Raw genomic sequence first — 72,089 nt, 5'->3', positions numbered from 1 at the left:
GACCACTAAAGAAGAACAGAGGATGGAAACTATTTACTTCATTCTTTCACCCAGAAACAGCCTTACTACTGAATACACAGGCCTACGTTCTGAAGCTACAGTACTGTCTGGGCAGGGGAAATTCTCCTTACTGACAACATTAGGCTTATCAGGAAAGCTTTTCTGTGTGTCAGATCTCAGCTCCTCCTCCCCCACCACACACACACCTCCTTAAGCTGGAGAAGTTAATGAAGTTCACTCAACTCATAGGACTCTGGGAAAGCAACTGAGTGCATTGTGAAGTATTAGTCCAGCCAAGAGAGCTACCAATCCACATTTAGTGTCCCATATCATTTTCCAGTGAAGTTTCAGCTGTGTATATATTAAACCATTTTAGTCACACAGCTAATCAACTAGTTATATTTACGCTATTCATCCTACACCCAAAAGGAATTTAAATTAGCCATAACGTAAGAGGCCTAAATTCTATTTAATCAAGGATAAAAGCACACAAGACACATGAGAGAAAGACCCAGGCTAAGAAGACCTTTAATAATTGAACCAAAGACTTATGCTGTGAGTTTCCTGGTAGCCAAGGCAAAAAAGAGAAATAATGGATTAGATGACCTTCATTATCAAATTTTGAAATGCTTAATCTAGAATGAAAAACAGTTTTGTGTTCTGAACCATACAATAAGATTGTGTCTTCACATATTTATATTTCCTATGAAGGTATCCTTCATGTAGCCTTTTTATATCAACCCTCAAAAAGCCTTGGAGCATAAGTTTAATTATTGTTCCAAAGAGACATTCCAAAGTGATATGACAATTTAAAGAAAAATTATACTATTTGTTTTTTAAATGAAAATAGGTATAATCCCATGTTAATAAAATGTACAGATTATCCTTTTTTCAGAATAGAACCTAATCAGAATATGTAATGCTTACACTACACTTTAAAAAAAACTTCCAAGCATAAATTCCCTTTGTGAATGACTCCTCCCCACACAATGAGAAATTGATGAAATTATCAATAATTATACTATAAACTCCTTGACAACAGAGGTGGGTATCTAAACCAAATTAGACTAACAAGTCTTAAACTCCCACAATTTGAATTTTAAGCAGAAACACACAGAGCTGAAGGAAATCGTGGCTGAATCCTTTGGAAAATCGTACTAGACCCACAGAGACAGCTCCCATGCTCCTGCTGCGATCATTCTAGAAGCTTCCCTGTGTCGACACATCCCAGTGCCTAAGTGTTCACCCTTTCCAGCTCCATGAGTCACCTATATAAGATCCAGTTTTTAAATTCTCCCTTTTATTGGCTTCAGTTACTGAGTCAGTTTTCCTTTTTTATAAATAAAAATTGTTAACTGATAAAATTCTATTACTAGAAATCATGTTCCCATTCCAGTAAAAGTGTGGGAAACTCCCCTAGAGTAATACCCCTGGTATTTCTCCACTCTCACTCAATCCTCCTGATGGAGTAAACAATCGGCCTGATGATTCTGGGAGAAGGAACTGACATGCCCAATTCAGAGCTTCTGGGTTCCTCTCTCCTTCAGAGTCAATCTGCAGTAAGTATTGCTGAAGAGAGACCTAGGTTTGTCTTGGCTCTACCGTTGTTTTTAATCCCTTCAATTTGGTGTTACCAAGCACATGTGGCTTCCATGTGAGTTTAGTGTTCCTCTCCACTTTGTATCTACACAATAAATCTGGAGTCTTCTCTCTTCACATGTCTCCTGTGACCTGCTGTCTCTTTCTCCTACTCTCCCCTCCTCTCTATGTGTACGTGTGTGGGGTGCATGGGGCATGTGGCACATCTCATATGGTGTGTTGCGTGTGTGTTCTGACTTAGATGGGAGGGAATAGTGTTATTAGACACATCAAATTCCAAATAGAAAGCAGTGGCCATTTTTAATACGTGGAAAACTTGGGGAAATGAACTGAAAACTTCATAAATGAATAATGATGGACTGGGAGATACACATAATATGTTCACATACTGATTCTAAATTCAGTGTTTAGGGATCTAGGCAGAAAAAATATGACAAGTGGGAGATAAGCTTCAACTGCAGGTTAATTATACTTGTTTTGTGACTGTGAGCATGTCATGGTCACAATACCTCTCATTTTTTCTTCTGTTCTTGCTTATCAAAAGGAAGAGTGGTTATAAGAACTCAGACTTGATAGATGGTGTTCTCAGAATTGTAACTACGACTGGTAAAAGAACAAACACTGAGTTATGTTGGTTGTTGTAAGATCTGTGAATGGATTTTGATAAATTCTAGATGGCGTATCTTCTGTATAAGTGTCCCAGAAGGGTTTCTATTCTAAAAGTTAAGACTCTTAAGTGAGTAACTATATTTACATAGTGATCAAAAGAAGTAGTGATCAATAAAAGTTGCAATGACTGATGTTTGGTATAAAAAAAGGCAAATTTTACTCTAGTCTTGGTATTTAGATCTTCCACTTTTACAGACAGTACTAATTGATTAATATTATTGACTAAATGAATAAAATAAGAAACGATGTAACAAGTGCTATAGTCTAGTCTGTGCTGTCATTCTTTTGCCTTTGCAAAGATTAGTTCTTTGATTTAGAAAGTTAAATGTAGTTCCCAGGGTAGTCACATACGTACAAGTCTTATAAATTTGACTCTGCAAAGTTAGTATAGATACTGCAGTTTCTCCAGATTATATTTTAGTGATTAATCATGTAGCAATTTCACCAAAAGATATGAGATATCTTAGGGTTTTGGGTACAATGTGCAACAAATGAAAGATTTGGGGACAGAGTGACCTCAAGTCAAATCACGTAAGTGCCTTGAGACCTTGGTTTAATGAATTCTAAAATGTGTATCTTCTGTGCAAGATGCAAGATCTACCTTATTCCTGATGCGCATTACTGTCCCTTTAAAAAATGCCAACATAAAATCTGAAAAAAATAAATGGCCTTTTAGAAAACCTTAAAAAACTACAATCTTACTGTCTCTTCAACATAGAGTTAGAGAACCCTCGGCTTATCCAAGCATCCAGACTTAAAGTGAGCAAACATCACAGATCCTGCAAACATATTGTAGTCTTAGGAAAAAAAAAATCACAGCACGTGTGTAACTCCAATATCACATTTGCAATTCTCAACTACTTTTTTCAAACACCTTGTTTCTGTGAAAAGAAAAATCATTCCAAGTCAAGGAATTAGTGGTGAGTGAAACTGGCAACATTTGAATTCTTTACATGTCTATTCTTCACACTATATTTTAAACAAATTCTACTTAAAACAGGAACTAAATATATCTTAGACAGAATTTCTCTACAGTGGTGGCAAAAACAAATTGCAGCCCCACTACTGGCTCATCAATGTACTCAAAGTCCCCAGTAAGCATACCAGTTAAGTAATAACATTGGGCTTGCTATGTAAATGCAGCTTTAATACAAGTGCCATATTTTCATCAGCATCAAAGTCATCCCTAATAAGCATGCAAACTGCATAAAAACAGTGGGTCTGCCATGCAAACATTAACAGTGAAACCAACTCTAGCTCTTTCAATCAGATTGTTCTTCTAAGCCTGGATCCACTACCATTTATCATTTAATTCTCTAAATTTTCTAAGTAACCATATGTAAGTAAATATAAATAAATCTTGTCACCATAATCATAATGTAACAATAACTATATGTAAATATAAGAATCATAAAAATAACCATACTTGGCCAATGATATATTTTGTGGTATTATTTTTAGTGCTTTATTTTCTATTTGAACCTTTCAGAAAAGTCACTTTAATTTAAAAATTTTTTTTTGGCATGTGAGACAGGGTCTCAGTCTATCGCCCAGGCTGAAGCACAGTGCCATGCATGATCACGGCTCATGGCAGCTTTGCCTTCCAGGACTCAAGTGATTCTCCTACCTCAGCCTCCTGAGTAGCTGGCACTACAGGTGTGTGCCACCACATCCAGCTAATTTTTGTATATTTAGCAGAGATGGGATTTCTGCCCTGTTGCCCAGGCTAGTCTTGAACTCCAGGGCTTACTTAAGTGATCCACCTGCCTCAGCTTCCCAAAGTACTGGGATTACAGGCAATTAAAATAGTTCAAAAATTATATTGTCAAAATAACAATTTAATAGCAACAGATTTGATGTAGGATTCAAACCAATTTTGTCAAGTGGACTTTCCAGTCAGTTAAATATACATTCTGATCTATTCCAAGATGCATATTTTTGCAACTTCAGCATTGGTTTTTCTACTTCAGCAAAGACATAAAAAATATACTGAAGATTTTCATCTATGTTGGATGCTTTGCCAATCTCCAACATCCAGTGAGAATTAAACTTTGCTTCTCTATTCCAATTTACTAATGAGGAGTCCGAAGTTCAGAGTTGTTTAATAGCTTGTTTGAGATCAAAGTGACAAAGGCAGAACACAGAGAAACTTGAAAATCATGTAGCAGTTGCTGCTGCAGACACAGCAAGTGTCAAGGAATGATTCTGTTAAATCTCTCTCTCTCTCTCTCTCACACACACACACACACACACACACCCCTCATTGGAATGGGTGAATCATAAGATGTTGTGATAAGCAGGTAGTATGCCTTATTAGAAAGTGCTCTAGTAGTGGACTAGAAAAGTTCCTTTGAAACCAGAGGTTATTAAAACTAACAAGAAATAGGATCATTGTCCAAATGGAGAGAAGCAGCGGGGTAGACAAGAGATGGATAACTTTAACAACTATAACTTTCGGTAGAAAGTGGTAGTGCCTTTGGCTAAATAGAAGTCATTGTGTAGACAACAGAAATGGGAGTTAAGGAGCCATGTCTTGCCAGATGGTTGTTTAGTCCCTGCCTGCCCACAAGTTTAACATAGTCATTAGGGAAGGAAAGAAGTGAAAATAATCTTTCTCTATATTCTTAGTAATGTACATTTAGCACAACTCTTAATACAGAGGCTAAAGTGATAAATGAGTTTGACAAACAAAAATAAGCTTAGTTACCTATATAATTGTCTCAAAGAATACCTTCTCCAAGAGTCAAACTTCATTCATAATCAAGGACAACAGCTGTGCTCCGTGGTCACCTCTCTTCAAGACCAAAGAATGCGAAGGGTGCTGTGAGCAGTATTTGTGAACAAGAGTCAGGAACTCCTTCCAGGTCACATACTTTCTTGGCCAAAGCCAATGCCAACAGAGAGCGAAAGAACTGCCACAGGAAAGTGACGCTTATGTCCTGTTTCTGCCTGCTTTGTCAGTCTCCCCACTTGAGAGAAATTAATTACACTATCTAGAAAAATGAAAGTACATAAGTGAGAGCCCCGAGGACAAGATTAAATGAAGCAAAGGCTTCTTAGGGACCTTGGAGGTGATGAAGGGTGGATAAACTGCAAAATTCTCATTCCTCAAGGCTGAAACATTAAAAGGAACACACACACATACACAGACACACGCGCGTGCGCGCGCGCGCGCACACACACACACACACACCCATTGATACTAAGAGCACTGCAATCCTACAGCTGCTGCAACCAGGCTGCATCTTAGAGGTTAATATTCCTCAGCCTCTTCAGCCTGCCCATCTCTTTTCACCCAGGAGTTTAATTTTAGCTCCATATTAATTATACATTACAATTACACATAGATATGGGCATACACACACATACTGTAATGATGTCATCGCTATGGTGGACGCACTGCGGAACTTATTCAGGTCACCTCGGACCCTGTGGGATACAATGTTGTTTACTGTCTCAGACTCAATTTACACTAGAGATGGCTGCCCAGAGTCAAGCTCCCTTCAAAGTAGAAACTCCAAGGCCTTCCACAGGGAATAGATTAGAGATTTGTGTCAGATGCCATGTGTTGACAAAAAAAAGAAAAAAAATGTATATATCGTGACAAATATTAAAATTTTCCCACACTACATTGTAGGCAAGAGTGGCTTGACATGCTTGGAGAATCATGTATGTAGCAATGTCTTACGAAGGCAATCTGTTTCAGAAACATGGTTTTTAGGCTACACAGGAAATGGATGTTGAAGGCTTTTCCTGTCGTCGCTGCAGTTTTGATGATTGCAAGATGGGCTGGGGAACAAAGGCTCAGCAGAAATATCTCTGCACTTCCCTCAAGCCCAGCTGCTTGCCCTTGACATCTTGAAACTGGCACTTCAATGAGCTCTCAGCCTCTGAAAGCAATGCATGCAATGTAAGACCAGAAGCATCTATTTATTAAGCTTGGTCACTAAATTAATCTCTCCCTCTGGCCAGCTATGAAGTAGAGTTAATGAGGATGAAGCAGAGGCTGAGCTGGGACATATTTAGCCACAGGCTGCACCTCAAGGCCTCATTCCCTGGCCAAAAAAAAAGAAAAAAATCAGGACAGCTCCCTCCTGCCATCAAAAGGGCATGAAGCAGACCTACGGGCAGAGAATTCAGGCAGCTCTTACTCACTCCACCCCCACCCTCTTTATCTATTACTGAAAGCCTGGCAGCGAGATTGCTCCAACACAAAGCTTGCCTCCCAGGACTGCAGCCTTTTCACAGCAGTTGCACTTCTTCATTTGTAAGTCGATCGCATATTTATTGAGCCCTTCCCAGTGTCTGAGCACTGTGCCATGCACTGAAAATATAGCAGTAAACAAAGCAAAGTTCCTTTTCTCAGAGACTTTACAGTGAATTGGGGTTAAACAGGCAAGGACCCAAGCAAATACACAGTTTCAGGCCATGATAAATGCCACGATAGCAGCTGTGGCATGGTTTAATAACAACCCCAAAGGGGTGGTCAGGGAAAGCTTCTCTGAGGAAGTGTCACTTCAGCTGAGCCCTGCCAAGCCTCAGCACCAGAAACACCGCCTCCCAAAGAACATGAAAGAAGAAATGTCCAGAGAGTTCGATAAATCCCTGCTTTGATAAATGCTCTTGTGTCTTATCTCCCCAATATCTTAAGGTGAGGTATTTATTATTGAGGACACAGCTGTGGAATGGATTCAACTTGTTTGGGCACCAAAACCCCAGAGAGGTCACATGATATAATGCAAAGAGAGAGATCCAAATTCCCAGCACCCCAGTGGCTAGGTCATGTTGAGTATATTATTTAACTTCTGTAAGCCTCAGTTTTCTCACTGGGAAAAAGTAGGTTGATGTAGGTATGAAGTTGCAGAGCATATGAAAATTACCTGGCATGATTCTGGGCTCACAGTAGATACTCAATGAGTGTTAATCAAAGCCATAACAACTGTGTGTGTGCATCAGGTATGAAATTATTTGCAAACCTCTAAAAATTTACCTAAAATTTAACTCTGCCAATGAAATAGATGCTATTGTTATCATCATCTTAAAGATGAGCAAACAGAAGCTGAGAGGCCCTAAGTAAATTGCTCCATAAAGTTGGTAAGAGAGCTGGTACTCAATCCAGATTTGGCTCCAAAGCCAAGCAATTAACTCACTCCACTAGCACAACATGCGTATGCGGGGAGTTCCTGAATCCAAACCAATTTCCACCACCTCAGGAGAAATCAGAAGCCATGTACCTTAATATAACATTGCCATCTTACATTCCTTACAGAGGATCACAAAGGAAAAGGAGTGCCATTCCATTTTAACCTTTTCTTTCTGTTTGATTTTCTCTCAACTAAAATGGCACAATCTGAAAGATCTTTTGCTTAACTCTATTTATTAAGAAAAAATAGACTGGAGTGAGCATAGCTTGGCTGGGATTCCTATTACTCTGTGCAGTACGTGGGTTATCACACACAAACACACTGTGACAGATTAGTTCCGGTGATAGAAATGGCCCGTGAGCAGCATACCACTTTGTCACTTATCACCAAAGAAAAGCTGTCTCCATAAAGATGATGTCTCCAAAGTGATGATGCACTTTGTCTCACAAATCAGCAAAGTGCAAAATAGCATAAGCTCAAAAAGACTGTCCATTAAAAAAAAAATCCTTCCATTATATATTCTATTTATAGGGAATTAGAATGTATAAGGAATATTACATATGTTTATATGTAAATTATAGATAAGCAAAAGGGAAGATAAATCAATAATTATTTTAATAATAGCTGTGACATCTATATTCTAGGAGAGTTGCAGGAATAGAAAAAAAAAAGTACATGAAGAAGCATTTTGAGAATTATGGCTGGGTACAGTGGCTCATGCCTGTAATCCCGGAACTTTGGGAGGCCAGGGAGGGCAGATTATTTGAGTTCAAGGCCAGCCTAGGCAACATACAGAGACCCAATCTCTACAAACATTTTTGAAAATTAGCCGGGTGCCATGGGGTATGCCTGTGATCTCAGTTACTCAGGAGGCCGAAATGGGAGGATTGCTTCAGCCCAGGAGGTCAAAGATGCAGTGAGCCATGATCACACACTGCACTCCAGCTTGGGTGACAGAGGGAGACCCTGTGTCAATAAATAAGAAAATTATTTTTCATTCATTTATACCACAAAAATTTATTAAGTGCATATTACATGCCTGGCACTATTCTAGGCACTGGGGATGCAGCAATAAACAAACAAAAAATACGTAACATCAAAACAGTAAATACCTTACCATCATGAAACCGGACACCCTTTTAATGCAAATATTGAATATGAAACAAATATTTGTCATTTTTGTTTTCTTAGTTTTGGGATTTCACTCCTATTTAAATGACCCTACGCTCGTTTAATTAGTTACTTGGCCTTACCCATTCACCAATTTCCTGAGTTGATTTTTATAAGAGAAGGGGGACATAAAAAGGAATATGTAAGGTGAAGGCACTAGGAGTCTGTGCCAGGTGAGGTTGTGGAATAGGAAGAGGAAGGAAGAGAATGGTGTCTCTCACAATTTTGTCTACCAAAACAGTGGCATCACAAAAGAAATTTCACTATTAATACAGTCTAAGTAAACCACCTGCTACTGCTTTCAAAAAAAAAATCACTTAACACATTTCAAAGTCAGATAGAAACAATGTGTCTGGTCTGAATTACTATTCCTTCCATTAGCATGGATAATCAAGAGTTTACTGTGTGTGTTCAATCAAAGCTAGCCTCAAGCGAGTCCTAAAATATAGCAATTACATGGTTTTCTCCCACCCCTGCCTTGCACAATGGATCCTGAAGGAGAAGAAAGCTTCAAACAGGCTGAAGCATAATTCTTAGTGCGTGGGTAAATCTGAAAAAGTACAGCATTTTAAAACAGGAGAAAGGAGCAGGGGTGTGTCCTACCCTAAAACATCAAGAATAATCCCTTTTTAGAGGAAAGAAGATGAGGCCAGAGTGACAAAATGAGATCTAATTGGTTACTCTTTACTTCTAAAAGAAGATCCCAGGGGATTGAGACCATAGGCCAATCCAAAACAGTACTTAGCCAAAGCAGGCTACTGAAAGCTACTTACTAATAAAAAGAGAAATGAGAGAGAGAAAAAAAGAGAGAGAGAGAGAGAAAGACAGACAGAAAGAGAGGGGGCGATTGTCAGATCTCTGTGAGAAGGAATGGCACCATTATGCTTGCATTTTCAGAAGTGGCTCTCCTCTTATCCTAGTTTCAAAAGAAGCCCCCTCTATTCACCTTCTCATTAAAAACAGCCTCTCTAGAAAAAAATGCTGAGACCACACAAAGCAGGACATTCATCACTAGGGCAACCCGTGTACTCAATGAAAGCTGGAGAGCACAAAGGGCTCGCTTAAGGCTTTGCAGGGAAGCTGGTTCTCTCTGCCTCTCAAACCATATTTCAGATTTAATGGTAGACTCAGGTGTGAGACAAGTTCTATTTTTTGTTTGTTTCTCCTAGGGGTACTTATGAATAATGAAATCATCCTTTTAACTTTACTTTTTAAAGCAAGTAACTTCTTGGGTGGCATTAAGCACCATTTTTTTATTTACTAAGACATCACCAGCTACATCCCATCCCATTTGTAACATCTAAATTCAATGTGTATAATTGTCTCCCAGGATGGCCTAGATATTAAATCTGCAAGGACAAGTCACATATACCTCTTCCCAGCTTTGCCCCTACCTACCTCTTCCTCCCACTGCCTTTCACCCATCCTCCCTGTTAAAGACTTCCCCAAACCCAGCCCCCTACCCCCCCACACACACAAACACACACACATTGCCTTAGGGCCAGCAGCAGCCTACCTAGCAATAGTACAAATATAATGTGTGAAATGACACCAGAATCTGACTATAGCACTATTCACACATATAATGAAATTTGCTGCAAGTCATTATCTTGTATAGTCTTTTCAAGGGCTTTGAGAGATTAAAATTCTCAAATACAAATCTCCATTCAGAAGAGGCAAGGGGCAGACAGTCTTGCAGCAAAGCCATCACACACTCACTTGCAGTTTGTGTGCATCCCTGATCAGCCCTGCTTTCCTCCTGGGCATACTTACAGATCTTTCTTTTCCTAGAGATGGAATAAAATCACTACATTTGGCCAGAATAATAATTTTGTACCTCAGCTTTATTTTAATTTGCTGTTGACAAAGCTTCTTTCTCAGTCACTTTTCAGAGAAATAACATCTCCTGAGAAATCATCTTTAGCATATTAGAATCTCAAGCAGAAGTTCCATTGTGGACACCTGGGGCAATTTTCTCAGATATAGGACAGACTTCAGCTGGAGTGTGAAATTGGATCTTTTTTTTTCTTTTTTGAGTATTCCGAAGAATGGAGTCAATTGGTTTTGTACTTTTGTTTCATAAACTATTCTTTCATTTTGTTTTAAATATACTCAAAGCACCTAAAGGAGAATCTTAGAATTAATAATACTTTTTTTTTTTTTTTTTTTTTTTTTTTGTTATCAAGTTCTGAGTCAGGTACCAGGGAGTTCAAGGTTAGTAACACATAAATTCTGCTCCTGTGATGTTTTCTCTTCAGTGAAAATAAATAGGACAGAGTATCATTTTGAAAATGTTCAGCATTTCAGAATAGGTAATGCCTTGTGGGTATCCACCTAAAAAGGGGTTCTTTGAGGTCATCAATTTTCATGAGTCTAAAGGGGTCCTGCGATCAAAATGTTTGAAAACCACTGTTTTAGCAGATTGAGAAGAAAGCAAACAAAGAGGTAAGGTAAGGTGCTGAAGATGAGGAGATGCTGGAAGCAGGGGAAGAGTAGGAGATTGGAGAAATGTGGGGAATATTTGAGTTAGTTCCTAAGGGGAATGTGAGGGATATGACAACTGAGAACAGGCAGAACTGCGAGGTAGCATCAAGAGCCCTGCTAACTCAAGCTGAAGACCGTCAGTTTACAATGAACAAAATCACTGGATTAAGCATTTTATTGACTTTATTATGAAATATAATATACATATTAAAATGTATATACTTACATATTTATGATTAATAGGCATAAAACAACCCCATTCAAAAGGAGGCAAAGGACATAAACACTTTTCAAAAGAAGACATATATGCAGCCAATGGGAAAAAATTCTCAACATCACTAATGAGAGAAATGCAAATCAAAACCACAATGAGATACTATCTCACACCAGTGAAAACAACTATTACTAAAAAGTCAAAAAATAACAGATGCTGGTGAGGCTACAGAGAAAAGGGAATGCTTATACACTGCTGTTTGGAGTGTAAATTAGTTCAGCCACTGTGGAAAGTGGTTTGGAGATTTCTCAAAGAACTTAGAACTACCATTTGACTCAGAAATCCTATTACTGAGTATATACACAAAGTAATATAGATCATTCTACCATAAAAACACATACAGGCTTATGTTCATCACAGCATTATTCACAATAGCAAAGACATGGAATCAACTAAATGTCCATTAACAGTAGACTGAATAAAGAAAAATGTGGTACATATATACCATAGAATACTACGCAACCATAAAAAAGAATGAGATCATGTTCTTTGCAGCAACATGGATGGAGGTGGGGGCCTTTATCCTAAGCAAACTAACAAAGATACAGAAAACCAAACAACACATGTTCTTACTTGTAAGTGGGAGCTAAACATTGAGTACACATAAACACAAAGAAGGGAAAAACAGACACCGGGGCCTACTTGAGGATGGAGGCTGGGAGGTGGGTGAGGATCAAAAAACTACCTATTGGGTACTATGCTTATTACCAGTGTGACAAAATAATATGTACACCAAACACCCACAACAAGCAATTTATAAAGCAAACCTGGCATGTACCCCCTGAAACCAAAACAAAAGTTATAACAACTATAAATATGTATATTTTAAAGTTTATCAATACATTTACACTCATGCCAGATAATAAAGGACCATAGAATGCTTTCACTGAGTTTTCTCATTTAACATATTATTATCATGTATTTTTATGCTATGCTTTAACTCTACATTACTACCCACAGTAAGTGTTCATTTATATTTACCCTGTATTTATTACTTTCTTTATTCTGTTTTCATTTTACGTTTTTCATTTGGGCTCACCCTTTCCTAGTGTGAATTTCTTTTAGTGATTGTATGCTAGGGGTAAATGTGCCCTATTTTTATTTGTCTAAAAATGATCTTATTTCATCTTTATTTTTTTACAGATTTTTCTTTGGGTATAGAGCTTTAACTTGGCAGGGTTTCTTTCCCCCTCAAATATTTGGTAATATCATTGTAATGACTTCTGGTTTTCATGGCTGATGATAGAAGTCAGCAATCAGGCTAACTATTGCTCCTTTGAAAGTACTGACATGAATCTCTAGCCACCTTGAAATGATTCTCTTTGGTGTTCTGAGGTTTTGTTGTAAAATATCCAGGTATGACATTCATATTTAATCTACTTGGGTTTTGCATCTGATTGATTTTTGAATAATTGGGTTAGTATATTTCAGTTGTGTAAAATTCTCAATCATTTCTTCAAAAATTGCCTTTGTCCTCATTTTCCCTCTCCTTATACCTTCTTCCATGAATTTTAACCTCTCCTTTTGTACCTTTCTCCTTTTTGTCTCCCCATTATTTATTCTATGTATTTTCTTTCCTTTTCATCTATATTTCCATTCATTTTCCCTCTACTTATAGATCCAGACATTGGGTTCAATTTGGGCTACCTTTTTTTCATATCTAGAAATATTACTGGGCTCTTTTTTATGTCTAGTAGGTCAAGTTTTAGAGTTGTTGTGTTTGCTACTTATTTCTTCAAATAGAGTAAGCATAGATGTTTACAAATTTATGCCCAATTATTTCAATATGTTAAGTCTTTGTAGACCAATTTTTTCTGTTAGTCCTAATGTTTTCTACTTATAATTTTCTATTGCCTTATGTACTTGCTTTTATTTTTGACAATATAATTTTCACTTGTCCAGAAAAATATTTGTGGGGATTCCCTGAGGTCTAGGTCTAGACTACAGTTACCTTCCTCCAAAGAGAATGTGAATTTTCTTCTGTCTGGAAACGAAGGGCAATGCCAGGTTAGAACCACCCTAAAACAAATTCATGGCTTGAGGTTTCCCTGGACCACCCAAAATATATGAACTCAGTCTGAAAATCTGCACAAAATTTAGCCTGTGTCCAAAACTTTCAAAGAGTTAATTTTTCCCTTCCTTTATTTCTTCTTCTCCACTGTATAGTTCCAAAGCAACCTTTCCAGCAGTTTCGGATTCCCCTTTTCCTTGAAAGCCTAGTCCTTTGAGGTTATGGCTTAATATGGGGTCAGTCTTGAACGCAGCAAAGCAGCTGTAGCCAGACTGCCTCTCTCTAGATTACTCCTCTCTGGACAGGGCATCTCTGAAAAGAAAGGCAGCAGCCCCAGTCCGGGGATTATAGATAAAACTCCCATCTCTCTGGGACAGAGCACCTGGGGGAAGCGGCGGCTGTGGGTACAGCTTCAGCAGACTTAAATGTTCCTGACTGCCCGCTCTGAAGAGAGCAGATCTCCCAGAACAGTGCTCAAGCTCTGCTAAGGGACAGACTGCTTCCTCAAGTGGGTCCCTGACTGCCATGCCTCCTGACTGGGAGACATCTCCCAGCAGGGGTTGACAGACACCTCATACAGGCAGGTGCCTCCCTGAGATGAAGCTTCCAGAGGAAGGAGCAGGCAGCAATCTTTGCTGTTCTGCAGCCTCTACTAGTGATACCCAGAGAAACAGGGTCTGGAGTGGACCTCCAGCAAACTCCAGCAGACCTGCAGAAGAGGGCCCTGACTGTTAGAAGGAAAACTAACAAACAGAAAGCAATAACATCAACATCAACATGAAAGGATGCCCACACAAAAACCCCAATCAAAGGTCATCAGCATCAAAGAACAAAGGTAGATAAATCCATGAAGATGAGGAAAAACCAGCACAAAAATGCTGAAAATTCCAAAAACCAGAATGTCTCTTCTCCTTCAAAGGATCACAATTCCTCACCAGCAAGGGAACAAATCTGGTTGGAGAATGAGTTTGATAGAAGTAGGCTTTAGAAGGTGGGTAATAACAAACTCCTCTGAGCTAAAGGAGCATGTTCTAACCCAATGCAAGGAAGCTAAGGACCTTGATAAAAGGTTTTAGGAACTGCTAACTAGCATAACCAGTTTAGAGAAGAATATAAATGACCTGATAGATCTGAAAAACACAGCACAAGAACTTTGTGAAGCATACACAAGAATCAATAGCTGAATCTATCAAGCAGAAGAAAGGATATCAGAGATTGAAGATCAACTTAATGAAATAAAACATGAAGACAAGATTAGAGAAAAAAGAATGAAAAGGAACCAACAAAGCCTCCAAGAAATATGGGACTACGTGAAAAGACCAAACCTACTATTGATTGGTGTACTTGAAAGTGACAGGGAGGATGGAACCAAGTTGGAAAACACACTTAAGGATATTATCCAGGAGAACTTCCCCAATCTAGCAAGACAGGCCAACATTAAAATTCAGGAAATACAGAGAACACTACTCAGATACTCCTTGAGAACAGCAACCCCAAGAAACATAATTGTCAGATTCACAAAGGTTGAAATAAAGGAAAACCTGTTAAGGGCAGCCAGAAAGGTCAGGTTACCCACAAAGGGAAGCCCATCAAACTAACAGCAGATCTTGCTGCAGAATCTTTATAAGCCAGAAAAAAGAGTGGGGACCAATATTCAACATTCTTAAAGAATTTTCAACCCAGAATTTCATATCCAGCCAAACTAAACTTCATAAGCAAAGGAGAAATAAAATACTTTACAGACAAGCAAATGCTGAGAGATTCTGTCAACACTAGGCCTGCCTTGCAAGAGCTCCTAAAGGAAGCACTAAATATGGAAAGGAAAAACTGATACCAGCCACTGAAAAATACATGCCAAAATATAAAGACCAACAGCACTATGAGGAAACTTTATCAACTAATGTGCAAGATAACCAGCTAGCATCATGATGACAGGATCAAACGTACACATAACAATATTAACCTTAAATGTAAATGGGCTAAATGCCCCAATTAAAAGACACAGACTGGCACATTAGATAAAGAGTCAGGACCCATCAGTGTGCTGTATTCAGGAGACCCATCTCATGTGCAAACACACATAGGCTCAAAATAAAAGGAACGGAGGAATACTTATCAAGCAAATGGGAAGCAAAAAAAAAAAAAAAAAAAAAAAGCAGGGGTTGCAATCCTAGTCTCTGATAATACACACTTTAAACCAACAAAGATCAAAAAATACCAAGAAGGGCATTACATAATGGTAAAGGAATCAATGTAACAAGAAGAGCTATCTTAAATATATATGTACCCAATACAGGAGCACCCAGATTCATAAAGCAAGTTCTTAGAGACCTACAAAGAGACTTAGACTCCCACAAAATGATAGTGGGAGACTTTAACACCACACTGTCAATATTAATCAAATCAAGGAGACAAAATATTAACAAGGATATTCAAGACTTGAACTCAGCTCTGGACCAAGCAGACCTAATAAACATCTACAGAACTCTCCACCTCAGAAATCAACAGAACATACATTCTCAGCACCACATAGCACTTACTCTAAAACTGACAATATAATTGAAAGTGGAACACTCCTCAGCAAATGCAAAAGAATGGAAATAATAACAGTCTCTCGCACCACAGTGCAATCATTTAGAACTCAGAATTAAGAAACTGGCTGAAAACTGCACAACTACACGGAAACTGAATAACCTACTTCTGAATGACTACTGGGTAAATAACAAAATTAGGGCAGAAATAAAGTTCTTTGAAACCAATGAGAACAAAGACACAACGTACCAGAATCTCTGGGACACAGCTAAAGCAATGTTTAGAGGGAAATTTATAGCACTAAATGCCCACATCAGAAATTGGGAAAGATCTAAAATTGACACCCTAACATCACAATTAAAAGAACTAGAGAAGTGAGAGCAAGCAAATTCAAAAGTTAGCAGAAGACAAGAAATAACTAAGGTCAGAGCAGAACTGAAAGAGACAGACAATGAAACCCTTCAAAACACAAACAAAAAAATCCATGAATCCAAGATCTGGTTTTTTGAAAAAGTAAACAAAATAGACCACTAACCAGATTAATGAAGAAAAGAGAGAAGAATCAAATAGACACATTAAAATATGGTAAAGGTGGCTCGGTCCTGTAATCCCAGCACTTTGGGAGGCCTAGGCGGGCGGATCACAAGGTCAGGAGTTCAAGACCAGCCTGACCAACATGGTGAAACTCCATCTCTATTAAAAATACAAAAATTAGCCAGGTATGGTAATGCATGCCTATAATCCCAGCTACTCAGGAGGCTGAGGCAGGAGAATTGCTTGAAACTGGGAGGCAGAGGTTGTATTGAGCTGAGATTACACTCCAGCCTGGGCAACAGAGCAATACTCCATCTCAAAAAAATTAAAAAATTTAAAAAATAAATAAATAAAACAAAGGGGATATCACCACAGATCCCACAGAAATACAAACTACCATCAGAGAATACTATTAACACCTCTATGCAAATAAACTAGAAAATCTAGAAGAAATGGATAAATTCCTGGATACATACAACCTCTCAAGACCAAACCAGGAAGAAGTCGAATCCATGAATAGACCAACATCAACTTCTGAAATTGAGGCAGTAATTAATAGCTAGCCTACCAACCCAAAAAGCCCAGGACCAGACTGATTCACAGCCAATTTCTACCAGAGGTACAAAGAGGAGCTGGTACCCTTCCTTCTGAAACTATTTCAAACTATAGAAAAAGAGGGAATCCTCCCTAACTCATTTTATGAGGCCAGCATCATCCCGATACCAAAACCTGGCAGAGACAACAACAACAAAAAAAAAAAAAAAAAAGAAAAAGAAAAAGGAAAATTTCAGGCCAATTGATGAATATCAATCTAAAAATTCTCAATAAAATACTGGCAAACCAAATCCAGCAGCACATCAAAAACTTATCCACCATGATCAAATTTGCTTCATCCTTGCCATGCAAGGCTGGTTCAACATACACAAATCAATAAACATAATCCATCCCATAAACAGAACCAAAGACAAAAACCACATAATTATCTCAATAGATGCAGAAAAGGTCTTTGATAAAATTCAACACCCCTTCATGCTAAAAACACTCAATAAACTCGGTATTGATGGAACATCTCTCAAAATAATGAGAGCTACTTATGACAAACCCACAGCCAATATCATACTGAATGGGAAAAAGCTGGAATCATTCCCTTTGAAAACTGGAACAAGACAAGGATGTCCTCTTTCACCACTCCTATTCAACGTAGTATTAGAAGTTCTTGCCAGGGCAATCAGGCAAAAGAAAGAAATAAAGGGTATTCAAATTGGAAAAGAGGAAGTCAAATTGTCTGTTTGTAGATGACATAATTGTATATTTAGAAAACCCCATAATCTCAGCCCAAAATATCCTTAAGCTGATAAGTAACTTCAGCAAAGTCTCAGGATACAAAAGTCAATGTGCAAAAATCACAAGCATTCCTATATACCAAAAACAGACAAACAGAGCCAAATCATGAGTGAACTCCCATTCACAATTGCTACAAAGAGAATAAAATAACAATACAACTTACAAGGGGTGTGAAATACCTCTTCAAGGAGAACTACACACCACTGCTCAAGGAAATAAGAGAGGACACAGACAAATGGAAAAACCTTCCACGTTCATGGATAGGAAGAATCAATATCATGAAAATGGCCATACTGCCAAAAGTGATTTATAGATCCAATGCTATTCCCATCAAGTTACCATTGCCTTTCTTCACAGAATTGGAAAAAAACTACTTTAAATTTCAGATGGAACAAAAAAAGAGCCTGTATAGCCAAGACAATCCTAAGCAAAAAGAACAAAGCCGGAGACATCAAGCTACCTGACTTCAGACTATATACTACAAGGCTACTGTAACCAAAACAGCGTGGTACTGGTACTGGTACCAAAACAGAGATATATACAGAGGCCTTAGAAATACCACCACACACCTACAACCATCTGATCTTTGACAAACTTGACAAAAACAAGCAATGGGGAAAGGATTCCCTATTTAATAAATGATGCTGGGAAAACTGGCTAGCCACATGCAGAAAACCGACACTGGAACCCTTCCTTACACCTTATACAAAAGTTAACTCAAGATAGATTAACTAAATGTAAGACCTAAAACCATAAAAATCCTAGAAGAAAACCTAGGCAGTGCCATTCAGGACGTAAGTATGGGCAAATACTTCATGACTAAAACACAAAAAGCAATTGCAACAAAAGCCAAAATTGAAAATGGGATCTAATCAAAGTAAAAAAAAAAAAAAAAAAAAAAAAAAAACTTTTGCACAGCAAAAGAAACTATCATCAGCATGAACAGGCAACCTACAGAATGAGAGAAAATTTTTGCCATCTGTCCATCTGACAAAGGGCTAATATCCAGAATCTACAAGGAAGTTAAACAAATTTACAAGGAAAAAAAAAAAAACATCAAAAAGCAGGTGAAGGAAATGAATAGACAGTTCCCAAAAGAAGACATTTATGCGGCCAACAAACATGAAAAAAAGCCCATCATCACTGGTCATTAGAGAAATGCAAATCAAAACTACAATGAGATACCATCTCACCCCAGTTAGAATGGTGATCATTAAAAAGTCAGGAAACAACAGATGCTGGAGAGGATGTGGATAAATAGGAACGCTTTCACACTGTTAGTGGGAGTGTAAATTAGATCAACCATTGTGGAAGACAGTGTGGCTATTCCTCAAGGATCTACAGCAAAAAACACCTTTGACTCAGCAATCTTATTACTGGGTATATACCCAAAGGATTATAAATTATGCTACTATAAAGACACATGCACACATATCTTTATTGCAGCACTATTCACAATAGCAAAGACTTGGAACCAACCCAAATGCCCATTAATGATGGAAAATGTGGCACATATACACCATGGAATACTAAGTAGCCATAAAAAATAATGAGTTCATGTCCTTTGCAGGGACATGGATGAAGCTGGAAACCATCATTCTCAGCAAACTAACACAGGAACAGAAAACCAAACACCGCATGTTGTCACTCGTAAGTGGGAGTTGAATAATGAGAACACACGGACAGAGGGAGGGGAACATCACACACTGGGGTCTGTTTGGGTTTGGGGGGCAAGGAGAGGGAGAGCATTAGGAGAATTACCCAATGTAGATGATGAGTTGATGGGTACAGCAAACCACCATGGCACACATATACCTATCTAACAAACCTGCACGTTCTGCACATGTATCCCAGAACTTAAAGTTATTTGTATATATATAGATATAGATTGATAGATATAGATATAGATAGATATATTTTAAGAATTGTGTACGGTTCTCTTGGCAGTGATGGAAGTGTGGCCACTAAGCCTTGGTGTGTGTGCTTCTCAAACTACATTCAATCAGTGCATAGTAGTAGGCAGGGAGTTGGGTTGAACTTAAGTGGGGTTTTACCAGGTAAGTATGACAAAGGGATGAAGCAAGGGAGTTAATAACCCACATAATGGGCTTATGATGTAGAATAATTAATGCAACTATTTCTAAGCATTTTGTAAATTCTGCTCCCAAGAATATTGTTTTACCAATCAGAATAGATTAAGTTGCACTCCCTTAGAAGTAGAACTAGCCCATGACTAGCTTCATTATTGATATAAAGCACGTATGTGTGTGTGTGTGTGTATGTGTGTGTGTATGGAATAGGGTTAGTCTATTAAATTTTTCCACTTGAGATGGCTCTGGACCTTAAATTATGATCCCTTACCCAATAAAGCTACCAAAACCAAAGTGTAATTTTTACCATGTTATAAAATGCCTCTGGGCCACATGTTTTCAGTGCTCAGCTTACTTTTTTGAGTTATTTTTCCCTTAAATTTTGGTTTGGTAATCCTTAATATATTTTTAATTCCTCAATGTTTTAAAAGAGATATTTTTATATTATATTCAGCATTTATTTCATTTTCAGCAGGAGGAATGTGTCCAAATAATCTAGTCAACCATTAGCAAAGTGGAAATCATGATATTTCTTCAGGAACTCTCTCATCAGCACAGATATGGAAGTAGAAAAAAATAGGCATTTTGTTTTGTCAAGGACTGAGGTTTTGCCAAGTTAGAATAGTAGAAAGAGAATGTGGCAAGTCAGCTTAGGGTATTAGTACAGCAGTGTTTGAAGTCTTGAATTATAAAACATGAGAAGGATAAGAAGAGAATAAAAAGTATGAGAAATGTTTGAAACATTGAAAATAGAGGGTAAAGAGAATGGAGGTCTCGGTGAGGTCAAAGGATTGGTATATATCAGCAACAGCTTAGTAAGTAACCTAAAGGGACAGGAAGTTGTGGTCAAAAAGAAGAAAATCTAGTTGTTTGATTTTTCAAGATGGAGAAGGTTTTTGTGACTATGGAACTATACAATGGTTGACAAGGTTATTTTGAAGATGAAAAAGCCAGAAATCTGAGATTTTGAAGTCACCCAAGATGAGGTCAGAACTAAAAGTAGAAAAAAAGACCATGGCAGACCCAGAGCCTTTAGAGACTGCATGGGAATGATTATTCCAAGGGTAGATTTCAGGGACAAGGTAACAGAGAAGAAGATATACCAAATGTCATCTGCCTCAAAACAGGAAGAATTTGCATGAAGGGGCGAGAATAATCATCTAGAATAGCTTTAAGGGGTAAGGTGATGCAGATTTTACATCCAATTTTGAGGAATGTTGGAAGTAGGACAATTGTGACAAGGTATATTTGAAAAACAACCAAATTAAGATTTCTAGATATGAAATGATTCTTGGCTTTCATCATGTCTCTGTGGATCCCAGGGAGACTGTAAGATTCACTTTCCCTCCTTCGATAAGCAAGAAGTAAAAAGCAAGAAGAGATTCCAGAAAGTTATAGACAATTTAACATCAAAGCATTCGTTACATTAAAAGTCCAGGCAAATTTTCAATAACCTCCAACACTGAAGGATCTCTGGTATAAATGGTATGGCAAACATGATTTATGACAACTCTCTAGCTGTATGGTACACTATGTACCCTGAATACTGCATAAAAATGCTCAAAGAATTTCCACAGAAAATACCCAAGGAACCTGAGTTCACCACTAGAAACAATACAAAGTTCACCAGTACCTTGTAATTACAATACAATTACAAAGTACACCAGTACCTTGTAATTCAATGAGGATAACACAGAAGAATCCAACCTACAATAGCCTCATATACTAGAATCAGTTGCATAGAATTTAAAGTAAATATGCTTGATATGTTTAAAGAAGCAAAAGAGGAGATATGAAAATACAAATAAGAAGAGCAGGAAGATTTGAAAAAAGCAAAAGAAGACTTCTAGATCTAGAAGAAAGGAAGAAAATGGCGGAGTGTAGTGGCTCATGCCTGTAATCCCAGCACTTTGGGAGGCCAAGGCAGGTGGATAACGAGGTCAGGAGATTGAGACCATCCTGGCTAACACAGTTAAACTCCATCTCTACTAAAAATACAAAAATATTAGCACAGCATGGTGGTGGGTGCCTGTAGTCCCAGCTACTCAGGAGTCTGAGGCAGGATAATCGCTTGAAACTGGGAGGCAGAGGTTGCAGCAAGTGAGCTGAGATCGCGCCACTGCACTCCATCCTGGGTAACAGAGGGAGGCTGTCAAAAAGAAAAAAAAAGGGGGATGACAAAGATCAGAGATTAAATAAATGAAATTGAGACTAGAAAAGCCACAGAAAAGACCAACAACACTAAACATTGATTTTTGGAAAACAAAATTGACAAAACTTTAGCTAGACTAAGGAAAAAAAAGGGAAGACCCAAATAAAATCAGAAATAAAAAAGATAACTGATACCTTAGAAATACACAGTCTTAAGAGACTACTATGAACAATTGTACACAAATTGGATAACCTAGAAGAAATGAATAAAGCCCTAGAAACTTACAATCTACCAAGATTGAATCATGAAGAAATAGAAAATCTCAACAAACTAACAATCAGTAAGGAAATTGAATCAGAAAACAGACCTGTAGAAATACCCAGGATGCAGCACAGAGATCCTATGGGACAAAAAAGAGTTAAGAAAAATGGAGACTAGAATGAGAGATTCTAAGAAATTCAACCAGAGTTTCAAGAGCAGAGACGATATGGGGAGAGAAATATTCAGAGTTCATGGCTAATAATTGATGAAAGAACAACAAATCTCAAGCAGGAAAAATACAAAGAAATTCATATCTAAATTCATTTGAGCAACATTACAGAACACCAAAGACCAAGAGAAGATCTTAACAACAGATTACCTGCAATGAACTACAGCAGGGATCAGGAAACTTTTTCCCATACAGGACCAAATAGTAAATATTTTCAGTTTTGCAGGTCTTAGGGTTTGCTTTTGCAGCTATTCAACTCTGCTGTTTTCATGCAGAAGAATCCATAGACAATATGTAGATAACTAACCATGTTTGCATTCCGATAAAACTTTATTTACAAAAACAAGCAGCAAAGAGTTTTTTTGCTCTTAAGTCATAGTTTGCCAACCCATGAACTACAAAATAACCCCAACTTTTCAACAGCAACAAAGGCAGCCAAAGAAAAAGGTTTGGATCTGAAGTCAAGAAGGTGTCTTCTACTACCTCCCCAAGTTCCTCATTGCCCACTCAACCTAACCAACCCAGTGTAGCCTGAGAAACCAGGATTGAGAGGCACTGCTAATCTGTCTATCTCTGTGAACCTTGAACTGCAAGGTAAGCCTACTGATAAATGCAGCCTAATAACTACAGGTCTCGCCAATCAGAAAACTACTCTCCATTTCTTAAACAATATCGTCTACTAAAGTTGCCCAATATAACCAATGTAAACAAAACGTTTAGCCAAGGAGCTCACTGGAGGGATCTAGAATCTGCTTTTAATCTCCCCAGCCCTCACATTACCCCCCATCCCCCAGCCAAACAGGGAAAGGTCCATGTACATATCAACATAGGCTCATCATTTTTACAATGATTACCAATATTTCATCCAAGAAGCTAAATAACAGATGAACTTATGGAAGGATTATGGACACAGACTTCTGTGAATACACCAAAACAATAATGCCAGGAAGATGAATATACCTCTAGGAATGCAATTGTGGATACTGTCTAAGATGACCAGGTGAGAAAAAAGGGTGTTTCTGAGGATTTCTTTTCGTCTTTTCATGTTAGTGCTCAAAACAGGGCCAATAGACAGTAGCAAGGACTGCAAGCAAAACTGCGTCAGGCTCCAAAGGCAAAACAAAAGGCAGTGTTGCAAACACCAACACACCCTGACAAGCATGTTCAGGCAGGGTTCCCAGAAGTTTAGGTTAGCATTAATCATTGTTCCTAATTGCTGTCAGTTAACTCTCCCAAGCCCTCTCCAGGCCAAGCCATCATCCAATGAAACATGTTGTCTTCCCTTATAATGCATTTTCTGTCTTGCCAGTAACAGAATCTGAGGCTTTGGTGTTCTTTTACAGAAACACTGATCAAATTACTCTAAGACCTTTTTGTGTGTTCTGGGTTACTGGGCAGAATTCCAGAAACAAATGCTTACATTATCCTCAAATAGAATACCTTACTTTCCAAGTCTTCTTGGAAGTAGCTGTTTCTTAGTCATTTTAAGCTTGGCTATTGATAAAGGTACTCACACTTGACATCCCAGTCTGTGGCCGCTAGGTGACACAGGCCATATGTAATCCCATGACCTCTAAAATAATTGCAGTAAAGGTCCATTATTGCTACAGCATCCAATACTCTATAGTAGAAATGTAAATAGGCCAATTTTCTTTTAACCTAGTCCCTTCACATTGCAGGCTTCTTTCCTAACCTGAGAAGTCTATTTGTGATTTTCATTCCATTTGTTTAAGAAACTAATACCTATTCTATTATTTAAGTGCTCAGGAAAAAAAAAAAAAAAAAAAAACCAAAAACATTTTTTTTCCTAGTATGTTTCAGTGTTTTGCAACACTTTGGAAATTCTTTCTAATTGAATCTAGAAAAGCTATCACTTAGAAGAGGAATAAGAATAAAAGATAATTATGTAATTCATTCTAACTTTACAGTTGGGAAAATTGAGGTATATCATTTAAATGATTTGTCAGAAACCGACAATGTCAGAATTGAGTGCAGTATTCATTCTAGTGATCTTCTCACTATACCATATATATCTTAACATTTGAACTGTTTTATTTGCTCTGTGACCCCAGAATTTCTCTGACTTTTTATTTTCCTACAAACACTTCTGATTACATGCTTTGCCTGTGTCTTTACAGAAAATACATAGGGTTAACAGAGGCTGACAATGAATATTTATCATGCCAATTTGACTTTCATTTGACCTTGAAATGCCATTGTTACTTAATGTGAAGATATCAAGATGATAGCACCGCAGATGCTGCCAAATGAAAATTTTGCTGCAACGAGCTTTTTATGAAATATTGAGGCTAAGCAGAGAACCAGTTCCTCTGACTAAAATAATCTCAGTCACTCCCTTCCCTAAATCACAGTGTGGAGGCTGCTGGCACTCTGGGCTTTCCACTGCCAGCAATAACACCCTGAATGTGCCTAGCTAGGAAACATCCAAGATCAAGCGATGGTCCTTTTAACTGCAGATTGTGGGTATTCATTTCCATAGGTTTACATTCAAAACAAAGGTTTTGTTTATGTGGGTATTTTCAAATATCATGGTTTTCAACAACCTCATTTGTATGAAGGTAAAAAATATCTCACTCCGAACAGGAAAGGAAATGGTGTGCTTTCTATCTAAGCAGCACGTCACTCCCATCTTTGAAGTGTGCTGCATTCTCTCTCCTCCATTGCAGCCCCACTCAGCCCCCATCCTCACCTCGGCTGAAAACCTAACATCCCACACGGTACCTGAACAGGAAAAGAGTTTCTTACTCAGTTGACACCTTTGACTTTCCACTCAGTGAGGTCAACCTAGCTTATGTTTAGAGAAAGGAAAGGAAATCATAATGAGAGATGCTTTAAGTGGGACAACTAGGATGTGCTGTGCATAAGGAGTGCAACAGTACAGACGACCCGAGGTGTTTTCACCTCTCATTGTGTCACCTGGCTGAGGCCCTCTATATCAAATGACATTTACTGAGCCGCTGGGAGAGACTGAGATCACATATACTGTTCTGCTGAGAAACGCCAAGGGCAGGCAGCTTTCCTCAGGGACAGGTTTAGGAGATAAGAGGCATACTGCATTCCTCCATGGATACAGAAAGTCAAAGCCTTCTCCATTCAGTAGCATGAAGCAGTGGCTGAGGTGGAAAGAGAAATATGGTCCAGCCATAGTTCAAGAAAACTCCCTGACAACGCCATAGTAACCTTTCATTCCACTGACTGCAACGGCCCCACTGTTCTGTTCCTGGCACGACGCTCAGTGCTGGCCAGGATTCATTTCTCCCTATTCAGCTCAAGTTGTAGTCACATAATAGAATGCACAGTGACAAGATTTCCTGAGGTTTTCAGGTGCATTTAGCCTGGCAGGCTATGAGTTGCTACCTTTCTAGGTCCAATGGTTAAATGAAGGCACCTATTGCTTCCAGACTGTAGTCGGAAACCAAACAGATACTATCTAGTATTAGTCATTCGGAAGGCAGTTAAAGATCATTTCATGGGCCAAGCACAGGCTTGGCCTGTAATCATGTAATCCCAGCTGCTATCTCATGCCTGTAATCCCAGCACTTTGGGAGGCCAAGGCAGATGGATCATCTGAAGTCAGGAGTTTGAGACCTACCTGGCCAACATGGTGAAACCCCATCTCTACTAAAAAAAAAATACAAAAATTACCCAGATATGGTGGCGGGCACCTGTAATCCCAGCTACTAAGGAGGCTGAGGCAGGAGAATCACTTGAACCTGGGAGGTAGAGATTACAGTGAGTCAAGATTGTGCCACTGCACTCCAGCCTGGGCAATAAGAGTGAAACTTCATCTCATTCATTTATACAACCAAATATTTTGGAGTATTCATTTTTTTCATTCATTTATACAATCAAATATTTTAGAGTATCAACTATGTCCCAGGCATTATGCCTAGCTCTGCCTGATACAAATATAAATAAAACATAGTCTGGAGGAACTCACAGCTAAGTGAGGAAGGGAGAGAAGTATGCATATAACACAATATGGTGAGTGCACAATTAGAGATGAGTACAGGGTCTTGAGAGGCAGAAGAAAATGGGTAAAATTACTTTAAGGAAGTGATGCCTGGGAAAGAAAAGGGGGTGATAAATGGAAGAGCATTTCAAGCAAAAGGAAAAATATAAGCAAAGGTAAAATCATGAAGCAAAATGTTGTGTGTGTGTGTGTGTGGTTTGCTACTGCTGGAACATAAAATGTGGGTGCATCACAGTAATGGCAACCAGGTAGCCAGGTAAAGGCCAGGTCAAGGAAAGCTCTATGACCTCTTCTAAGGAGCTTTATACTACAGACACGGGAGGACTATTGAAAGCTCTGAGCAAGAGAGAGACATAATCAATTTCCGCTCTGGCAACAGCGTGGAAGAGCGGGCTCATGGGACCAAAGTAAAGGGAGGAAAAACAGAAGTATATTTCAAAAGCAAGGGTAAATAATGATGAGGGCCTGTTTCTGCACCCCTCAGATAGCTGACCATCAACTCTGCAAACCCCAGGCATCTCCATTTGTTCATAGTGCACAATCAACCTTTAACCCACTGTAATGAATCCACTGCGTGGTATTACAAAATGTGCCAGACCTAACCTTGGAATGTCCCCCTAAAGCAGATGGAAGCTGGAAGAGAAAGCTCAGAAGTTCCATCCACATCCCCACCCTCTGCCCATCACCTCCCCAATTGCCTAGTGTGTTTCCTGAAAACACGTTCTGAAGGCTCAGACCAACCCACATCTGGCTATGCCCTGGAGCCAGCTTACTTCTCCGCATTGGGTGGCTCTGCCACACTCTTTCAATTGCTCATTTTTCCTGCCTCTGCCCACTTCTGGGGGCTTGCCTGTTATCTGTTTTATGGTTACCGTCATTTCTGCCCACTTTCTAAGTAAACCCACAGAGTTGGCCTCCTGCTCACCAACTCAGCATTGTAGCTGCTCAAATTCAATGTAATATCATGCTTGATGAGGATAAACAGTAAATTGTAGGTCCATTCCCAAAGGCATGCACTGTTTCCTTCTTTCTAGTAAGATAACATCCAGGCATTTTAGCCTCACAAGGAGGGTGTCTTCCACTGGTAAGCCTTGAGAGGCCAGTCCTAACAGGCTCCTTTGAGTCCTTCCAAGAGAAAGACTCATCCTCTATTCACACCTGAGAAGTATTGTCACCCACAATTTTCAAGCAGCAAAACTGACATAGTCCACAATTAACCCCCATCCTGCCAAGTGGAGCCTGTGCCAGTGCTGTCAGTTCCTGAACTGGACACTGCTGAGGAGAAGGTCTTCCTGGACTGGAGACTCTCCCTTCATAAGTCACAGCCACTGTCACACTGCCAGCCCTTCTGCTTTCCACTGCTGATGATAAAACCTCTTTCTGCTTTTATTAGATAAGCAAAGAGAAAACAGTTGCCTGGTTGTTTCACTCTTGTACATTTTCAGCTCTCTTCTCACCTTTCAAGACGACAAACAACAACAACAACGAAAAAACAAAACACGGATCTACACATTGCCACCTTCCCATTCCCTACTATGAAATCTCGGCATTGCTTTCTGGATACCAGCATGAGGGGGTGGTATCTGAAGCAGACAGCCTGTGCTTCTCCACTTCTGTCACAGTGTCACATGACATTAAAACTGCTGCTTACTTTTCTGCTTCCCCTTAAGACTATAAACTCTCTGAAGACACTGTGAATGTTTCCTCAATGTCCTCAGTTCTATCAGAGTATCTGGGAGTCTATGGTTATTCCATTTACATTGGCTGAATACATAAATAGTCAGTGTTTCCAATTGCATGAACAAATGGCCATTCAGTTAAGGCATGCCCCAGGCATTCCAAGGGCTGTACCTCTGAGATATCCATGACCTACAGGCTGCACCTGTGCTGCACCTGAGAACACCCAGGCTTTGAAGCAAATATTTATCCTTTCGGGGAGTTGTGATCCTAGGCTGGCGTCCTTGAATAATAGATGTTTAAAAAATTTATCAAGGAACAGAAAATTCTGCACAACTACCGAAAAATGGGAAGAAACATGCATACCCTGTAAAAAGTAGTCAACATACATTTGAGAAGTAGCATCCATGGTGACTTCAAGTGACAAGGACTATGTTGATGTTGGACAAAACTGTAAAAGGCAGTCTAGTCTTATCCCTCTCTCTTCCCTACTGGCATCATCCCTATAGGCAGTAATTAAAATTAAAACCACAGTTCCTGCCAAGGGCTCATGATATGGGAAAACATTCACAGCAATACGGAACTTTTTGGGAGATCAGAACTGTCAGGTCATGTTGCATGTGGCATGAGACCAAGCATCTGGATCTGGGACTAGAGGTATTGTTCCAGATGTGTGCAGTCAGATCCCATGGTGTCCAAAGAGCACAATTAATTTTAGGCATTATTTAGACAACAACTAGCGCTGATTAAAATCTATTGTAGAGGACATAGACTTCTGGCATGGCAGAATGAGGAGCTCTGCTGGTCTGCTCCCCAGTAATAGTGGAAAAAATTTTTTGAAAAACAACCACTTAAAGTCTTAGAATATTTTCCTAGGCGCAAACAGCAAACAAAATACATTTTTTTTCCAGAAAACCTATAAAAAAATTAGAATCTGTGGAATATAAACCAAGACCATTCCCTCTCTCCCTGCTCCCAGTTTAGTGAGGCAGACACTCCACTCCAGGCTGCTACAGCCACAAACCCAGAGTTCCCTCGGCCACCACCCCTGCTCCTAGCTAGTCAGAGGGTTTTCTTCCCAGGAAGAGCAAGACTTCAGCATTTCTCATCCTAGCCCAGCTACCTGTTGCCATGGCTAAGTCCCAGGTGAGAGCAGCTGAGCAATGAGGCTCCTTTCTGCAAACTCCCCACTTGTGGAATGAGTGCAACAGACTAACAATACTGGGACCCTGATTGCCATCCCCTGGCTTTTGAGGCAGTAACTCTACTTCAGAAGAGGCAAGCTTAGAGGACCTCAGATCTCTCTCTCTCTCCCCTTTACTGAGTACTAAGCTCCTGGAGCAGGGTTGTCACACAAAGAAAAGCTTGCTATTTTTCCCACCCCCAGCTTTACAGCGTTGATTTAGAGATTTTGTTTGAGGGGAGAAGCAGGCTTTAAAGCAGATAGTTTTGAATAGCTTCCCCAAAGGAATTAATTTCATTTGCAATAGAGCGTAGAGAAGTTCAAGTTTAAGTGCTCTCTCAAGAACAGTGAAGGTTATGGTGAAAGGCAGTTTGGAGATTTGTGGACCTAATAAAGATACAGCCTAGACTGTAGGTCAACTAGTTTACAGGAGGGAACCAGGGGGATGGGATAGCAGAGAGGAGCTCTCCTGGGGTCAGAATAAATATCAGGCACGGACTTCAGAAAATATTCCATCAAAAGAGCCACAGTTTGATTGGATTAGGTTGTGGAGCAATTTAAATTCCAGAGCATTGTTGGATAACAACAGAGAAACCATCAGGCAATTAGTGTAGTGTAAGTGCTAAATGAGTCCAGAGACTTTTCAGAGAGCCTGACTAATACTACTGTTATCTCAGGGTGACTGTAGGCAGACCCAAAACTACACCTCCTTGGGGCACAACATCAGAGGCTTAACACTATAGGTAGAAAATACACTTTCCTAAAAGAATCGGCCAGTGGCCAAAAAAATAATAATAATTTTTTAAAAAGAAGTAACAAGAACTTCAGGGTGGCAGGCAACAGCCCAGAGTTGGTATATTATCTAAAATGCCCAGTTTTCAAAAAAATTATAAAACATGCAAAGAAACAAGTATAACCCATACACAAAAAATAGCAGGCAATAGAGGTTGACTTAACAAAGACTCCAAAATAGCCATTATAAACATAAATATGTGTTCACAGAACTAAAGGAAGGCATCATGAAGAAAATTTACATCAGAGAGACTATCAATAAAGAGACAGAAATTATTTCAAAAACACACATGAGAATTCTGGAACTGAAAAACACAATAACTGAAATAAAAAATTACTAGAAGGGCTCAAAAATATATGTGACCTGGCAGAAGAAAGATTGGTGAACTTGAAGACAGATAAATATGCAAATCAAAGAACAGAGAAAAAAAGAATGAAGAAAAATGAACAAAGACTCTGAGAAATATAGGACACCATCAAGAGAACTAATACATGCATAAGTGGGATTACCAGAAGGAGAGGGGAGAGAAAAGGGAGCAGAAAAAAATATTCCAGGAAATAATAGCTACAAACTTCCCAAATTTATTGAAAACAAAAACCTGCACATCAGGAAGCTCAGTGACCTCTAAGAAGAATACAAGCAGAGATATTTACAAACAGACACATGATAATAAAAGTGCTGAAAGTCAGACAAGGAGAAAATCGTGAAAGCGACAAGAGAAAAATGACTGCTCTTTACAAGAGACCCCGGTAAAATTAACAGTGATTTCTCAGAAGAAACAATGGAGGAAAGGAAGTACTGGGACAACATATTCAGAGTGCTCAAAGAAGGGAAACTTTCAACCAAAAACCCTGTGGCCAGCAAAACTATTTTTTGAAACTGAAGGTGAAATACTCTATTAGTCTGTTTGCATATTCTTGTAAAGAACTGCCTGAGACTGGACACTTTATAAAGGAAAGACGTATTAATTCACTCACAGTTCAGCATGACTGGGGAGGTCTCAGGAAACTTACAATCATGGCAGAAGGCGAAGGAGAAGCAGGCACCTTCACGAGGCAGCAGGAAAAACTTCCAAGGAAGGGGGAAGAGCCCCCTCATAAAACCATCAGAACTCGTGAGAACTCACTCACTATCATGAGAATAACCTGGGGAAAACCAGGCACATGATTTAATTACCTCCACCTGGTCTCTTCCTTGATAGAGGGGAATTATAGGGATTACAATTCAATATGAGATTTGGGTGGGAACACAAAACCTAACCATATCATATACTTTCCCAGACAAACCACAACTGAGAATTTGTTGCTAACATACCCCCTTTATGAGAAATATTAAAGGAAGCCCTTTAGACTGAAAGCACGTAACCTCAGGCAGTAATTAAAATCCATACACAAAAAAAGAGAACTAGTAAAGGTAGTTACACAATTATGAAAAGCAGTGTAAGTGCATATCTTTCTCCTTATGTGTAATAACTGATTTTAAAAAGCATTGTATAAAATAACGCACATATAATTGTAAGGTACACGGACGTGCTTTGGTCAAGGAATAGGCCAAGATGGACATCCAGGCCAGAGTGATTCAGTGAGTTTAGGGTGCAAGCACACACACCACTTGTTATATAACCTGTTTGTGTAAGTTCATACTTGGCTCTGAGCCTGTTTGTGTAAGTTCATACACATACTTGTGTAAGTTCATACTTTACTATTGTCTGTAAAAGGTATAACTGCCCTTCTGACACTGTGCATGGGGGACATGGCTCAGCTCAGCTCTTGGGCATGGCTCAACGTGGTTCTTGCACTTATGTCCAGAGAAAGAAAGAGTACCAGAGCTGTCCATCTTGCAGATGGACAGAGGGGAGCCATGGTACAGCACGGCTCAACAAGGCTGGTGCTCAGAGAAAGAGTTAAATGCTGACCCTGAAGGCAAGGAAGAGCGGGCCTTGCTCAGGCTGGTCGTGCAGCTGTGTGTGGGAGCAGCTGGAACCACTGAGGCGGTTGCTGAGAGGAGCTGCAGAGTCAGAGCGGACAGCCAAGATAAAGGCAGACGGTGTGGGAGAGCTGGTGTGGGAGAGCTAGTGTGAGAGAGCTGCTAATGAGAGAGCTGCTGAATAAAACTACACTTCACCTGCCTATGCCCCCTCCCCAGCCCGCGTGTTCTTTCAGCTATCACCCGTCCACCCACTCCCCTCGGACCTCAGCATGGGTTCGAAACTGACCCTGAGTGTGACATTTGGTGTAGTCATGGCCCTGGACCTGATAATAATATAATGCTATATTATGTTCTATAACATAGAAATAAAACCTATGTACATTTATCGGCTGGGCATGGTGGCTCATGACTGTAATCCCAGCACTTTGGGAGGTCGAGGCAGGTGGATCACCTGAGGTCAGGAGTTGAAGACCAGCTGGTCAACATGCCAAAACCTTGTCTCTACTAAAAATAGAAAAATTAGTCGGGCATGGTGGCAGGCACCTATAATCCCAGCTACTCAGGAGACTGAGACAAGAGAATTACTTAAACCCAGGAGGCAGAGGTTGCAGTGAGCCGAGATCGCACCACTGCATTCCAGCCTGGGTGACAGAGCCAGGCTCTGCCTCAAAAAATAAAATAAAATAAATAAATACATATAAAGTATTTATTTATTTTATTTTTTGTCAACAGCAGAAAGGAGTGGGTTGAAACAAAGTTGTATTGGTCTTCGGAAATTACTACAGATTATAAAGTAATAATTATAACAATATATTTTGGGTCTTTAACATAACTAGATATAATATATATATAACAATAATACCACCAAAAGGGGGGAAAGGGGATAGAGCTATATAGGACTAATGTTTCTATATGTCATTGGAATTAAACTAGTATAAATCTAAAGCTGATTCTGATAAATTAAAACATATAGAGTGTTATGGACTGAATACTTTTGTCTCCCTTACTCCCCAGCAAATGTATATGTTGAGAGCGTAACCACCAGTGTGATCATATTAGGAGGCTGAGCTTTGGGGAAGTGATTAGATCATGATCCCTTCAGATGGAATTAGAGGCTTTATTAAAGAGACCCCTGGAGAGGTCCCTGGACCCTTCTGTCAGGTGAGGACACAGCAAGATGATGACCATCTATGAACCGGGAAGTGGGCTGTCACCAGCACCTTGATATTTGAACCCCCAGCCTCCAGAAATCATGAGAAATAAACATTTATTGTTTAAACCATGCAGTCTACGGTATTTTAGATATGGCAGCCTGAATTGGGTCATATAGTAAACCCTAAAACATTAAGTATATGTATAAAAAGAAAAAATATGTATATTAAGAATGTATGTATATTTCTATGTATATATATGGAAAAACATTAAAGAGATTAAAATGTTACAAATCTAGTATAAGATCACAGAGTTACCTTCAGAATCAGCTGAGCTACTGGGCATCATCCCTTTGACAAAAATTGTTACCACTGGGTGCAGTGGTCTTGGGAAATGAGCAAAAATTCAGACCTGGGGGCGGCATGGAATAGGCAGGAAGGAAACAGGACTCATGTGTACACATGTACCAGTCCTGCTTGCCTAGTGGATGGAGTGCTGGTCTAGCCTTAGCCCTGTCATTTGTCCAGAAGAGCCCTAAAATAGAGTATAACAAAGAGGAACCTAGAGACATAGATCCAAGCTGAAGTGCTCAAATTTTAGCATGAATCAGGAAAACCTGGAGGGCTTGTTCGCAGATCGCTGGTCCCACCCCCAGAGTTTCTTATTCAGTAGATCTGGAGTGGGGCCCAAGAATTAGTATTTCTAATGAGTTCCCAGGTAATATTGATGGTGCTAGTCCACACTACCATGTATAAGCCACTGACTGCCCTAATATGTGCAGCTCATAGTGGATAAATGTAATTAAAGCCAGTTGGGAATTTAGGTCATAGCCCTAAGTACAGAACCTACTTCTAGATGAATCGGGGCAGTGAGCACACTAGAAGAACATGTGGTAGGTGTAGGGAACATGTAGTTGTTTTACCATCCAAATCAATTCATTCTTCTGGCTATTACACCCCACTATTCCTCTGGGAAACACCTTGCTCCCTCACTTTTAGTCCATATGCTTTGGAAGGGTTTGATGACCCACCTCTGCTTCCATGGGGTGACTGTGACTCAGGCCTAGATAATCAGGGCTTCACATTATCTTAGCCATAGCGATTGGTTCAGAGATGGGTAATCAGGATGAAAAGAGATAATGATACTTTTTCTGAGACAATAGAGAGAGACAGAAATACTGTTTTTCTGTTAGATTTGACCTGAAAAGACAGGTCTGGAGCTGCCGCCTTGCACCATGTGAAGCCTGAAACCAAAGCCAATTTTATGGTAAGCCAGGAATTAGAAAATTAGCAGATTAGGTTATCATTTGAGTCCTGGACCAAACATACCTGAAATTTGTGTTGCTCTGTGAACCAATTAAAGTTTCCTTTCATTTGTATCACTTATATTTTTCAAATGTTTTATTATGACGTGTTAGCAACCATGTGAATAGATAAAGCAGAACAAGATATATGACATATTATGAGTGAGAATGGGCATTTCTGGAAGCAAAGTCTTTGCAGAGTCATGAAGGGAGATATTCAACATGCTAATGTGGCAGATGCTCCTGAGAGGCACTGGACCAAGATTGTCAAGACCTGAGTGTGACCATATGAGTGCAAAGGCAGAAGTCCAGGTGTGAGGATTCAGCCAAATCTAGTGTGCAGGAGAGTTGTGAAGGTAAATAAGAAGGCAGGATCCTGGAATCTACAAGGACCCTGAGGAGTAGCCTAGAAGAGGCCTGAGACCCAGATTGGATTGATAGCAAGGTGACTCACAGATCAGCTTACACATCTGCCCTCTTTGTCTTCCCTCATTCTTACTCTCTGACTCCATGTCCTACCACTCCCTCTCTGCTGACTCCACTATAGACATAGTAGACTCCATGCTTGTCTTCAGATACATCAACCGTGCTCCCACCTTCAGACTCCTGTACTTATTCCTGTAAGTACAGGAAATATATCTTATATGGGGCAAGAGTCTTCCAAGCATAGGAAATACACGATGGAAGTGATATGATGTAAATGGCTGTTTCCTTCATTTCCTTCAGGCCTCTGCTCAAATGTCCCATTATTAGCGAGGTCTTCCTGGACTATTCTATATAATTAGCGAGTCCCCACCACTACCCTGGCTCATCCTAAACTCCTTTCCTGCTTTATATTTCTCCATCGCGCTTCTTGCTATCTAACATACTATGTATGTACTTGTTTGTTAATTGTCTCTCCTCAATAGAAGGCAAGCTCTGTGAGGGCACAGGCTTGGGGTTTTTTGGTACTATTGTCATGGTACCTAGAGTAGTCTAAACCACAGTGTGTGCTCAATAAAATGTTGTTGAATAAATGAATGAACCAGAGTTCAGCAACCAGAATTGGGCCACTGAATCCTAAGTCTGTGTGAATATTCCTATTATGATCACCACTTAAGCAACAGCTTATGATGAAAGTCAATGCTCTCTTCCTTGAGGATCCCACACTTTGCCCCTGCCCACCCACCCCATTTCCACTCAATAGGCATTGCTTTCAGCTGTCACTGAGCCCCTGCTAAAATAATTAAGTTGTTAATTGGTAGGTTTAAAGTATAATTCAATTTAGATATCTCTGCACCTTTATTTGTATTCAGTAAGGATTTGCTAAGTGCCTAGTGTGTGTGTATATATATATATGTGTGTGTGTGTGTGTATGTGTGTGTGTGTGTATATATATATATATATAATATGATCATGCTAAGAGCTGTTGGAGCTACCAATATTAGAATAATGTGGATGATTCCTGATGAAATTTACAATCTCATTTACAATGTCAAAAAAGTACTGTTGGATATTTTAAAGCCTTCAAAAGTCAAAGAAATGCAATTATGGGAAAATGAGAGGTGGTAAAAGTTATCCCCACATCTACTGGTACACTAGAGCTGGCTTGGCTCATAAAAGTCAATTAAACACAACCATAAAAATTAAGTTATTTAAACTTCAATCAATCAAGGTTAAAGATAGTGAAAGTATGTAAAACTCATCACTTCCTTAAGATTTGATTACATTTTACTATTATTTATGCTTTCAGGGTTGTTTATATCTATTATTATGATGGGAATACCCTATAATGGTGAGCTACTAAGCATCTCTTCCTGACTTCACAGTTACACTGGAGGCATAAAAAAGGATGAGTTCATGTCCTTTGCAGGGACATGGATGAAGCTGGAAACCATCATTCTCAGTAAACTAACACAAGATCAGGAAAACAAACACCACATGTTCTCACTCATAAGTGGGAGTTGATCAATGAGAACACATGGACACAAGGAGGGGAACATCACACACTGGGGCCTGTTGGGGGGATGGGGGGTTAGGGGAGGGATAACGTTAGGAGAAATACCTAATGTAGGTGACGGGTTGATGGATGCAGCAAACCATCAGGGCACATGTATACCTATGTAACAAAACTGCACATTCCACACATGTAACCTAGAACTTAATGTATTTATAAATTAAAAATAAAAATAAGATTCTTCGGGCCTAGTCCATTATAGATGCTTCTTTTTTAACGTCTTAGATGTGCACTTTGAGGTCCACATCAGTTGAGCAATCTTGAGTCATTATTCTATATACTTTGGGAGATACTCCAAGAAATAAGACTTTGTAGGAATTAATCCTTCCTCATTGTCTGCACTGCTTATCTGGCCTCTGTGACTCACTGGGAAGACATTCTGTGAGTTCAAACAACAGGTTAGTAATAATTATTAACTGACCAATATTTAAGTCCAACAGATTGACTAGCTTGAGTGTGCACAGCTGGCCTCATGAACTCTCCCAAAGGAAGTTTCCCTGGTGGATTTTCCAAAAATTTAAGGCATTTTTCTGGAAAGAACCATGTGTTTGGAGTTTATTTACTCCACCATTTCGACAAAGCCTATGTCTGCTAGACTTCTGGGCAGCAAGAATACAATATCTTTCCAGGCATCTGTGTCTGTCCAATGTGATTCAGGGATGAACATAGCTCTGGAATGTCTCTTCATCTACGTCTCCATGATGAGAACCAGCTGAAGGTAGGGCATTAAGTTAATCAGCTGATTGTTTTATTTAAACAACCTGAATTATTTGGGCAGCTTTTCTTCCTTCTTGCCTTGCTGATTAGAGACTGTTTCAGTAAAGACTTCACGAAATGCAAAATTAAGAATTATAGATGTGATTAGCTTTAATATGATTGTGAAAGTCTAGCTAAAACGGAACTAAACATTATAAAGAGCATTTGAATAAACATAACACCAAAATGATTACTGTAGAAAGTGTAGCAAAAAGGAGGAAAAACCATATCAATGAGACTATTTTGTTTCTAGTCTTCCATGTAACATCTTTTAAAATTATCTAACTGTGCTCACTCCTCATGGGTGGCTGTTTGACTGTTAAGTGGTAGTACAGTAAAAGGGCTACCAACTTTACCTGCCCACTCTAGGCACCACAATCTTATCTGCATTCACAGGCATCCAGTTATTCATTGAGGAAAAAACAAACTTCATCGAGAAAACTCTTTCTATTGACTATATCTAATGATGGTGATGATAATGAAAATTATTATGTTGGTTAATTTTTTTTTTAATTTATTTATTATTATTATACTTTAAGTTGTAGGGTACATGTGCATAACGTGCAGGTTTGTTACATATGTATACTTGTGCCATGTTGCTGTGCTGCACCCATCAACTCGTCATTTACATCAGGTATAACTCCTAATGCAATCCCTCCCCCCTCCCCCCTCCCCATGATAGGCCCCTGTGTGTGATGTTCCCCTTCCTGAGTCCAAGTGATCTCATTGTTCAGTTCCCACCTATGAGTGAGAACATGCGGTGTTTGGTTTTCTGTTCTTGTGATAGTTTGCTAAGAATGATGGTTTCCAGCTGCATCCATGTCCCTACAAAGGACGCAAACTCATCCTTTTTGATGGCTGCATGTTGGTTAATTTTATGTGCCACCTTGACTGGGCCATGAGGTACCCAGATATTTGGTCAGACATTACTCTGGGTGTTTCTGAGACCGTGGGACAAGATTAACATTTAAATTAGTAGACTGATTAAAGCAGATTGGCCTCCAAAATGTAGGTAGGCCTCATTCAGTCAGATGAAGGCCTGAACAGAATAAAAGGCTGGCCCTCCCACAGGAAAATCCTCCTACCTGGTTGCCCTTAAACTAAAATATCATCTCTTCCTGATTCTACAGCAGCTTCTGGCCTTCAGACTCAAAACTACAGATTTTGGACTTTCTAGCTTCCATAACTGTGAGAGCCAATTCCATAGATAGATAGATAGATCCTATTAGTTCTGTTTATCTCAAGAACCCTGACTAACACGATAGCTATACTATATTGAGCACTTATTGTGTACCCACTACTGTGTTATAATCATGACTTCTACCATATCACTTAATACAACAACCTATGAGTTGTATTTCACTCACTATACCCATTTTATACGTGATGAAACTGACTCAAAACAGGTAAATTACATTATCAAGTTTGTTGAACCAGGGTTTGAACCAGGGTTTGAACCAGGGAACCAAGTTTGTTAGAGCCAGGGCCTGAAAGCAAATATGTTACTCTCAGTGTTTTATTTTTATATATTATTATCCTTTTTATTGTGGCAGAAATCATCAAAGATCCCTATGCTCCTCTACATTTCCAAGCCTTCTTTGTAGCTAAATTGAGCCATATGAATAGTGCTACCCAATGAAATGTGAGCAGATGTGACATGTGACCTTATGGACCAAGGCAATTAAGAGCTGGTGTGCCTCCATCATTTCTCTTCTCCTGCCTGCTCAACCCTGGAGGACACCTCTTCCATCTGGAATAGGAAAAGCTGAAAGAAGCCCAGGTTTTAGAGTCATGCCTTGGATGAGAGCCACACAGCAAAGTCATTTGAGCCACATCAAACTCTAATTACGAAATAAACTTTTATTGGGCCAATCCATTGATATTTTAGAGTTGTTAGTTACCATGGCATATGGTATACCTATTAAACTTTGTATAAATGTGAAATAATATTGCAGTGATAAGCGAATGAAATGTACAGATAAATTTGTGTACATAATGTAGCATAGCAAGGCTTTGGAAGCAGGCTACATAATTCAAATTCCGCTAGGATTAGAACTTGGCAAAGTGACTGACCTTAGAGGAATTACCTAGCCACTCTGTTCTTCTCAGGTGCAAAACAGAGATTATTAATAATAGAGCAAGTGGTTGTGATGGTCAAAGGAGTAAATATGCCTAAGGCTATATGATGGTATATGTTAAGCATGTAAAACATGAACTATGTATATTCAAAATAATTATCATTTGTCAATATAAAACAAATGTTTTTATTATTCACTAAAGTTCATTAAACAAACAACAAACATGTTTAATGAAACTATAAAGCCTACACAAAATTAGATTCTGGGAATACAAAGATGAATGAAACATGGTTCTATTTTCAAGGAGTTCACAGCCCATTAAAGTATTCAGCCATGTTAATGTGATTAAAATTTAATAAGCACCATAAAAAACCATTTTCGGAGGTTTCATAACTATGTATTGTTCATGAAAAGTATTTCATTTCTGGTGCCTTCTGGACTGCTATTTGAAAACTTTTGGCATGAGTAACCTAGTCAACATTACTGATGTGGAAGAAAGGACATCAGTCTCCCAGTTCACTCTCTGGCTTCTGTTTGTCCTCTCTCCAAGCCATCCCCTAGGCTGCCTCATAGATCTGATTAAATCATTGTACTACTTGAAAATCTTTGTTCTATCTCTATTGCCTATAGAATAAAGTATTGTATAGACTCACCTGCATGCCCCAAACTATGTGCAGCTAGCGTCTTGTTATGTAGAAAAAGAACAGGTGAGATGAGGTAGAAAGAGAACTGGGGTGGAAACCCTGAATATAGTTTCACTTCTTACTGTCTTTTTCACCTTGGGGTAGAAACTTCTCTGAGTCTCAGATTCCCCATCTATAAAAAGGAAATGTATCTGCTCTTTGTATCTAACAAAGTTGCTGTGAGAGTCAAATGACAGCATAAGTGTGTAAGTGATTTATCATTTACAAAGTATTAAGCACTGTATATAAGGTAAGGCAATGCTTCTCAAACTTTAGTGTAGGGAACATTTCTCCTGGGGAAGTCGATAAATACATATTCACCCAGGTGCCTTCCTCAGAGAGACTCTTTATTCAGTATGTCCAGGATAGAGACAGGTGATTTGACTTTATTACCAAACACCCCAAGTGGTTCAGATGTAGGCCATCTGTGGGCCACACTTTGAAAACTGCTTATGTAAAGCATCACAAATTCTAAAAGGAAGAATCCTAATGTAAATGTCCTGACCCAAGAAAGATATATTTTTATTAATATCTACCCTTCTATTTTTATTGTCATTCTAAAAATGGAAATTGTTGTCAGACTACTAGCAAACTGGAAATAGACATATTTATTGAGAGGCCCAGAAACATTTGCTGAGAGGCCCAGAAAATTTCACAGGCTTTCATCTTCTCATTTTAGTCCTTGGAAAAAGTAAAAATACATAGCTTTACTCCAAATTTAATGATAAGGAGACTGAGGCTCAGACGTTGTAGAAACAAGTTTCAAATCTCTGGTGCCATCTGGAATGGAATTTGAGAACTTTTAAAGTCTGAGTATAAACCCCTCTATTTTCCATTCCTTGTGATTGCCTTCCAGACAGAGCTAGAGTTGGCCAGAAGCCAAACTCTGTGAAAGCTTCGTGGGGTGTAAAGGTGGCTGTTATCAGTTCTGATGAGCTTTGACTCACAAATCAATATTTTCCCATTACCAGCTCTGTCTCCACACATTTTTGTACCTGAAATATTGAAAATATCACCTCTATTACAGTGATTCCTCCTCTATATTGACCACACATGACCCAAGGCGGCTCACATGTGGTGGAATGATGGCTGCAGCTGGCCCTGAGAGAGCTATCCCAGTAGTAAATTAAAAGGAAACTGATGGTGATAATACTGAGTCACCTCCTTTAGCAGAAATTCCAAATAAAACTCCATTCTATCTCAATAGTGAGAAATGTAAATAAGGAACTGAGTGTGTGTGTGTGTGTGTGTGTGTGTGCACGCGTGCTTCAAAGCATTTACTAAAAGCCGTTTGGCAAAGACAAAATTTAGCATCTGAAAATCTTATCTTTTGTCACCCAACTAGCTTGCTCATTGTTCTTGGTTTTTGTTTATTTGTTTTGAACTACTAATAAAGGAAATGACACAGGGTGATATGATTTTCTGACCAAAAACACAGATGTCTTAGCAAAAAGAGAGCACAAACTTACATCTCAAAACTAGCTTATCTTAATATTGCAATTAATAGCTATCATAAATCACTCCAAAACTCAGAGGTGCATGATATAGAAAAAATAATTTTTAAATATAAAAATCATAAAGGCAAGATATTTTAAGTCCCAATAAACCTTTATTTAAGCCAAGCATTCATACTTTTATTTACTCTTTGGTGCCTGCTTGGAGCCAAACAATTAGTATGCATTAATAGAAAAACTTTCAGGAAACGAGGCAAAGTAATGAAAAGGAAATACAGAAAATATGTTAAATATAGGGAAAAAAAATCTGTACACCATGCTATAGCCCACTATCCACAGATTTAAAAAAAAAAAAAAAAAAAGCTACAACAGATGTGCAGAAGAAACAGAAATTTCTACTTGCGCTAATCTGAGCTGACAGCTGCTATTAGGGCTGACTCTGTAATACTTCTGTCATCACTTCTAAAAATCAGCTTTTCAAATAGAGAAAGGGGAATTTGAAAATATGAGAGGGAAACTTTAGGGATATAAATTTTGCTGCTATCGGTCCTGAATTCATCACCTTTTAAACTCTCAATCAATATTTTTCCATTATTGAGGCTGCCTCCAGACAATTTTGTATGGAGGCTTTGAAAATATCACTTCTATTGTGGTTATTTCTCTTCACTATATTGACCACATTTTTGAAGGAACTTACGTGGAATTTTGAAATTATTGTGGTGCAGGTAACTTCAAATGAATATATTTCAACATGTAAAAGGTCTGTTGACTCGACCAAAGGAAAATATAATGAGAAAACAAATAACACAGGCACTACAGTGAAAGATAGTCCTGACTTAAATAACTCTATCATCACTCTGTGACCTTAGACAAATTATTTAATCTCTTTAATCCTCTATTTCCTTCTTTGCAAAATGGGAATAACTATAGCATCTATCAACATCAAGAGTTAAAGATTATACATACACGTGTGTGTATATATAGAGATATGGATATATAATGTGCATGTTTGTGTCTGCATGTATACACATATAAGAATGGCTTAGAATGGTACATAGAATGTCATATACATTCTTTAAGTATTAGATACTGTTGTTACTGTTATTATTAATGTTATTACAAAGTTACCATACAACTTTGCTTATGGAACAGACTGGGGCACTGATTAATTCAAAATCTGTGTCTATGGAAAACTTATGAGAAAAGCCCAATTAAGAATACTTCGTTTTTTTGCACTGAGGATTGTTTTGAGGAAGTTTAATGAAGGGACTGTTTGGTGTTGAGTACACATGTGGGAAATATGACCATGACTCATCTTGAAGCTGTTCTATCAAAGTCAGTTCCAGCCACACATCAAAGAACACCAAAAATTTTCACAATTTCACATTCAATTTGTGCCAATCAGGGGGATTTGGTTGGGTTAATTACTTTAATGACACATTTTAATTTGTGCTCATCTAGTATTTCAGCATAAGAGAGGATTCTTTGCTGCATTTTTTGGTGAAGGTTCTTCAGAGGCCAAGGCTAACAGGGGTGTTTTTTCAAAAACCAGAAAGATTGTGTTTTTAGCCATTTTTCTAGAAACCAAAGAGTCATATTTTTTTTTATCATGAGTAATGTAATTTCATTTTTATTTTTACCAATGAAAATAGGCATAGCAAGCAAGCATAGAAACTGGAGTGCTATTCATTCTTTCCTCAAAACAAAAACAAAACAAAAACCCTCAACTCTAACATGCCCTCCTCTAAATAGTTCTAACTCTGTCCTTTCTCATTTGTCAAACATTGATTTTTTTCAGCATTTAATGGAATGAAAATTAAGAGGGTCATGTTGTATTTTTTTTTTAAATCTCCACTTTCAGCTCCTTATTTTGATAAAATGTGTTTTCCGACTTCAATATTAGCAATTATGTCAGCTCTACCCTGGGAAGAAATATGGTTTTTCATTACCTCCATATAAGTCCACAGGGGAAGGACTAAGTATAAGATTTTATAGAGACTACCAATTGTGTGAATTCTTGTATAGCTTTTTACATTTTTCAGAAACTCAGTGGCAAATTTTCCAGATAAATATTTTGAAGCAAGAAAGCCATATCTTTAAATTGAGCATAGATAGTATTGAGGTTAAAATTCTAACAGTCACTCTTCATTTGCCTCATCATTTTAGGTATCTCAACAATGCATTAATTTTAATTCATTAACAAAAAAGCAATCGAAATGCACAGCATAATAATAAAGGAACTGATGGCACTCTTCCTGCCAGATAAACATGCCTCACAGAAGGCTTAACTGTCACATACCTACAGTTTCAGCTGTTTGAGGGTGTTTTGATAATAGCATTAATGTCAAAATTCAGCTGCCAACACTAAGCTGTCAGCTTTCAAAATGCTCTATGGAGTGTTTGTCCCTTAGGACATAAATTCCAAGAAGCAACTGAGCTGCACTACAACTTGACAGCTTATCCTAGTTCCAGGAGAGCCTTGGATCTGTGCAAATCTAGGAAATGTAACTGCAGCTCTGAGATAAGGAGATGTGATTGGAGCAAAACCTCTTGGAAAATAGCACAGGGGCCATTTGGGTGCTAGATATTCAAACGGCCTTTGAAGCTTCTGGAAAATGAAGGTAACTTGAGCGACTCTAGTTGGATCACAGCTGGACAGCAGGCACTTACTGCTTCTGCCAAGATTCTCAAGGTGGAAAATGACATCCTGGGACCAGCTCCTTCCTCCACTGGTGACCCTGGTAAGTAGAAGTAATTTCCCCGATTATGACTGCAATTTCTCATCAAGCATTACATAACCCATATCATTTCATCTTCCTAAAATAAATTATTCATGTCGTTTGGGAATTCATCTGGGAGCTGCAGGTCAAATATCCCATTTACTGCTAAATTACTGTTAACATTTTTTTTCTGACTTATTAGCTGTTTACACAGAATATTTCTTGGATATAACACGTTTTCCTCAGTGTAGTTTTTCTGGAAAAAAAAAAAAAAAGCACATCTGTATTTTCTTTTGAATCCCCAAGGTCAACTTAAGGATTATCAGTTGCCCTTAAAAAAGTGCCATCCTCAAAAAATTACATCATATAGAAAAAATTTCTCAACTGATATGATCCCACCAAAGTCTCAACTACATGAAATGGCTATTCTATAAAGACAGTGTCCATAGTGTGATGGAAAGTAGTCTGACTGTGACATTTGTATCCCAGTTCCTCTACTTCCTAGCTGCATGACAAGAGGTAAATTATTTTCTTCTCTTGGCTTAACTGGTTTCTTCTCTAACATAAACATATTGGTAGCACCAATCTTGTGGACTATTGTAAAAACTAAATTAATACACATAGAGTGTTCAGGCCAGTGCTAAACATCCAGTAAACGCTTGCTAAATATTTTTTACATTTCTAAAATAATTGTTGCATTATCCTGATTCGATCTTTCGGAAATTCATTATTTTTTGAAAAATGATCGATAAAGAAAGTGAGTAAGCCAACAGTGCAACTAATTACATTACTCCTAGAATGTGTCTCGTTAATCTAACCACGAAATGCAGCCAGTCAAGAGTTGGTTAACTAGATGTCCATGCATGTGCCTAGGAAAATGAGAAGTTGGTAGCTTGCTAGGGGAAGAAAAATATTTGAAAAGCATCTGTGCAAACTGCTGAGTCCCAGGTTCTGCCTACCCAGCTACATATCCTCTGAGGGCCTGACCCAACCATCCTATCTCAAGTAGCTCCTGTCATTTTTGTCATATCACCTTATTTCCTTCAAAACATGCCTAAGTATCCAAGATTATCACTTCTAAAATTGCATTTATTTAGTCCTTTATTTACTGACTCCCTCACATATTTTTCACACATTTCTGTTTCTACTTCTCTTTCCCATTCACCAAATTCATGGCAAAACATTCCTAGTGCCAATTTGTTTCTCACCACTTTGCAAAAAAGCAGCAATGCATGCAGCATACTTTTGCAGTGTTCTCCTGCTTCCCATGTGAAGCATCAATGTGAATATGCATGTGACATCAGAAGATATAGGCTCTTATTACAGGAACCAGAACTGTTACAGCTGTCAAACGTCATTGACAAACTCCATCCTTATGAACCCACCATTGTATAAATGGAAGGATAGTTGTAAAAATGGTAATTCCAGTATTTGTCTCTTCAGGTGTTAATTGAGAAATAAAAATGTACAGTCTAAAATAAAACTATATTTTATGATATCCAATTGGACATTTATCCTTAATAAATTAATTAATAAAAGTTAAAGACAAAAGAGTAAGTATTGGCTTGTTAAACATAAGAATCTCTAAGCACACTGGTCCCAATTTAAGAAATCTAGTGATGCCTCTGTGTCATGGGTACCTTGTATTTTCCATCTGCCACAGACTGGCTTCCTCTTTCTTACACAAGGGGATAGGATGACAGTGAGCATAAAAGATAATCTTTACCCTTGGATTAAGATGCAATTATTCCATGTCAACTCTGACAACCAAAGTGAGATCTAGTTTGTTGGTTCACACAGAACATTTTCATTTTGAGTATAGATGCATTCAGGCAGTTCTTTGCATTGAAATTACTGATGCACTCATAGCTTTTATTTGCAAGAGAACAAATCTAGAAAATACTTCTATAAGTATCACCTTCCACTTGGGATCAGCAAAGATCCCTTGGTGGTGTTAAGTTGGCAGATGAAAGATCCCAAATGGGTTGACTCACATGTCCAGTGTGTTAATAAGGATGGCTGAAAGGGGACTGTTGGCCAAATCACCTACAAATAGCCTCTCCAGCATGGCAGTTCCAGGGTAGTAGACTTCTTACATAATTGCTCAGGGGTCCTATAGACTATTCCAAGACACAGAAAGTGGAAGTTACCAATATCCAGGACAGCCTCACTTCTGCCATACTCTTTGTCAAAGCACACAGAAAGCCCTCCCAGATTCAAAAAAGGGGGACATCAATATTATACTCCCACCTCTCAATGGGAAGAGTGTCAAAGAATTTGGGGAGTGTCTTTACTCTCCCATATAATCATTTCCGTAGTTTAAAAAACATACACTCTCCCATATAATCATTTCCATAGTTTAAAAAACAAGTAGAGAGTACCCATTAGTGAATCAGTGAAATATGCTTCTTTTGACACACGTAGTTACATAATTTTACTTCTTTATTTATTTATTTATTTACCTAGAAACAGGGTCACACTCTAACTGCTGCCCAGGTTGGCGTGCAGTGGCATGATCATGGTTCAGTGCAGCCTTGACCTCCCTAGACTCAGGTGATCCTCCCGCCTCAGCCTCCCAAGTAGCTGGGACTACAGTTGCACAGCACCACTCCTGGCTAATTTTAAAATATTTTTGTAGAGATGGGGTTTTGTCATGTTGCCCAGGTTGGTCTCAAACTCTTGGGCTCAAGCAATCTCCCTGCCTCAGTCCCCCAAAGTGCTAGGATTACGGGTGTGAGCCACTGCACCTGGCCCATAATTTTATTGATAATAAAAATATGCCGATGATAAAATATGTGCATTTTGAAACTTAAAATTGAATGGAACACATGATGATATTAGAGAGCTTATTTTTCAGTCAATAAACAGAAATTAAAATTTTTAAGAAGAATGGTTTTGTGATTGTTATAGACTGGTATTCCCAGATCACATCATTTCTTAGTTTTCTTCTTGCCCTTGTAGTTGCTTGTTTTTAGAAAAAGGTTTTACATACTCCTCTTCAAATGATCATCCCTTAAAAGTCAGTGTGCCCCATAAATTTGTAATTGGTAATCTTCTTCCTTTTTATAAACACTCCCTGAATGATCTCATATATTCTCAAGGTTTTAGCTATTTTCCATGTGCTGAAGACTCTAAAACATTTATTTCCAGCCCAGCTAGTTCCCTATTTGACAGACCCACATATCCAAATAATTGAATCTCTGAGTGTTCCACTGGCCCTTCAAAGTCAAAAAGTCCAAAGATACATTTGTCATCAGTCTCCTAAGATCTGCCCCTCCACCTTATTCATCAATATTGTAGATAATCCAGTTGTACAGCCACCCAAGCAGAAAAACTGAAATCATCCTTGACTCCTTTCTTTTCCTCACCCCACACATACAATCAGTTCTCAGAACACGAATCCTCTTCATTCTTAATATCTTTTGAGTCTATTCTTTTATGTGTATACATATACATAGAGATATATAGATAGACATATGTAGATGTTCTTATTTCTAGTGCTTTAGTTCTGGCTCTCATGCTGTATCACCTAAGTTATTTTAACTACTTCTTACTAGATGTCCTTTCTCCTGCCTTTGCACTGGTCCTAATTCATCCTCCACATGTGTCACCAAAGTGTTCATTCTAAAAGGGAACTCATATCAAACTTCTTTCTTGTTTAGAATTCTTTAATGGTGTTACATGGAACTATATCCAGTTCTAGGTAAAGTCCAAATTTCCTAACGCGGTATTCAGGTCACTTTCTTTATTCTCTTGAATAATTCCTACTCCTTACTTCAAAACACACTTTGGATGTCACTTCACTCAGAATGCTTTCTGACCCACTTCATAGTCTGACTTCCCAACTCCCTCCAGTTTTTATCCTATGTTACACAGTTTCTACTTTCACACTCTTTTATAAGCATGCATTTATTTGTCTCTCACGCAGGAAACCGTGCACTCCCAGAGAAAAGCTAGAGGATTTTATTTAATATCCTGGGCACGTAGTTTCCATTTGACATATATTTTCTAAACGAATGAATGAATGTGGTTTATTGTATTAATAAAATTTCCATTGGAACTCTCAACTAAGTTTTAAGAAAGAATAATAATGTGCCTCTATTTCAATGCCCTGAAATAGAAACCTGGAACCACAAGAAACATTTCCCAGTGGAAACTATATCCATACAAAGTAGGAGAACCACAAGTTTGAAGAGCAGTCCTTGAAGGTGCTGCTCATTTGCTGACTCTTAACGAAAACCTGTCCAGAAGATGACTGAATGGCAGTAATTTAAAGAGTCATTACCTGTGCACAGCACTGAAAACATTCCTGGCTGGTGAGGAGGGACATAAGGGTGCTCTTAAAAGAAAGACACAGAGTTGGCAGCAAATGACTGAACACATGTGAAGGCAATTAACTCTTGGGATCATGACTCTAATATTCAGTGTAATAATCAAGTTCAGAATCACAGGGCATATTTTATAAGCTTAATAGTATTAGAGGACAAAAAATAGTTTTAACACACAAACTAACTGTACTTATTGGAATATATTTAACCCCCTAAAATAAGTAGATTCTTTGACAACATCACAGACATAAATCTCAGTTCAAAATTCTAGGTATTTTTTAAAAGTCTCTATTGTCTATAGCGGTTTCAAACATAAAGCACCATTTCACTGAGATTGTGGAATACTTAATATTAGCTCTCTTGGGGTTCCCTACCTTCTTTAATAGGGTTCTGTTAAAGTTGTAGGATGTTCTATTAAGCTAAGGTATAGTGAGAGAGGGTAGAGAGTAGAGTAGTACCCCTCTTTTTAATCATCATTCACACAGGTTGTCTTTGAGGTATACAACCTCATTTTCTTTTTACTTTTAAGTTCAGGCGTACAAGTGCAAGTTTGTTACATAGGCAAACTTAGGTCATGGGGGTTTATTGTACAGATTAGTTCATCATCCAGGTGTTAAGCCTAGTATCCATTAGTTATTTTTCCTGATCCTCTTCCTCCTCCCACCTTCCACCCTCCAAAAGGCCCCAATGTATGTCATTCCCTTCTATGTGATACATGCACACATGTGTTCATTGCATCACTATTCACAATAGCAAAGACATGGAACCAATCTAAATGCTGATCAATGACAGGCTGGGTAAAGCAAATGTACATATACACCGTAGAATACTATGCAGCCATAACAAATGAGATCATGTCCTTTGCAGGGACGTGGATGGAGCTGGAGGCCATTATCCTTAGTGAAGTAACACAGGAACAGAAAACCAAATACCACATGTCCTTGCTTATAAGTAGGAGCTGAATGATGAGGACACATATACAAGTGTTTTCAACAAGTCTTTCCAGGTCAGTTGTCTTTGCTGCTTCTTTTAAAGGGCTGTCTCTGGTTCTTCGCTCAGAATAAACAGACATATTCATTCCCAGAGGATACCAAAAATAAAACATGGGTGTTTTTTCACTGTCAATAACTGGACTCTTCTCTCTTCCTCTCCTCAGACTGAGTGCATCTCTTTATCAGCTATGAACACACACAAGACCTTTTATCTAAACATATTAATATTCTGCCTGAACTGAGGTTTTTTAGTAGGAGAAATTATTTTAACGTGGATATTTCATGAATAAATCACTTTTCTGATTATTTTCCACCTATGAGAAATGAAGCTATTTATTGTTGTTTAAATAGTCAAATCCAGATTACCAGGATTCTTGACCCCTTTGAAATAATTCTATAACGATTGACACATGCCTACAGCAGCCAGACTGATAGGGTAGTAAGTGGAGTCTACTGACTGGAGAATGTGGGATCTGTCTAAAGTAGTTGCTGTGCCCCACTCTAGACCCGTGGCCAGAGCATCCAAATTTCAAGAGATGCTGAAAGTACAGATTTTTGTGTGAAAGCTCTTGGATTTTTCAGTTGCAGCTCAATTGTTGTAAAACACAATGTTCATACACAATGCAGGCTAAAGAAAAGTTAGATAGATGCGTTACCAATTTGTGTAATCTAGATATAGTTTATCAATTGGTAAAAGAACAAGCCTTACTGTACCAAACAATATACAGGAAAGATTTCTTTCACTCAGGGATCCTGTGAAAATGTTCTACATCTCTTTTTCCATTGTATAATCAAACTCAAATTTCTGCTGCTAAAAGGGCAGGTTATGAGATTTCCTTTATAATATTATTAAGAAATTTGGTATCTCTCAATCTTTTGACATTACAGACACAAGCAAAGGGATAAAGATAAGGAATCTATTGTCTTAGGCTTCTCCTCCCCTTTCCTATCATTGACAGTTTCTGAACCCCTTCAGCACACCACAGACTGAACTCAGTTCCTACTTAGAAAACAGAGCCCCCTTCCCTCAAACCCTTTTAGCAAGTGTTAGTAACTTCTGTGATCCACAAAATAATTTAGAATTAGAGTACAAACTTGTACCATTTACACAAGGACATTATGACAGTCACTTCTTTTCCCATAAGCCATGGGCTCATACATATAAAATGTTCTTTTTAGTTATAGTTAGACAAACTACTTAAGGCACTATTTGCCATTTTATTTCACTGAGTGTAATTTTCATAAGCTTACATTTTTTTTTGGCACAGAACAGCAACTCCTTGTTTGTGGTTTCTTCATTCACTAAATACTGAAGAGGAACTCTCCAAAACTCAACATGAAACCTTATTAGTATTTGCTAACTTATTAACACATCATTTAATTTAGTCATCTATATCATTAAGGCATACCAATGGTTCCAAAGACTATCAGGATTTTGTTAATGTTAGATTAGTTATCTGTTGCTGTATAACAAAACACCTAAACATAGTGTCTTGAAACAACGATGTAGTATTTCTCATGATTCTGTGGCTTGGCTGTGCAGTGACCTCTAGTTTTGCCTCGACTTTCTTCTGTGACTGCATTGAGAGAGAGACTGCCAGAATGGTAGATTCCCCATAGCCTTATTGACATGCTGGGAGTGGGTGCTGGCCATGAGTGGGGGTACCCCAGTTCTCCTCCACATGGCCTCTCACCTACAATAGGCTAGAATGACCTCCCTCAATATTGGCCTCAGTGTAAACAATAAAGGCAGAAGTTGAACAATCACTTAAGGCTCAGGTCCCAGAAACCCCAGTTCTCCTCCAATGCCTCTCACCTACAATAGGCTAGAATGACCTCCTTCAATGTTGGCCTCAGTGTAGACAATAAAAGCAGAAGCTGAACAACCACTGAAGGCTCAGGTCCCAGAATTCGCAAAATGTTACTTCTGCCTTGTTCTATTAGTCAAAGGAAGTCACAAGGCTAGCTCCAGTGGTGCACCTTCTCTTATATAGATACTCATAAGCTAGTTATCTGCTGGTCCAGGTTCAAGAGGGTGGACTGAAGAAACAGAACCCCCCTTCTGAATAGGAGGAGTATATACATCAGAATAAAATGAATTTGCAGCACCCACATTTTGCAAGCCTCTCTACATGTGGACTCACTCATAAAATTTTTGCAAACGTTATTCTATTCATATAGAAAAACAAAGACTTTAAAAATCCTCTATAAAAACTTTCCTGAAGAAGCACTTAGCCAAGGATATCAGTTACCTCCTATATCGGTTACCTCCTATATGCCACTATATGTCCTCTCAGTCTTACTTTTCTGTTGTTCTAGCTGCAGCTACTGCAGTGAACTTTGAATGACTCCAACATACCTCACACAGGCAGGGTTTCCCTAGGGTATGTGAAGTCCCAGGCAAATATTTTAACAGGACCCCTGACTATACAAACAATATGAGTCCCCTGAAATCAGCAAGTCAGCACCATTCTGGAGACACAATCTCACACCATCCCACAAAAGAAATACTGCTCTGACAATCCGCCCCACCACTTCCCTGTTCCCCAAGGCATCAGATAATCTATGTTACATCTCTCTGGCCCACCTCTGTTGTGGGCAGTTGCACACAAGCACAGACTCATGCTGATATCTCAATATCCCTACTTTTCAAGCTAGGAGCCTTCTCCAAAATCCCAGATGTCCATGTAAGCATGTGAATGCATATTTAAGCACTTCCCAGAAAGGGAAGAGACTTATAGCCCCCATAGGCAACTCCCAATAAGTGGGGGATGGGAGATAGTGGATTAATGTCCCAGCCTCCCATCCTATGAATGTACAATTCTGAGAAGAATTCTGTACTGGAATGAAGCCCCTATTGCTTACTGTAGGAACCTCAATAATGCACTCATATTGTATTTTTCTCCTGCACTCTTCCTCCCAACTCCCTTACTCCTGCTTCCTGGATCACCATTTTAATAAGCTATCTGCACCTGCACCAACCCCTTATTCATGCCCTGCTTCCAGGGAAACCAAAACTAAGACACCGTGAGACTTTTTTTTTTAACTAACATGTGTGCAACCCAGAAATGTGGGGGAAGGGAGATAAACCATGGAATGAAATTTTGATGAATGGAAGACTGAGACATCAGATAGTCTTAGTCCCACCTCCACCCCACAGACTATTCTGAAAAAAAAAAATTGTTTATATGATCTTTTCAAAGGCTTCCTTAATTGAACTCAATACCAGGAAGTGGCCAGTTTCATAACACACAATATTGGCTCTCCTTTCCTTATCTCATTCCCTTTTTTCCTACCTCTTGCTTGCTGAAATTGAACTTCCTACTAAAATAATAGCACATAAGGCATTAACTCAGACTTTCCTTCTTGAAGAACCCAGATTAAGACACCACACAGCAGAGAATTCAATTCAATAAACAACCAGTGGGGAGACATGAGGCAAAATGGTTATCAAGAGTTTAGACAGACTTCTGTTTCCCCAGTAAGCAAAGAGATTAGAAGTCACAACTCCATCATAACAAGTAAAAAGCTGAACATACTGAAAAATAAACAACTCTTCTTAGATCCCTCAGAGAATTGAGGTCACAGGGCAAACCTCTGCCCCAAAAACTGGAAAGACAGACAATCGAGTATAGAGAATTGTGACTTACTAGAGCAGGAACCTCCTATGGCAAACTGTAATTGACAAGTTACCAGAGGCTCAGTGCAGACAACTCTGAGAGTTAAAAATTCCAGGGGGACTCAGCCATAGGGGACCCTCCACATTTTTGTGAGTTTTACCTCCAGGAGCTTGAGCAGGTTCTCACAGTAGGTATTAGAGGAAAATCCCTTGCTTCTGGCTAGGGGAGGGGAAAAGGAACCCTCTTAAAACATACAGGAGCATTCCGTTCTTAATGAGGCCTCCCTCAGATGAAACTATTTTACCAGAGCCTCACCTGCAAGAGTCTTAGCAGAGCCTAACTTATCTAGAGGAAGGGAAATACCTGAACCTAGCCCCCTTTAGCCATCCTGTCCCACTTAAGGGAGGAAAAATAACTGACAAGTACAGGTAAAATTTAGGGACACAGGTTCATCGAAAGACTGAAGCTAATCACAGGATATAGAATGCTTCTCCTACCTCCATACCTTAGCACTATATTATTGAAGGCCTATTTACCACAGTTCTTTTTTCTCATTACATTATGTCCACCTTTCAACAAAAAATTACAAGATACACGAAAAGGCAAAAAACACTGTTTGAGGAGACTGAATAAGCATTTGAGTCAGATATGACAGAAATGTTGCAATTATCAGATCAGGAATTTAAGAAAAGTATGATTAATATGCTAAGGGCATATTAATGGAACAGACAACATGCAAGAACAGATGGATAATGGAAGCAGAGAGATGGAAATTCTAAGAAACAATAAAAAGGAAAGTTTAGTGATGGAAAACACTATAATAAAAAAAAAAGGATGTCTTTGATGAGCTCATTAGTAGACTATACAAGGCTGAGGAAAGAATCTCTGACCTTAAGAATATGTCAATAGAAACTTCCAAAACTGAAAAACAAAGAACAAAAAAAGACTGAAAAACTCAAAATAGACTATCTAAGAACGGTGGAAAAACTACAAAAGGTATAATATACCCACAACTGGAATACCAGAAGAAGAAGAAAAAGAAAAAGGAGCAGAAGCAATATTTGAAGCAATAATGACTCAGAATGTCGCCAAACTAATATAAGACACCAAACCATAGATTCAAGAAGCAAAGAGAATACCAAGCAGGACAAATGCAAAAAACAAAACAAAACTATACTTAGGCATATATCTTAGTTTAACTTGCTATAATAAAATGCCACAAACTGGATTGTTTAAAGAACAAACATTTATTTTGTATAGTTCTGGTTGTTGAAAGTGAGATAAGGGTGATAGCACGGTCAGATTCCGGTGAAAGCCTTCTCCAGATTGCAGACTGCCATCTTCTCATTATATCCTCACATAGTGGAAGAAAGCTAGCGCTAGCTAGTTCCCTGGCCTCTTCTTATGAGGATACCAATATTATTCACGAGCGTTAAAACCTTATGATCAAATTACCCCCAAAGTTCCCACATCCAAATACCTAATATATTGAGATTAGGGTTTCAGAATATGGATTTTGGAGGGACACATTTAGTCTATTGCAGCATATTATATTGAAGTTTTAAAAAAGATAAAAATAAAGACCAAATCTTGAAAGAAACCAGAGATGAGAAAAAAAAAAAAACAGCTTACATATACAATAGCAAAGATGAGAGTTACATCAGACTTCTCTTCACACACCATGCAAGCAAGAAGAGAGCAAAGTGAAATATTTGGAATGCTGGGAGAAAAAAAACATCAAACTGGAGTTCTGTACTAATTTACTGAATATAATCTACCTCTATAGACTACTTCATCCAACAAGTGAAGAATACAACATTCTTCTCAAGCTCAGATAGAATGTTCACCAAGATAGACCACATTCTAGACCATAAAACACAATTAAAAGGAAATGAATTTAATGTTTAATTTAATTAATGTAAAAGAATAGAAATTACATAATGCATGGTCTCAGATCATCATGGAATTAAATTAGAAATCAATAACAAAAAGATAAATGGAAAAATCTCAAAATACTAAGGAACAACACACTTCTAAAGAACACATGGATCAAAAAGGAAATTTTAAACTATTTTGAATTAAATGAGAATATAACTTATCAAGATTCATGTGATACAGTGACAGAAGTGCTAAGAAGGAAATATATAGCATCTAATGTATGTATTAGAAAATAAGAAAGATCCAAATATCAGTAACCTAAGTTTCCACCTCAAAAAAAGAAGAACAAACAAAATCTGAAGTAAGCAAAAAAAAAGAAATAATAAAAATTAGAGCAGAAATTGATGGAATGTAAAAAAAAATTAATAATAAAAATCAACAAAAACCCAAAGCTGGTTTTTTAAAGATTAATAAAATTAATAATCTCTAGCTAGGCTAACTAAGAAAAAAAGAGAGAAGGCACAAATTGCTAGTATCAGAAATGAAAGAGGATACATCACTGAAGACTCCAAAGGACATTAATAGGACAATTAAGGAATAGTAAGAACAACTCTATGCCCACAAATTTGACAACCTAGATGAAATGAACCAGTTTCTAAAAGACACAATATGTCAACACTCACACAAGAAGAAATCAACAATTTGAATAGACCTATATTTTTAAAGAAATTAAATTAATAATTATTAAGAACCTCCCAAAACAGAAAGCATCAACCTCATAAGACTTCACCAGTAAATTCTACCAAACATTTACGGAAGAAAGTATACCAGTTCTCTACCACCTTTTCCAGAAAATAGAAGCAAAGAGAGTACTTTCTAATTAATCCCATAAGGCAGACATTCCCCTAATACTGAAACCAGACAAAGACATTACAAGAAAAGAAAACTACAGACAAACATCTCACATGAATATAGTTGCAAAAATCCTCAGCAAAATATTAGCAAATTGAATTCAACAATGTATGAAAATAATTATACATCATGATCAAGTGAGATTTAACCCAGGCGTGCAAGGCAACAGTCAATAATCAATTAATGTAATATATCATATCAACAGGCTAAAGAAGAAAAATCACATGATCATATCAATAGGTGCAGAAAAATATTTGGTAAATCTAATACCCAATCATGAAAAAACCTCTCAGCAAACTAAAAATACAGGGGAATTTCCTCAACTTAGTAAAGAACATTACAAAAAAAAAAAACCCAAAAACCTACAGCTAACATCACTTAACGGTGAGAGACTCTAAGCTTTTCTGGTAAATTCAGAACAAGGCAAGGATGTCCCTTTCACCTTATTTTCAAAATAATGTTGGAGGTTCTAGCTAAAGCAATGAGAGAAGTAAAGGAAATAAAAGGTATACAGATTAGGAAGAAAGAAAACTGTCTTTATTCACAGATGACTTCATCATCTATAGAAAAAATTCAAAAGAACAACAAAAAACCTTCTGAAACTAAAAAGCGAGTATAGCAAGTTTGCAGAACACAAGATTAACATATAAAAGTCAATCACTTTTCTACATACACTAACAAGGAACATGTGAAATTTGAAATTTACAACACATTATCATTGACATTAACTCCTCCCAAATTTAAATATTTAGTTCTAAATTTAACAGAATATGTACAAGGTCTATGTGAGGAAAACTACAAAACTCTGATGAAAGAAATCAAATAAATAGAAATAGCCCATGTTTATAAATAGGAAGATTCAATATTGTCAAGGTGTCAGTTCTTCCCAAATTGATATACAGATTCAATGCAATTCTAATCAAAATCCCTGCAAGTTATATTGTGGATATCAATAAATTGATTGTAAAGTTTGTCTCAAGAGGCAAAAGACCCAGAGTAGCCAACATAATATTGAAGGAGGAGAACAGTGTTGGAAGCCTGAGACTACCCGACTTCCGGGCTTACTATAAAGTTGCAGTAATCAAGACAGTGTGGTATTGGTGAAAGAATAAAACACACGGATTAATGGAACAGAATAGAAAGCCCAGAAATAGACCTGAATAAATATAGTCAAAGAACCTTTGACAAAGGAACAAAGACAATACAATGGAGCAAAGATAGTATTTTCAACAAGTGGTTGAAAACTGGACATCCATATATGAAAAAATGAATCTAGACATAGACTGTATACCCTTCAAATAAATTAACTCAAAATTAGTAATAGACCTAACTGTAAAACACAAAACTGTAAAACTTCTGGAAGATAACATAGGACAAAATCTAGATGACCTTGGATATGGCAATAGCATTTTAGATATGACACCAAAGGCATGATTCATGAAGAAATAATTAATAAGTTATGTTTCATTAAATTTTAAAAGTTCTTCTCTGCAAAATACAATGTCAAGAGAATAAGAAGATAAGTCTCAGACTTGGAGAAGATATTTGCAAAAGACACATCTGATAAAGGAATCTTATCCAAAATATACAAAAATCTCTTAAAATTCAGCAATAAGAAATGAACAACCTGGTTAAAAAATAGGCCAAAGACCTGAATAGATACCACAGAAGATATACAAATGACTAATAAACATATGAAAAGATGTTCAACATCATGCCATTAGGGAATCACAAATTAAAACAAGATACCACTACACACATCTAAGAATGGCCAAAATCTAAAACACTGACAACACCAAATGTTGACAAGGATGTGGAGCAACAGGAACTCTCATTCATTGTTGATGGCAATGCAAAAATAGAACAGTTTCGTGGTTTGTTATAGAACTAAATATAAGTCTCACCATATGATCCAGCAATCTCATCTCTTGGTATTTACCCAGAAAATGGGTAAAATGTATGTCCACACAAATCTTGTACCTGGGTGTTTATAACACCTTTGTTCATAATTATTGAGACTTGGATGCATCCAAGATGTCCTTTAGTAGGTAAGTGAATAAAATGAACTGTAGTATGTCGAGGCAATGAAATATTATTTAACACTAGACAGAAATAAGTTATCAAGCCATGAAAACACATGGCAAAAACTTAAATGCATATTGCTAACTGGAGGAAACTATCTTAAAAGGCTACATACTGTATGAGTCCAACTACATGACAATCTGGAAGAATTCAGGCGCACAGACCAATCCTAGTTGCATCATTTAACTAGCTGTGTGCCTTTGGTCAAGTGACCTAAGCTCTCTTTTCCTTAAGTTACTCATCTGTTAAACAGGACTAAACCTCATGGAGTTATTCTGAGAATTTAAAAAATAATAATAATGATGCATATAAAGAGTTTAGCACATTATCAGACAGAAAATAAGCATTTGCCAAATATCTCACTTATAAGAAACATCCTGCAGTATACTCTTAAAGATATAAAGAAAATAAATATAATCAATGCTCTTCAGGAGTTCGTAATCTAGGAGAGACCATGAAACTATAGTGATACCAGTTCATAATAAATTTTGTCATAATGAGAAATGTGATTCATTCGGGAGTTAAGAGTCTTAAAGGGGAATTCCACTGCAATCCATTGTAAAAATAAAAAGCTCCAGACACCACGACAAGTATGAAGACTATCTCAGATACTTTGCTCCCATGTAGTTCTCTGCAGAGCTCAAATCCTGGTATTAGTCAGCATTGTAGCGTTGATGAATATCACAAACAGGAAGCCACTAAATGCTTTGTCAGGGCTATATTTGGTGCTGGTTTAGCCCTTACTTAGAGAATCCTATTTTGTATTGATCTTCTTACCTCAGACATGATATAGCTACCCTTGGGAAAGTGAAAATATACAGAGCTGTGTGAGGCTAAGTTAGCTCCAAGATTTATGTCTGCAAGATATAAAATGCTAAATAGGCAAGGAAGGTCAAGAATATATTTTCATCAAAAAGGCATAGAGACTTTTAGTCACTGCTATACAAACACTTCCTAGCAACCATACTGAAAAATATGACCACAAAAAAATACAGTGTATTAGGGGTATTATCATAATTTTAAAATATTGACCCACTTGACCCAAAACCCACAGAAACCTACAAGCTCCACTGGACATAGCGGAATTCAGTACAAGGAAGAATACTAGGATTAAGATTTTCCCTTCATCACAAGCCAACTACCATACTTAATGCTTTTAACAATAACAAAATATTTTTGGTGTGACTCTAGCGTGATTTACGATAAGATTCTGATTAATTACATGGAATAATTTTAAGCATCACACAGCAGAAACATATTAAAAGTAGAATTTTACCAAATTCAGTGAGTAAAACAGTTAAAGAGTCAGTATCAAGACTCCTAAAGAAACACAATTTAATGCAATGTCAAATCGGATCTTTTGAACTAAACCAGAAATTCTGATTTAATAAAAATTAACACGCTTTTTTAAAAAATTAAAAATATTCATGATACTTTCTGGCAATTTAATTATGCTGTCATTTAAAAAAAGAAAGTGCAGAATAGCGACATTTATCTCCTATCATAATTCAAATAAATGCAATTTTTAATCCAAAATTGCCTAGCTGGCAAGTTTCCAATTTCCGTTTTTACAAAACATCTATTTGCACAGAATATCTGGGGTCCCAAAACATTCTTTAAAGAGAAAATGTTAAGCATTGTTTAATTGGTTTTTAAAATTTAAAGTCAAGGTCTGGACAAGCATAGGAAACACATACGTGGTTACAGAAAGGAATGTAAATGCTAACCTTGACAATGTAAAAGCAAAAGTTTAGCTAATAGGAGGACGTAGAAGCAGGAAAGGAAAAATGAAAAAAGAGTAGAGGTCCTACTTTTACATAGACATACTCATTTTACAAAGAAAGGAATCAAGAAAATCTGTCAAAACAATGGAGTTTTGGCCAGGTGCAGTGGCTCATGCCTGTAATCCCAGCACTTTGGGAGGCCGAGGTGGATAGATCACCTGAGGTCAGGAGTTCGAGCACAGCCTAATATGGTGAAACCCCATCTCTACTAAAAATACAAAAATTAGCTGGGTGTGGTGGCATGCACCTGTAGTCCCAGCTACTTGGGAGGCTGAGACAGGAGAATCGCTTGAACCTGGGAGGCGGAGGTTGCAGTGAGCCAAAATTGCGCCACTGCACTCCAGCCTGGGTGACAGAGTGATACTCTGTCTCAAAAAACAAACAAACAAGCAATAACAACAAAAATAGAATTTTATATTATTTAAAGTTACAAAGATTTAGATAAACTAAATATACATGTCTAACTTAGGCATGGAAGACAAAGATGTAAGAGTAATGTAAATGAGTTAGAAGTCTTGACTTTCTTAATAGGAAGTCTATTGGTATAATTATTGATTTATGGAGGAGTACAGGAATAAGTACATTATCTAAATGTATCAAGGTAATCTTCAAAAACATTTTTAAAGTAACAGCTAAAAGATGTTGTCTTTGGAAAATATAATTGGGAATGGAGAAGAGTGGGTAAGAAATTTTTTGTCTCATCTGTATTATTTGATTACCATATGCATGTGTTACTCTCAAATACAGAATTCATAATAAAATTACTATGTGTACATATTGGCACTACTATTAATAGATATTTACAGAAAAATACTTAGGTGTAATAATAGGTAACTTCAAAAGAAAACATTTACAGAATATTTTTATCATAAATCAAACACAATAATAAAAAATATCTGTATTCTGAAAAGCTCAGGATTTTCCAGCTCATTAACATCTCCCCAGTGAAATAGGTCCACTATGGAAAATATTACTCTTATTTAACTACTGACAACCCACTGAACAGTGTAATAGGCAGAGGAACAAACAAGACTACACTTCTAGGCATTGCCAAGAGTATCTGTGTGACACTGGGAAAGCCACATCATTTAATCTATTGAGGCCTTAGTTTCCTCTTCCATTAAATGAGAGAGTTAGGCAAAGAGGCCTTGAAGGTTGCTTCAGGCTTGGTACTGTATGATCTTCAATAAAGAACTTCATTTGTTATAACTAGAATCAAAGATTTCAAACATTTGAAAAGATCTTAGGAGTCAGCCAGTCTGACCCTCTCATCTGCAGAAAGGCAAGTGAGGTCTCCTGAAACTTTTAGAGCACAAGAGCTAAAGGTGGCAGAATCAGAACTAGAGACTAAATCCACAGATGCCAGTAAGCATGTCTTATATTAGTCTGTTTGGGCTGCCATAACAAAATACCATTAGACTGGATAACTTAAGCAACAGAAATTTATTTTCTTATGGTTCTGGTGGCTAAGAGTCCAAGATCTGGGTGTTTGCATCGTCGGGTTCTGGTGAGGGCTCCCTTTCTGGTTTGCAGTCAGCAGTCTTCTTGCAGAGTGCTTACTTAGCTTTTTTTTCTGTGTGTGCTCGTGGAGAGAAAGATCTTATTATAAGGCCACCAATCTTATCAGATTAGGTCCATACCCTTATGATCTCATTTGACATCAATTATTATACTTCCTGAAAGTCAGATCTCCAAATGCAGTCACAATGGGGGTAAGGGCTTGAACGTATGAATTTTGTTGGGGACACAATTCAGCTCATGGCATCTTCTTTTGTAAAATGCATGACAAATTTTTCACATCTCTCTTCCCTGACAACATGACACAAGTCTTGTTCCTATATATCAACATTTCAATTTGAGGGAAATAATACATTGGATAAAGGAAAAGAAAAAAAAATCAGAGATTGACATCATTTCTCATTTCTCAGTGATGACTTACATAAGAGACTACATAAAGATTTGCATGTGATACATTTTACGCTTTCTCCACATCAAAGTGCAAATTCAAAGAAATAAATGTTAAGGTGCTAAGTTGTCTATTGATAACCTTTCATACACATTTATCATCAACTGCTCTAACAGGTCTGCTTGTGTAGTCTTCTCTCAGCAAAATTTCCAAGAGTAAAAACTACAAACTCATGTCCATGAAAGCTAATAGATTTCTAGAAAGAAAATGTTTTGTTCTTAGTTGGACACTTCCTTTGCAGTCCAATTCCACAATCCCATCTCTTTCTTTCAAACTGACTGAAGCAAACAATACATTCAATGACTGGAGAAGTAAAAATGGAATTTTCAGTTTGGAGTTAAGAAAAAGAACTTGTTTTCTAAAGGCAAAAAAGCATATGGAGCAACTGAAATTCAGAAATAAGGAGCTTAGTGTGGGAAACTCAGTCTTGAAGGAAACCACTACTTGATTACAACATGTCTAGAAATAGGAAGAGAGAGACAAATCCCACAAAGTTGCCGACAGTACAATTGTTTAGTAAAAAGAAAACATAAAAACACATAAGACAGAAGGGTGCACAATACAGATCAAATATAACATATTTTAGAAGAGGTTTTAGAGACAAAGGGCCAAAAGGGGGCACTTCATCCTCACAGGCCATGTGAGGGGAGATAGTGAAGTTATTCCATAAAACTTCTCCTCAGCCTCCCCCACCTCTACCACCTACTTTGATGGAGACAGTCAGCTCCTCTGTGGTTCCCAGAGTACTCGGAGTCAATAGCTTTATTGCAACCCTTACATATCCTCTTTCAGTGTTTCTCAAAGTGTAGTTCTCACATCTTTTGCATCAACTCACCGCCATTCTCTGGCACCTCCTCAACTCCCCCACATCTAAGGATGGGCTAAACAATCTAACCTTCCAGTTGATTAGTGTGTTTGCTATATTTTGAGAATTGCTGCTATATATTAACTGTTATCTTGTCTCTTGCCAAACTACGAGTGTGTTTGATGACAGTTACTAGAATTTATTCACCTCTTTATCACCAATGACAAGCTCAAGTTGGTCCTCAATAAATATGTGTTGACTAAGACCCTGGGGAGCACCATTACATAAACAGGGGACAGAGAAGTGAAGCCATTCAGTCTGAATGACTTGGTTGAATCTAAAGAATTGTATTAAATAAAGAATGTCATTTTCAAAGTTGAGATGAAATGTTAGAAATAATATGGGAATTTGATTCTGAATTGACTCAATACTTCACAAACTGTTTCTGAAAACAATTTTTTATCTTATTTTGTGGGAAACCGAGTGAGGTCTGGTTTAGCTTCCAAGGAGTTCTGTCACTTGAGTGCAGTGACTCTGGAAAGATGCAGTGTCTTTCCAGAAATTGCTTACCTGTAGGATCTCTACAAGCTAGGGATTGTAGAAAGAGACTTGCTGCTGAAATTGAGGTTGAGATCAATTCAGAATGAGAAACACAGTATCAAAAGGAAGCATCACACAGAAAGACCCATACCAGAGGCTGACCGTAGGTTGATTCCTATCTTGAACCACATTTGAAATAGTAGAGATCAGGACTGGAGGCGATTTTTCCAATCCTGAAAGCAGAACACTGAGATGACAGTTGAACAGTGGGAAACAAAGAGGTCAATATTGTGATCTTGATTTAAAGCTGTGACATCTTTCCTCTCACTTGAGTACATAGGAGCTAGGGGCTAGGGTTAGACTTGGCAACGTCTATCTTGGGAACAGTCAGCCTTCTAGAAGCAGAATACACAACCTGCCCAAGGAGACAAGCTATCAAATGTAGTATACATACTAGATCATGCCCAGCTTTGGTGGTCATACTGTTGTGGGGGTCAATCTGACTATGATGCTAATATCAAAACATTAAAATAGGCAGTAATTCAAATTGGATTTCCAGGAATAACATGTTTAAACACATTTGTTGTTGTCATTGTTGTTGTTTATTTCTTGTAATTTGTAGAGGTGAAAAATTTCTTTGCAAAATAAAAGGTATCAGTCCCAGGTACATTCTGCCTATAATGAGGCTTTAACCCAGAGCAGAAGGCAGCTGAGAGCTCACAAGCTTATCTGAATGGAAATGGCTAGGTAGACACCTTCTATATTTAGGTTACTGAGAGCTCTTGGAAAACACTACCCAACTTGTGCCTTCTGATGGCCAACATTTCCTTCCATGTTCTATTCTCCTCCTGCTTGCAATTCCATATATTCTCTATTATTCTCTTCATAAGTCCCTTACCCCATCACTCTCCCTATTACTTTTGCCTGATGACCTCATAATGTACCTCACAGGACAAATGAGATGCCGGTAACTGAGCTTCTTCACCTTCCTGCCCATCCTCTCTCCCTACTCAGAAAAGGAACTTAGTCACACCTATCCTCACCTTCTTTCTCCCATCTCAGTGGAAGGAGCAGGAAGGTCTCTCTATACCCATCCAAGCCCAGACCCTCCACCTGGCCTTAGAGTCCCTTCTCTTCACAACCATTCCAGTTATTACCCCTTCTCCTCTATTTGTTTAATTTATTTCCAAGGAGCTTGTCCCTCAGACATATTTGAGTTCTTCTGACCATAACAAAAAAGCTACTTAACCTGTCATAGCCATACTTCTTTAAAGAATAACCTACAGTTGTTGTATCCACATCTTAACGTCCTATTTGCTTGTAAACTTCTCATTACACTATAATTCACCTCTTCACCAAAACTGTTCTCACCATGATTTCTGATTACTTACAACCACCAAAGCCAGTAGTAACTACTTAGCCTTAACATCACTTGAACTCTGGGGAGCACCTGACCCTATGAATCACTATCACTCCTCTACTTCCTCCTTCTGATTGGCTCTTTCCTCTCAGATCCATGATCTCTCTCTCTCTCTCTCTCTCTCTCTCTCTCTCTCTCTCTCTCTTCCTCTCTCCCTACCTACCTGGACATATCTTCCTAGTCTCAAAGTGAGCAAAGTGAGGTTCCACTTCTCTGTTTTCTTGAAATGTTTCTCAGAGTCCTAACTATGTCGTCTTTTCTTACACTCTGCCCCCCTCTCCCAGGGTCTCATCTACATCACCATCTGGATATATTCCAATGACTCACTGGTATATTTTAATGACTCCCCATCTCCAGCACAGAACCTTCTCTTGAGTTCCAAAACCATATGTCCAACTGTCTGCAACACTTCAGGCTCAGCATGTAAAACCTAAAATAATCCTCTCTGCCTCCCCCCGCCCATTCCCTATCTACTCTTTTTTTTTCCCGGATTGTCTACTTTGTTTAAGGACACAATCATTGCCCTGCTCACACACACAAAAAAAATCATGAATTCTTTGTTTATTTATCTGTCTCTAGGATATAATTAGTACCCTCTCCCCATTTCCCACACATAGTACCCAAAGTCAACTACACCAGTTTCTAAGTGAAATAACATACTCTGGAGTAAGCAATACTGCATATATTTTATTTGTTGATGTTTACAGCAATATATGGTTTTTCTGGTCATTTACCTGCAAATATACTAGCTAATTTGGAGAAGAAAAAAAACATGGCTCACAAATCCAACAGATTGAAGTAAAATATCCACTAGTTTATAAATACGACCACAGTATTGAAATGCTATATTTTATTGAAGCAGTGCATGTGATGAGGTTTCATGTTATTCAAATTATAACTGTTTTGCATAATAAGGCATATTATAACTCCTTTACACTGCATAAAGAACAATAGGAACAACGTTTTACCTCATATTTTATTCTGAAAAGTATCAGTCTTGTAGGAAAATTGAAAGAATTGTACAGTGAATACCCATAAACCCACCACCTAGATTCTACAACTATCATTTGTGATGTGCCTGCTTTATCACATATCAATCCATCTAGCCTTCTATCAATCCATCGTATTTCAAAGTAGCTTGTAGGCATCAGTTCACTTCAACCATCAACACTGAGCATAGTTATTAACTACAGTTATTTGGGTGAAGGGAATTTACATAGAGTGAAATGAACAAATCTTCAGTGTAGCATTTAAAATGCTACTTCTTCTTGACCCTTCCTTCTCCCTCCTCACTCCTCTCATATCTAATCACCCCTGTATTGCTCAACTCCCTCTCCTCTCCTCCAGCCCCACAGCTCTGGTTCAGACTTTTGTCACTTCTCTCCTGAATTACTGGAAAGTCATCCAGCTTTTTCATTTTATTCATTTCAACAGCGCTGTCAAAGTGATATTTCTAAACCACAATCTAATGGAATTTCTTGTTTACATTGTTTCTAAGGTTCTTCTTCAAACATTTTGGGGAAGGTTTAGGGCACAGTTCAATCTTTTGAACATGGCATTCAAGGATCGGACCCCGACTATTTGTCAGGCCTTATTTCTTGCTACTTCCCCCACTTTCCTATCCTCTGCCCAATTCCTTCTCATACAAATACTACTTACCAAAGATACAAAATTATTTGCAATATTTTATGCCCCCTCTCCAGATGCTTTGTATTTTTTTTAGATGTTGTTCTTTCTGTCTGCAATGCCCTGCTCCCCTTTCTTCATTTAGCTACTCCTTCAGACGTCATGGTGAGCCCTGCATGTCTGCTCTCTACCCCAACTCCAGAATTGGCTGGATATCCTTTCCTGGATTTCCTAAGCATCATGTGCAGACATCTTTCTCAGAATTGTTGTCCAGTATTTGCTTGTCAGTTATCCCAACCGGTCTGCATTTCCTTGAGGGCAGAGAGTGAAGCCTCCTTCTCATTCCTCTGTCTAGTCTCAGATACACCAATGCTTGATCAATGTTCATAGAGAGAAATCGAACAGGAGGAAGGCAGGGATATTTACTAGATGTTTGAGAATCTTCAACATTAAGGTGAGTGGTAGAATGCAGTTAATTTAAGAAAACTTTTAATATAAATTTAAAACCAAATGAACCATTTTAGCCTACATAGGCATTTGCCTGTGGCTTCAGGAAAACCACAGGTAAGAAAAAGATCACAAGCCACTTTTTTTCTTTTTAAAAGAATTATGGTAAAATGCACATAGCATAAAATTTACCATCTGAAGCATTTTAAGTGTACAGTTCAATAGTGTTAAGTATATTCACATTGTTATACATAAGTCACTTATAATTGTATAAACTAGTATTATGTCTTTTTTTTTTTTAAAAAAAAAAGAACACGTAAAGGCATTAGGAAAGCTCTGACTTAAGGAGGCCATATTCTTGCCTAAATTACATGTAACAGCTATGCAGGGGCTACCCTAAGGTACCACTAATCACCTGGCTGCAGCTTCTAGAGCTGTTGGCAGGGCTATCAAATAGTAGTAACAGGAGGGTGCTTTCTTCCAAAGGAAGTGGAAACCCCATGGGCTTTACACCTGGCAGCGACAGCCAGTCTACTTTAGGTCTGACCCTGGTTATCCAATTGACTTTTATACTAAGTGACTATACGGCATTTAATTTAGAGGAGCACTAGAGATCTAAACTATATCTTTAATTAAACAGCACAACTCATATCTTCCCCATTAAAATGAATCTTCATCTAGCCCTAAGTTTTTCTGCACTAGACTGTGTTGCACTTCTCCACAGAAGATGAGTAAAAAAGAGATAAGAAATTTGAAATATACTGATGGTATCTGAATTCAGGTGGTTGATAGATTTATTGCACCAATTCTAACAGGTATTTAGAAGCAGAGACCAGGTCAATACCCACCTTGAAACCAGAAATGTATTACCCAACAATACAAAGTTTGAGCCACATGAAAGACTTGGGAAAAGAAGTAAAAATGAATCAATTTACTACTATTTATTGAAGGCTAAGTATGGACCAGTACTGTATTGTTAAAATTAGCATATTTGGCTTTCATATTTCAGAAGTATTTCAGAAGCAAAACTTCCAAACTATAGAAAATCTGATCAGAAGTAATATAAACCGGGAAATAAAAATGATTGCATTTGCTTCTTCAAAACTTGGGAAGAATGTAAACTGGTGGGAAAATCTACAATTGACTATGAAGACAATCTAGAAATGAAGAAAAGAAAAGATCTGGGATGACTATTGAGAATTGAATGATTCCTATGATTAATTGATTGCTTGATTTTGTCTGGGATGTATTTTGATTGCAATAAACAGAAACTTTCAATGTATCTTAAGTGAATAGCGGTGTTTACTAGAAAGATATATGGATATTTCATGTAACCCAAGAGCAGAAAATATATCTGGACTGCACCAGAGATTGAAGAAAGGAATTGGGAATCAGGGGCTATGGTTAACTTATCACTACCTTAGGAGTGAAGAGGCTCCTTTTCTACATCTCTTGATTTGTCTGTTTTATTCGTATCCTTCTCTGCAGATGAGCTTTCTCTGTCTTGGGGTACACATGGCCTACATATGACAACTCTCACCCCAACCCTGTTTTTCTATCCCCTCACACTTCACAGGGATGAAGTCTAGAGCCTCTGGGACCTAAATGCAAATTCTTAAGTGGAAAAACTGACTCAGAAAGCTTAAGTCAAGAATCTACTCACAGCCCTTTGATGCCTAGAAATTTTCCAGAAGACCCTACTTCCTAGGACTCCAAATATAATACCACATGTTGATGCTCTACTCATTGGATGGCAAAAATGCTGCAGCACTTACAACACCATTTTGATTCAGCCAGTAACCAAGTGAGATACAGACATGTGAAATGAGAAAATTGAGTCGAGTTATTTTAAAAAATACTTAATTGACAACGAAAGATTGTATATATTCAAATTATACAAGGTGATGATTTGATATAGGTATACAATGTGTAATAATTGCCACAATCTAATTAATTAACACACTCATCACCACTCATGCTGTACCTTAGATCCCAGAATTTGTTCATCTTATAACTGAAAGTTGGGCCATTTGATCAACATCTCCCTATTTCCTCCATCCCTAGCCCCTGGTCATGACTGTTCTATTCTGTTTCTATGAGTTTGATGTTTTCAGATTTCACATATAAGTGACATCATCCTGTATCTGTGTTTCTGTGACTGAGTTGTTTCACTTAACAATGTCTTCCAGGTTCATTCATGTTGTCAAAATGGTAGACTTTCTTCTTTTTTTATGGCCAAATAATATTCGTGTGTGTGTGCACTACATTTTTAAATTCATTCATCTGTTGACACTTGGATTGTTTTCCTATTGTGGCTATTGTGAATAAGGCTGCAGTGAACATGGGGGTGCAGATATCTCTTAGAGACACTGACTTCATGTCCTTTGGTTATATACCCAGCAGTGGAATTGCTGGGCTATATGGTACTTCTGTTTTTAATTTTTTTTGAGGAACTTTGATATAGTTTTCTATAATGACTGTACAAATTTACATTCCCAACAACAATGTACAAATGTTCCCTTTCCCCATACATTTTCCAACACTTATCTCTTGTCCTTTTGATAATAGCCCCCCTAACAGGTGTAATTTGACATCTCATTGCTGTTTTCATATGCATTTCTCTGATGATTGGTGATCTCGAGCACCTTTTCGTATAACTGTTGACCATTTGTATGTCTTCTTTGGAAAAATCTCTATTCAAGTACTTTGCTTGTTTTTTTAATTGGGTTTTTTTTCTTGCTATGGAGTTGTATAATTCAGTATCAAATTCTTAAGTTACCAGATTTATTTTGTTGGTTTTCATCCCACCCAACGAAAAGAACATAAACTTTTTTAAAAAGTGAAGAGCTTCAAGCACTTCCTTAGGATATTCAATTTCTAGTATGCTTTTTTTTTATATTGTTGTTGTCCAAAAGAGGTAAACTCATCTTTACCAGAAAAAAACAGTTTGTGAAGTTATTCTCATCACCAACGTGGGAGCCTCTATCTGGAAGGCTAAGCAGTTATTGACTTCTAAGACTGTGGCAACACACAGATGGAGAGCATAAACCACCACTTCTCTCCACAGATGCTTTGTCTTACAGAATAGGATCTATGCTTGATAACAAATGCTGGAATGCACTGAAGTACCAATTACTAACTATTTAAGGACAATGCCATCCCCAGAATGGAATATGCCTGCACTGATGAAATAAGTTGATTCTGTTGCAGGAGATGAGTATTTCCACATTCTCTCCAGCAAGCCTTTATAATCTGCATTAATCACAAGTTTATTTTGGGATTCTTGTCTAGGGATAGGTGTAAACCGTTAATTAAGTCACTGCCTATGTGGTGTTAGAGTTGTTCACTCCTTGTTTGTAATACATACTTGTCTATTGGTCTGAATGAGGAGAATGGGTTGCAGATGCCCTAGCTGCCTGCCTCTGCAGAACCCAGACTGTGAAGTGTTGCCTCATTGTAAGCTGAATTGTGTCCTTTCTCCAAATTCATATGTTGAAGCCCTAACCCCCAAATATCTCACAATGTGACTATATTTGGAGATAGAACCTTTAAAGAAGTTATTAAGATAAACCATTAGAGTGGAGCCTAATCCAGGCTGACTGGTGTCCTAAGAAGAGGACATGTGGACACACAAAGGGACTCCAGGGATGCATGAATACAAGAAAAGACCATGTGAGGACACAGTGAGAAGGTGACCATCTGCCAGCCAAAGAGAGAGGTCTCAGAAGAAACCAAACCTGCTGACACCTTGATCTTAGACTTTTAGCCTCCAGAATTGCAAGAAAGTAAATTTCTGTCGTTGTAAGCTACCCAGTTTGTGGTATTTTATTATGACAGCCCTACGAAACAAAAATGTGCTTCTACAAGAAGTTTTAATATTAGAAGATTCCCTGATTCTTTTCTTCAAGATGACCCATTCACAAGTTTAACCATATGGGACCCCAACTTAGTCTGTTTATTGTGCTAAATATAGAAAGAAACCAGATGAGAAAATTCATCTTAAAAATCAGGTGTTCCTGCAACACAAGGCCCTCATTGCCTCATGGTAACTGACAAGGGTGACTGGCGACTGCCTCTTTTACGTAAGAGATACACTCCCCAATTCCACACAGTCTCTCATATTGCCTATTGTCATATGCCTAATTGCTCCACTTATTTATAATAGCTGTCTGACCCCGGTAAGCATTTTAAATCAAGAGCCCCTGAGATGGTCTGCTCAGAACCAGGTTGCTGAAGTCGCAGTGCTTCTATCATTGGTACAGAGACATTGATCAAGCATCCTGGGCAGACTTGGCAGCAGCAGGCCCATTAAAAACATTTATTCTAAAGCCAGCTGACATTGATTTTTTTGGATACACCTTCTGAGGACAAAACAGAGTCACAGAATCAAGGAAGCAATAACTCTTCTCTGGCCATTGCAATTATTGAAGTAGAGTCACCTTGTATATACAATAGATAATGAGTAGTGAAGATACTCTCCTCTTTTCCATTTGATTCTTTTAAAAATTATGTGAGCTAAGGAAGGGAGGCTATGATGTGTCCAAAAGGGGATATTAGGGCTTAGTATGAATCAAGTCTTTTTAGTGAAAGAGTTGAAAAGATTAATTTTGTCCCAAATACAGTTGGTGGAATGGCTGTCTTTTCCTGGTTTGTGATACCACCCAGGACATTAGTCCTCAGCTAATTTATACTAGTTGCAAATAATCAGAGAGGCACCGCTAGAGACATTCTGTTAGCCTTGGGAACCCAGCCAACTCTGATGGTAAAGAAGAACAACATTTGGAAAAAGCCAAGATCATGCTAGGGTTGTCAGCGTTGCACAGAGTTCCATAGAAATGATGTCTCTCTTGTTCTCTGTCTCTCTTTGATCCTCTTTTCCTCTCCCTCCCATTTTTTCTCATTCTCACTCCAGTCTCATCATTCACTTTCTCCTCCTAAAGAAGGTTGAAAAGATTTTCAACTAGGAGGATCTCCCCTAGTTGAAAGGGCAGCTTCTTTTAAAGAAGGCTCAGTTCAAGGGCAGCTGCTTTTACAGAAGGCTCAGGACTTCATCAAGGACTGCTATAAAATCTCACTAGAACAAACACTGGCCAGCAATAAAGACTGTAAAGCGAATAGCCAGTATCTCAGCATTGATCTGTGCTTCCCCATAAACTAAGGATGCTAAAGATTCATTTGTTCAAATGGTCAGATATTAATTCAGTGGCCCACCTGGCAGAAGTTAAACCCACACTCCCTATCAACCACACATACACACATAGAAACCACCAAGTATACACACCATCATCTACCACACACACAACCAGCCACCATTCACACACACATATTCACCAACAACAACCACACATATCACCAACCACCACACATACACTAACACCCCACCAACTGCTGTTCACACACACACACACACACACACACACACACACACATACTTAGTCCTGGAAGCTATCGGAAGATACCACAGACCGGGTGGCTTAA

The 72,089-nt window shown here is 38.1% G+C and overlaps 1 long non-coding RNA gene across 1 annotated transcript; it reads left to right on the top strand.

Moving 5' to 3' along the window:
* The first annotated feature begins 43,955 nt into the window (after positions 1–43,955).
* LOC135971393 (uncharacterized) lies at positions 43,956–67,893 on the top strand. Its single transcript, XR_010587544.1, has 3 exons — positions 43,956–44,232; positions 49,407–49,545; positions 67,621–67,893. It is a non-coding gene; the product is annotated as an uncharacterized lncRNA (long non-coding RNA).
* Positions 67,894–72,089: the final 4,196 nt, after the last annotated feature.

The sequence above is a fragment of the Macaca fascicularis genome, chromosome 6 (assembly GCF_037993035.2).
Source record: "Macaca fascicularis isolate 582-1 chromosome 6, T2T-MFA8v1.1".
NCBI lineage: Eukaryota > Metazoa > Chordata > Mammalia > Primates > Cercopithecidae > Macaca > Macaca fascicularis.
This window is presented reverse-complemented; position numbering and strand designations above follow the sequence as displayed.